Genomic DNA, 72,089 nt, shown 5'->3' on the forward strand with positions numbered 1-72,089 from the left:
ATATGAACGCGCCATAAGAAAGGCATTATGTGATATTAAAAGGACCAACTCTGTACAGGCAAGCAGACGTGAACGCAATGCGTAAATAGACGTTTTCCTCCCGTAGAAAATCAATACAAACAAAAGACAATGATATAAAACAGCTGTAGAGATTATTCTTTATGGGAGAATACAAATGTACGCAGTGTAGAGACGAACCTCTGGATTGTTCTGGTAGACCCTTGAAAACTGGTGACTCTGGTAAGAGAGTAAAGGGCTCAGAGTTACATCCAAGAAAGCTTTAATGAGTTGGGTTTGAACAAATCACGTTGGTGAGCATAAATGTATACAGGCACAATGTATTACTGGCTTTAGGTGGGATGTGTGTGTATGTGGTCTGAAATAGAAGAAAATTGTGGAAATTACATACAAACAATATTACTGTATTTCTATTAACATGCTACAGATATTAAACATCCTGAATAACAGATAAATAACCATCAATTATATGACATTCGCTAACAAATTCACAATTATAATAGTGCTGCATCTCCAATTATCTTAAATTGGCTAACAGATCAAGATTTATACGACAACAACGCACAATTGCACATGTCTCTGAAACTAGCATGTTAGCTTCCCAATGTAGATTAACAAATCATGTCATAATGTGCAAATATACACTTACAAGATTAACATAACATCATCACAATAACATCAACATAATTAACATACATGTTTCTGCTAGAAAATGTGAAAATAAACTTACTTTTCTGCATGAACGCACACAGCTTTAAAGTTCGGATGCTCACCGTGACCCAGCGCGTGTGGCGTATAAAGCGCAATGTCTTAAAGGGAAGGTGTATAGGTATCAGTATATCAAGAAGATATGTGCCCTCTAGTGGATAAACATGAAAGTGAAACTAAAGGGGAAGACTTTCCTACATTGCCGCCCCCAAATTTAGTACCTAAATTTGTAACTAGTTAGGAAAGTCTTAGTGTCCGTTACTCTTTTCTTCCTCATCTTCCCATGATGGCAACTTAACTAAACGGGCAACAGGCCGAAGATAAGTGCGTACTTTCACTTGCACTTCCGCAGTGTGTATGCGATTATCTACTGCTGCATATGTTTTAGTTACCCTGCCAATAGGCCACAAAGCTCGGGGCAGCTGTGGATCAGCTATCATGACAATCTGTCCAGTACTCAAATTGGCAGTGTCCTTTTGTCATTTTTGGCGGGGCTGTAGGCTCTGTAAATAATGCCGGATAAAGTTTACCCAAAAGTGATCAGCTAGAATTTGTGTCGCCACCATCTTCTCCCTAACAGATCACTAGATGAGTAGATCACCTGTGGGAGGGAGGCATCCCGACGACCCATCAGTAATAGATTTGGTGTGACAGGGTCTGGGTCGGCCACATCTGATGAAACATAACCGAGTGGCTTAGAGTTGAGGATTCCCTCAACCTCTACCAATACTGTATGCAAGACTGCTTCAGTCACTGTTTGATTGCCCAAGACTACCTGAAGAGCACTTTTCACTGATCGTACCAAACAGGTTCCTCCAAAGTGTGGGGCATGTGGAGGGTTAAACTGGAAAGCAATTTCCTGGCCTGCTAGATGTTCTTTAAGTGGAGCTTCTAATGATGCAAAGGCTTCCTGGAGTTCAATGGCTCCTCCTCTGAAGTTTGTATCTCTAAATGGCTTACCACGACGTGATACAAATCGTCTTAATGCCAACAGGAAGGCATCCGTGTCCATGCTCTCCAGAAGATCAAGATGTATGCAACTTGTTGTCATGCATTTGAATATGATGCCCCAGCATTTCTCTGTGCAACTTATCTTAACAGTGAAAGGGCCAAAACAGTCTATACCAGTGGACCAGAAAGGTGGTTTGTACAGTCTTAGTCGTGAGGGGGGCAAGTCTGCCATCTTTGGAATTACAGGACTTGCTCTCCATTTTTGACAAGCTTCACAATTGTACTGGTGTTTCTTGATGGATTCCCTGCCGCGCAGGATCCAGTACTTGCATCTGATCTCACCTAAGACCCATTCTGGACCTGGATGTAGAAGCTGGTTGTCATATTCTTTGATTAAGAGCATTGTAATCTGATGTTTAGGGTCTAGTATTAGAGGATGTATTGTGTCTGGATTTAGGCCCTCGGCGCAGTGGACTCGTCCCCCAACTCGGATTAAACCAAGTGTTTGATCATACTCAGCGGAAAGTGAAGCAAGACGACTCTGGGCAGATATAGATTTACCCTTGGTCAGCGCATCCACCTCTTCTGGAAAGCTGTCCCTCTGAGCTTGTCTTAACAGGTGTAGTTCAGCTGCTATGACATCTGCTGCAGTCATGATAGCTGCCGCCCCGTGAATGGACTGGTGAGTAGCCTTTAACAGTTCATTCCAACTCTTAATATTGGAGATGTCAGGCTGAGACTTGGCGAGACATGCATTTCCACAGAATGATTGCTTTTTTAGCTCATCATGGTCATCAGGAGATGCTAATTCAGGCAGGGATGGCCACGTGTTGGGATGCTCATGAAGGAATCGTGGTCCTTGACTCCAGCGCTGAGAGTTGCGCAACTCTAACAAAGTCTTCCCCCTAGTCAGGTCATCCGCTGGGTCATGTCCTGAATTTCAGCGATGCGTGTCCCGACGAAGACTTTGTAGCGACAGGAGTCTGATCTCAGCCAGCTCAGGACTGTTGTTGAATCGGTCCACAGAATAATATCATCTGATGGAATAGACAGCTCTTTACTGAGCAACTTTGCCAGCTGCGCTCTTGTGAGAGCTGCACAAAGCTCCAAACGGGGCATTGATATCTGTTTACGGGGAGCCACTCTGGCATCAATCTTGCCATCACAAAGGCTACATGGATCTGACTTTGCTGATCTTGAGTGTGCAGGTAGGCGACTGATCCATATGCCCATTCAGAGGCATCGCAAAAAATATGGATTGTCTCTCTGTGTCCTCTGTGTCAGCGCATGGTGGTATGTATGCTCTGGGTATCTCAACAGTGCACAGATTGGCCAGTTCGGCTTCCCAGGCTTGCCACTGTACTAATAGGCTTTCCGGGGGATAATGTCATCCCACCCGAGCTTGAGTTTCCAGAGATCTTGAATCAGTATTTTTGCTTTTGTGGTGAAGGGTATAAGATAACCAAGTGGGTCATACTGCGTGGCCAGTACTTTACAGACATTTCGTAGTGTGGGTTCAGAGTAGTCAACATGGCGATGTTGATATCCAAGGTGGTCAGTGAGACAATTCCAATGGAGACCTAAAGCCAGCTCTTGTGGGTCTGAACTATGCTCAGAAAGCCACAGTTCAGTGCTGGCTGCTCTGGCTTCAACTGGGAGGTGTTCTACTACAGCAGGTACATTGCTAGCCCACTGGCGGATTTCAAACCCACCAGTAGACAAATGACTGCGCATCCTGTCGATGAGGTTACAGGCCTTCTCTGGTGAGTCAAGACTCTGCAAACAGTTATCAACGTAGAATGCCTGTTCTATAGACCTTTGAACATCTTCATAGCCTTCGCTGTTGTCCTTCACATGTCTTTGTAGCGCATATGTGGCGCAACAAGGACTGCAGGTAGTCCCAAACGGGAGAACCTGCCATTCAAAGACACTTGGCTCTTCGTCCCTCTTCATGTCCCTCCAGAGGAAGCGTAACAGTGAGCAATCTTCTAGCAAAAGTCTGATCTGGTGGAACATTGCTTTAATGTCTACACTGAACGCCACTGTGTGCTCCCGAAACCGGAGAAGAACGCCAGCTTCTGGATCTCTTGACAATAGGTCATGACTTGTTCGTTGTCATTTACAATCCTTCGCTCTGTACTTCGAAGTAGTGAAAGGCAAGCTGATTTGGGTGCTTTGAGATGAGGACTGTCCTTTCGTCTGAGAAGTGGTGTGGCATATCTCATGATGCCGTTTACATTCACCCTTACAGTGCGCTGCTCAAGTAACTCCAGTGCTTGCTGATCAAGCTTGGATCGGGTGGCTGCTTTCTCACCGATATAGGGCAAAGTGTCTATTTGCCACAATTTTCCACATGTCTCTGGAGATCAATGTGGGCAGGTACAACCGCAGTAAAAAAGCACTGTTGCTTATTAAAAGGAAGATGGATTAAGCTGGCAGGACCTTGAAGTGTCCAACCGAGGGAAGTACATATTGCTACAGGTCCCCCAGAAGGGCCAAGACGAACAGGCTGGGTAGGGATGAGCAAATGTGGAAAGTCGGAACCAATTAGTAGTACTGGCCTTACTTTGTCAATTGCTGGGATTGGCAGCCCCTGTAAGTGCGTGTACTTCTTCATCAGTAATTTCACTGGGTAACTATGCTCGGAAAGGCCCAGGTCATCAGCAGTGAATGCATGATTGATCTGGTATCTTTGTCTAGGGTTGTCAGCTGGGGAAATTTCAAGGAAACAGATGCCCCTTTCAGGTGAACGACCTCATGTCATACCGTTCTTAGTGAGTGTTTCTGGTTCTTTCTGTAGCTGGAGATAACATGCAGCAGAAGAAAGGAGGATGGTCCTTTCCGAACCATCATCTAGCAACGCATATGCCTCTAGTGAGTGTTCAGCATTATGCAAAAGTACCTTGACTACCTTTAACATGACCTGTTGAGGACGGTTGGGACGGTCAAGATAAATGGTGTCTGGAGGGGTACTAACCATGAGGATCTTGTTGGGCTCCTGTATGTTTACATCATGAAGCACTGTAAGATGCTGCTTTTGACATATTTTACAGGGTTTCTTGAGGGTACAAGCTTCAGGTTTGTGATTACGTCCGCATCGATAACAGCTTTTGCCTTTAAGCCACTCTGCGATCTGGGTAGTTGTCAGTGACTTGAATTTTGAACACAAACTAAGATAGCCAAGTCTCTTGGCTTTGGCGGGAAGGTACGGGGAGACAGAAAGGTACAGGGTGATTTATCGGGACTACTACTGGTGTTGTAGTACACAGAAGATGATGACTGACTCTGACTCCTCTTCCCTTTTCTCTGAGGCTTCATCTGCTCTTGGAACATGTCAACAGCTCTGCTGGAGATGCGCTTAGCCTGAGATTTTAGCTGCAGCCATGCTGATAGGTCCAGGAGCGTGTATGTTTTGGCTGTCCCTGTGATAAGTATACCACGGCTTAGACAATGTTCAACAAACCCATCACGGTAGCTGGCAGGCAGTGTGACTAAAAGTCTATCTACATGTGAGCCACATTTCAATTCATAGCCATTCTCACCCTCCAAAGAATGAAGCATGCCCACAAGACTGTGTACCGAAAGCGCAAAGTTATCAAATGCTTCAGCATCCCCTACTCTGACCGGTGGAGAGTTCAATATAGCTCCAAGCTCACTCTGTACGAGTTGACGAGGTTGCCCATATTTATCTTGGAGGGCTTGCAATGCCGTTGTGTACGGAGTGGGGTCATGAATGTAGGCTTGTGCTAATTTGTAGGCACTTGGTAGCTTTAATCTGTCTAGAAGCACTTGATATTTAAACTGCTCCGTAAGATGAGCATGGCCACCAATGAGACTGTCTAGTGCCATTTTGAGTAAGGCAAAGTCTGACTCTTTACCACTATCAAATTTAGGCAGTGCTGGCTTGGGTATACCATATGAGCTGGCAATCAACATGTCCATCATATTGACTGGGCCTGGTGGCTGTACACCTGGAGCACTAGGCACTGATAATGGCTGTGAGCTAAACTGCAATGAACCCTAACAGGTTGATGAAACTGACCTGTTGGAGGATGAGGTTGGGACTCTGCTGGGACTAAAAGGGTAGGAGGCTGGGCGTAGCTGGTCCCCGTTGAATCTTGAGACTTGTATGGTCGAGCTGGAAATGTAAGGTTAGCACCTGACTGACCTAGACTAGGGGTTTGTCTATCAAAAGACAAGGATGGCTGCACCGTTGTAGGAGGGTAAACATCTGCAGTAGGCAATTTCACCTGTTGGGGACACACACGTGGCAATGCTACAGTATAGATAGGAGAAGGAACAACAGTTACAGATTCTGCGTGTAATGGTTTGGGTGTAGAGAGAGATGTAATGTGCTCAGGAACAGAGTATGCAACCATAGGCTGAGTGGTGACAGGATTACTCTGATATGTGTAAGATGTAGAGTGCTGGGTATTATCAGAAAACTGATGTGATGTGTGGTGAGCAACCTCTACCTTCTGTGAACAGAGTATATCAGTCTGTACCTGTCCTGGGTCAAGTTCACCTCTAGTTTGTGGAACAGCTGCTGCATTTTCAGTCTCTGATTCTCAAAGAAGTGATGCGATGAGGCGTGCTTTCTCTAGCTCCATCTCCTTTTGCTTAATGCGACACTGTCTTTCAAGCTGTTTGGTGATCAGTTCTTTGGTCTTGTGTGCTGCACGAGCCTCTTCATCTAGCTGTCGACTTCTCTTCTGCTGCTCTCTGAGTAAATCTTCCCTCTCATATAGGGCTAGGCATGCTTGTTGATCCAGGAACTCACACTGCTCTTCCGCTTTGCTCTCCTCCACCATCTGTCTCTGCATCTCTTCAAGCTCCATGCTCTTCAGTTTCTCCTCTACAATAGCTGCCTGTAGCTCTGTCAGTCGTGAAGCTCTTGTCCGGCTGGATCCATCACTTCTGCTGGTCTTTGTTCTGGATTGGCTGTGATGTGAACTTGCAGATGAATGTGCTGAAGGAGGTCTGCATGCCACGGGCACTTCGTCCGGTTGTGCAGCTGGAATGGCAGCCACTGGCATCATACTGCTGGCATCTGCACTGGAAAGTGGAATGTGGCTTGGTTGATACCCAACATCATAATCACTTAAGTAGGCTGGTGGATGTCGCTCCCGCTGAGTACGAGGCCGCACAACTGGCGTGGTGACCTCCTGCTCTGACTGCATGTTGTCTTCAAAGGTACTACCATCCGGCTCGAAGGACCATTATGTAGAGGCGAACCTCTGGATTGTTCTGGTAGACCCTTGAAAACTGGTGACACCGGTAAGAGAGTAAAGGGCTCAGAGTTACATCCAAGAAAGTTTTAATGAGTTGGGTTTGAACAAGTCACGTTGGTGAGCATAAATGTATACAGGCACAATGTATTACTGGCTTTAGGTGGGATGTGTGTGTATGTGGTCTGAAATAGAAGAAAATTTTGGAAATTACATACAAACAATATTACTGTATTTCTATTAACATGCTACAGATATTAAACATCCTGAATAACAGATAAATAACCATCAATTATCTGAAATTCGCTAACAAATTCACAATTATAATAGTGCTGCATTTCCAATTATCTTAAATTGGCTAACAGATCAAGATTTATACGTTATAATAACAACAACAACGCACTATTGCACGTCTCTGAAACTAACATGTTATCTTCCCAATGTAGATTAACAAATCACGTCATAATGTGCAAATATACACTTACAAGATTAACATAACATCATCACAATAACATCAACATAATTAACATACATGTTTCTGCTAGAAAATGTGAAAATAAACTTACTTTTCTGCATGAACGCACACAGCTTTAAAGTTTGGATGCTCATCGTGACCCAGCGCGTGTGGCGTATAAAGCGCAATGTCTTAAAGGGAAGGTGTATAGGTATCAGTATATCAAGAAGATATGTGCCCTCTAGTGGATAAACATGAAAGTGAAACTAAAGGGAAAGACTTTCCTACACGCGGCGTTGTGTTTATTCTGGGCTCACCTGCTTGCGTGTAGTTGTTTTAATAATGAATAGGAGCATGTTGAGTTTAGTCTTTATCATCTTCATCCGTTATGCCACATGCCACGTTTTGTGAAGGAAAACACTATGGCTGCGTCCGAAAGCTCTAAAATGCTGCCTTCGGAGGCAGCATTCCAAGGCAGGAAGGTATCAAGGCACGTCCGAATTCTAATTCTGCTTCACTTCCTGTCTCCGGAGGTACCTTCATCTGATGGAATTTTGAAGGCAGCATAGATGTATCCTTCGCTGCCTTCGATTTCCCACAATCCTGTGCGTGTGCGTCATATAGGCTATATAAATAAAGATATTCTGGTGAAATTAGACTTGTTACTTTATATAATAGATGAGATCTTGACCATAATATACTTTATGAATCGTAATAGTGTAAAAAGCATAATAAATAATATTGTTTGTAATAATAGTATTTAATAAAATATTAGAAGGGATCAAATGAGTAGTGAATAAGAATAATATTTACAGTATACTACCAATAATAACGAAACAGCCAAATAACAATGACCTGTTCTGCAATATTACTTGCATCAGTGCTTTTATTTTTTTAAGCCAAAAGTAGCTAGCTGCCATTCTCAGTCATCTTCTCCGACGCACAGACCTTCGGTGGGTAATGACATTGAGGTCTTTATGTATTATTAAAACATTTATATACAGCTGTATAAAATCGTTTTTCTACAAATTCTACAACATAACCGTTAGGTAACCTAGCAATGGCGTCACGTTCTGCTGCCTCTTAAGTCTGTCCGAAACGGTTTCTAGAGTTGCCTTCGCAGCCTTCGAAGTCACTGCCTGATAAGGCAGCGAGGCAGCAAGTCAACTGACTAGGTTTTCGGACGCAGCCGCCTACATATACATTATTTTAATAAACTGTATATCGAATTTGATCTTTTAATTGCATCTTAATACATTAAGCCATAAGTGTTAATCTATATTCTGAGAGACTTCATAATCTCTCGTTCATATTCTGCTTCATATTCATATTTGTTTATTTTCTGCTGTTCTGTGGCCACGGATTTGCGGGTCTTGTTTTTATCTTCTACAGATGACTCGCAGGACCCTGTATGTTATGCTAAATTAGTTTTAATCGTTTAACCACAGCGTCTTGTCTCCACTGGCAACATGCACCTTTTGTGTGGGTTGCAAGTGAAGTGCAGGTAGCAGAGAGTGCAGGTGGCAATTGCGAGTGACATTGTAATTTGGTTTCTTTTTACTTGTCTTCACCACCTGGCTACTGTTGTAAAATGTTGAGAGATTCAATTAAAAAAATAAACAACTAAAATAAAGTAAAAATAAAATCGACTGCAAGTGACGTCAATTCCGGAAGTGCAGTCGTCTGAGAGTGCAGGTGTCTGAGAGTGCAGGCGCAGATGTCTGCAGCCAGACCCTTCTCCTACAGAAGGGCTGAGTCAGTCACGGGCGTGGCACACGTGATTGTTGTCATGCGGTGAATCTGGCCAATCGTGAAACAGCCGTTGATGCCATATGTGAAGAAACTGCAGCGGCTGAGTCAGTCGGCGCTCGCCGCTATCGCGGTACTCTGATGCCATATGGACAAAATTTCTAACCGGCATGCACTGCTTCAAGTCAGAATTTGATCGAGCTGCGCAGCGCTGCGTTAAGTCGAACACACCTAAGGTTTTTGTCCTTTAGTGATTCTGCATATTAATATCAGGTGTCTTCAATAATGGTCAATCATCACTAAATGAATCGCTTAATTACCTCATTAACTTTAACACTACTTCAGTATTCATTTGAACACTCTTGAGTATGGACTCAAATAAACTACCGGGAGAGTTCATTTTAACACGGGTTTTTTTTTTTTTTTTTTTTTTGTCTCTGTCTCTAGAATTTTCTTCTCTCCTGGATTTAATGTTGCCTTTACATTGTAAAGAGGTCCATCTTTGTTTCATGAAGTACCATTTTCAAACTGAGTAGTCAACGAGTTCTCTAGTTATCTATCATATTATTTAAATGTTATTTGAGTTAAATGTTTATTGTAAACAGGTATTTACTGAATTTATTTGTTGTTGTTGTTGTTTTTAAATGTATTTGCAGTCTGTGCAGTATTTGCAGAGGTCACCAATCCTCGTATTAATCACAAAAATTTGCCAAAAAATAAACAAAACAATTTAAAAAATTACAATCGTGTTTTCCAGTCAAGAGGGTAAACAGAATATTTATTTATTTATTTATTTTACCATACATGTTCAAGGGGACACAGTTTATTTAGTTTGGAAAAAAATCTTCAATGAAAAATTTCAAAGTAATATTTTTATTCATAACAATGTGTAATACCATGGGATAACTATTTTTTACCTGTTCTTTGAGGTTTTGTCAATATTATTCTGTAGGCTAGTAATCTAAAAATAGGACCCCTGTGCATTTATCTCTAATTTACATCTTCAAAACCAAATTACATTAATTATACATGTTTTTTCTCAGTTAAAAAAAAAACTGAGTGAAATGATGCAAAAGCTTTGAGTGTGGATTAGTAATCTGACCCCCTGGTATTAAAGAGAAAAAAATGCTGACCCTCATCACTATCAAATTGCTCATTCCTGCTGTAAAGGTGCAGAATGACAGAAATCACATTCTGAAAAGCTCCTATCCTCTTAAGGGAAACAGCAGGTAACCACTGAATGTGTTGAAATGTTTATTGCTTTCATCGTATATCCTTCTGCCAGACCAAAGATTCACATAGACGACATCTCCAACCTCCAGGATCAACACAACTCCTTTCGAGGAGTTTAAAACACCCTGACTCTGATGAGCATGTGCCGTAACCACCCGCTGTCCATTCTTCATAATGGAGGCAGTTGATGCCTCTGAGTTAACACCAGCGACAGAGAAGCTGAACCAGTACGCTCCTTTCAGTGGGGCTGTAAAAATACCTGAATCAAATAACAAGAGATAAAGAGAATTAGCTGTTTCCTGTATGATTGCTTAACTACCAAACACAGTGTAATAGTTTTGAAACATTGCAGTTCATTTAATTCTCTTTTTCACATTATACAACTGCAGAGAGTTTTGAACAAAGCAGAATGATTCTCATCTGAGTTTCATGGTTCTATTTCATTGATAATTACCTGTTATTGGGTTGTAGGCATTTCCTACATTTGTGTAGACGTTCTTGTAGGTTAGTGTGATATCAGTGGTAAAAGGACCAACATGTCCACTGCCAGATTGCATCAGTGAAGTTGAAAATGCTATCTCTCTGTCTGTGATTGAAAAACAATATTTTGATATACTACTGTATTACGCTGCAAATGTTACATTATTCAGACACGCTGTATCACCTCTGTTTTCCTTTTTCAGCTCCTCCACTTGACTCTGAGTAAGGTTTGAAATTTCTGTGAATTAATAAAAATTGTTCAGTGATTATAATGATTATAATACTTATTGTAATAGACAAAACAGAATTTACACCTTAAACAGACAGTTTTACACTAACAATTTCACTATACAGTGCATCACAACTGTGTTGTACTCTGAGGATCACTGATAAAAGAATGAATATTTTGGTGAGGTACCATCAGTTTTCTTGTTCAGCTCTTCCAGGATGAAGGTCTGTTGTTCTGCAGCTTTCTCAGTGTCCCTCAGTCGCATCTCTAAGGCTTATTTTAGTAGAGAGATAACACAGTTCACACTCAGTTTTACACTATTATTTACACTATGCAGTGTATTACAATTGTGTATTACTCTGAGGATCACTGATAAATGAATGAATGTTTTAATGAGGTACCATCAGTTTTCTTGTTCAGCTCTTCCAGGATGAACGTCTGTTGTTCCCTCAGTCGCGTCTCTAAGGCTCTGATGTTTGCTTTCTGCTCTGTAACGGTGGCGGTTAGTTCTCTCAGTGCTGCATGGATGTCAGGGAAGCTCAGATGACAGTATTGTTGGCTGTCAGTTGAAGTTTCATCTGTTGGAGATGGATTCTGTCTGCTGTCCTCAGAGCTGAGCTGTTGACTGATCTCATTCTCAGCGCGCCCTCCATCGACCTGCTGCTGTACCACAAACAGCAGCAGGATATATAACAAACCCTTCATTCTTCACTGATGTTTGTGTCCAGCTCTTGCTCTGCAATCCCCACAGCTCCTCATGCTCTATTTATAGTGTGCTGATTTACTGTTTTTTGTCCTTTTTATTAAGCTTCAGATAAAAAGTAGTTCCAGTTAATTTTTAATCATAGTTAGTTGATCTTTAGCTCTATTCACAATGTTTGTGCAACGTGTCCTCCAACCATTATGGACCTATATAACCATATAGGTCGTTTGTCACTTCTTGTAAATATGGTAGTTTACTAAATTAGCGCTCCTACTCACTTAAAATAGTTGGGTTAAAAATGACCCAACAGATAACCCAATGGTGGGTTACTATAGCACCTACCTAATGTTGGGTTATTGTAACCCAGTGGATTGGGTAGTGAGTTTTACCCAATGCATTGGGTCATAAAATAACTATGTAATTGTTGCTATGTAATTAAAAAATAATATACAGTATACAAATATTTTGAAAACACTTTAATTCCATTACATTTAAAGTTGCAAGTACTTTAAATGTAACTGGTTGACACTGTGTTATTAATCACTTCCTGCAATTGTATCAGTTTACAAGATAAATATAAATTCACAAATAAACAAACAGGACAGCTAGTACAGACAATGCAATAACAGTGGCAATAGGTTTGGGAGAGTCAATGTTCAATCTGTAAAATAACTGAAAGCATGTATCAACTGCTTGTAAAAGATGGTCTTGCTTCAGTGCCATTTCTCCCACAATAATGAAGACTTGATTTTATCCCAAAACTGCAGGAAATGAGGGAAATGCCTTTGTTGCTCCTCCTCCTCCAAATACAGAATGACATTTGTTCCAACCTTTAAACTAAATTTAAAATGGATAAAATTTAAATGGTAAATATGTACACATCCATCGGATCAAATAACACCAAAAAAAAAAAAAATAAAATAAAATAAAATAAATAAATAAAAATAATATTATTATATATGTCATAATGTCATATGTCATAAATGATGCACTTACCCACTTTGTATGGCAATGAAGGGAGGATATCTGGCAGGGTTTTAATGCAACTTTGTTGCAATCTCCAAGACCATCTTAAATAGAAAGAACAATGGATTAATCTCCAAACAAGAATGGAAAAAAATCTGCACTTTTTAGAGCCATGGTAGCAGTCTTTCATTTGACTTCTTACTGTTGTAATAATGGATTAATGTCTGTTATATATCAGTTTGATTAGCCAGGTTACAAGAGTGGAGTTTGTATCATTGTATACAGGTGTGGGGATTTTTGAACTCATTCTGCGTGTTACATTGTTATGCTAGTCAGTGGTAACGTGTGTGTATCAACGTATGAGTTATGCAAAAGCTATATCACGCTTGTAATTGTACTGTTAGACTCTGTAAAAGCAGGCTGTAGTCATCTGTGGACTCATGCCCTGATCTAGACTGATCTAGAATCTAATGCCAAATTCACATTTCAAAGAAGCATTTTTGAAAGTAGCATGTGTCTCTACATACTGTTTAATGCTGCTCTGAATGACATAAATGGATTTACAGAGCAATTACAAGTACACTCAGATTCTGAAACGGGTCAGAGCTGGAAGTTAGTCTACCTTTTATGCTGCATAGCATCTATACAGAGCCTTAATTCAGCAATGTAAAGACACCTTTACAGTTCTCTTGTTCGTGTGATATTTGCTCAAAGGGTTAGTTCACCCAAATCGTTTGTCATTATTTACTCATCCTCAAGTTGTTCCAAACCTATATGAGTTTCTGTCTTCTGTTGAACACAAAAGAAGATTTTGAAGAATGTGTTTTTATTCATACTGCGAAAGTAAAATATATTTTGCAATCAGTAGAAAAAAAAAGAACAGAGATGTGAAACAACATGAGAATGAATAAATGATAGCCAAAGTTAATTTTTTATTGGGGTGAATTAACACTTTGTGTTGGTGTGCCTGTCAGTACATAATGTAAAATATTACAATTTGGCATGAAAATACAGAGCAGGATTTGCTCACCAGAGGAAATAACCAGAAGGTCCAAGGCTGTCTTCTTTGTCTTGCAGTATGTGAATATTTGTTGAGACTCATGCCCTTGACATGTGGGTATACTACACCTTAGTCCAGAGCCATCTAAAATGAACAAAGAAAAAGGGAACAGTTAAAATCTAACATTGACATAGGATAATGACATTTCCTACTTCTGTTCAAAATATAATTAAAATCTTGCGTGTTATTATCTATCAATTGAAAAACAGAGACATGCATTTTTATGTTTTGTGAGTTCCATATCCTATTCTAATTAACTAACCGGTTTAATACAGTACACCAACAATCACACTATGAAAAATATTAGACAAATCATTCCAAACAGCAAACAGATCAAAACCGTACTACATTATAACAAGATTATGACTTCACACAATCGCATACAAAATTAAACATGAGAACATGATAAATAAAATAAATATCAATTACTATATGAATACTTTAAACCCATTTTTATTGTACTTAATATTTTCTTTTTCACAAACTGTTACATACTGTGTATATATTACAAACTGTTTGAACTTTTCTAAAAGTTTTTTATGTTTGTGCGCTTGGAAATGGATCTTTAATTAGCCTTATTATTTTGCATTTAAGCCGCTTTTTGAGCATAAATGTAATTACATTCTAAAAAAAGGAATTGTTGCATGTAAATTATTTTGCTTCATTATCATTTAACCCATAACATGGTGTACTTTCACCAAAGTGTTATAGTTAAGACGTGTATGGGGTTTTGACACTGGAACTTTCAGGAACGTTTAAAATTGTGTAAAAGCATCCTGTTCAGACCCTATTATATAGTAGATACAAACAGTAATAATTTAATTTCACATGAACAGCTGGTATGTCACAATACCTTGAAACCGATAATGGTGTCTTTTTATAATTCATGATAATAATGCTCCGTTCTCTGCCATGTTCCGTTTTTTCGTGGTTGAAGTAGCGGCGTGTAATCAGTGTAAGTTAGCTCAAAATAATCACGTTACAATCACGTGATTGATCTGGTAACCAGCAACTTTCTAGAGATAAAATGTTTCATTTCTGTTTTGTAGCGTTTTAATTTTACACTGTAGTTTGCTGACAAAAGGACGTGACATATAATTTTTCTTATATCTTTAAAGTACATTATCCAAACTCTTCAAAACTTTTAATATATGAAGAACAAGTCATTCTGAGGAAACATGCTTAGTTTTTTATGGATTTATAATGTTCTAAAGGCTAACAGAAAATTGAAAACTATCAGATATTTCAGCTGGTTTTCCACTAGATGGATCATAGGATAAGAAATATTTTTTGAATGATAAGATGGTTTAGTCTTTTCATTTACATTTGTGATTTTGCCTGCATTACTAAACTTTAATGCAGGCAAAATGATTTCACAAATGCTTATAGATCACAATCATTTAAAAAAAATGTTTATAGATAATTAAAGGTTTTGGTAACACTTTACAATAAGGTTTTATTTGTTCATTTGTTATGAACAATATATTTTGACAATTTTTTTAAATATTTCTTAATGTTAGTTAAAAAAAAGTATCCATCTTAGTCCATGGTACATTAATCTTAACAGATACATCTTTACATTTTAATAAATAATGTATTAGTACATTTTGAACTGAACCCTCTATGGTACAGAATTCTATGGTACAATTAATTTCTACTTATTTCCTTGTATATATACATATTTGGGGTTTTCATTAGTTGTCAGTTATAATCATCAAAATTAAAAGAAATAAACACTTGAAATATATCAGTCTGTGTGGAATGAATGTATACATTATACAAGTTTCACTTCTTGAATGGAATTAGTGAAATAAATCAACTTTTTGAAGATATTCTAATTATATGACCAGCACCTGTATATATCTAATCAAGGTCTGAAGGCTTACTAAGAAGCTATAGGGGTAGGTGAGTTTTATTAGGGTTGGACCTGAACTCTGCAAGGTTTCAGCTCTTCAGGACTGGAGTTTGCCACCCCGGAGTTCAGTGACTCAAATTACGGTTATGTTAAAACATAATTATCACCACGTGACTTTTGACTTTTGCTCTTGGCTTGTCTGAACAACAAAAACTAAACAAAAGCTGATTAAAAAAAATGATTTGTCCTGTAGTGATTCTGCATATTAATATCAGGTGTCTTCAATAACGGTCAATCATCACTAAATGAATCGCTTAATTATCTCATTAACTTTAACACTACTTCAGTATTCATTTGAACACTCTTGAGCAGGGGTGCTCAACCCTGGTCCTGGAGATTGACTTTCCTGGAGAGTTCAGCTTTAACCCTGACCAAACACACCTGAACCAGCTAATTAGGATCTTAAGGAGCACTTGATAATTACAGACAGGTGTGTTTGATTAGGGTTGGAACTAGTGTTGTCAAAAGACCCGGTACTTCGGTACCAAGTCGGTACTAAAAAAATTAAATGTTACGGTACCAGGTTTTCTTAAGTACCGGTGGTACCGAGCACCCGGTCAACCCGGTTCTTACTGCGCTATGCGAAAAGTGCGCAGTTGCGTTTTCTTCATAAAACCACAGAGACACGGCGACCGGCGGTGCTGCTGATGCGGCTGCTCTGAATCCGCTTGTTGTAAAGAAAGGAGGAAGGAGCCACGCGTGGAAATATTTTGTATTTGCGACTGATGACAAGAGCAACATCATAGATCATCAGAAACCCATTTGCAAACGGTGCATCGAAGTTCTTTCTCAAAAGGAGGAAATACAACTTAATAAAACACCTCAAAGACCGACACCAAAATTTAATGAAAGAGTTCAAGCAGGTAAGTTTTCGTTTAATTTTATATTTAGAGCTTTTGTTATAAAAATTATACCTTAAATAAACATCGCCATTTGCTTAGTTAATCGTTAGCATAAGCGCGGCTAATGCTAACGCGAGTATTAGAATAAACTTCTTTATTACGTGTTTAATGCTCTTATAGCGTTTATTTAAAAAAAAAAAAAAAAAAAAAAAAAAAATACAGGACATGATAGTGTGGTATTTTTACACACCTGAGGCTTTTAAATGACCTGTGTGGCTAAAATATGTGTGTTAGAGAACAAATGTACAAATGTATGGTTAATGTTTATAGCCTTAAAATCGGTCCATCAGAAAAGCATGGCTATGAAATATAGTTTGCGCAGTTTGATTAAATACAAGTACAGTCAAATACAGTCCTGTATAGTTTGGTAAAAGATACTATTCATTAACATGACTTAATATTATCTAACATCAAGTTACAGTGAGTGAACATTAATTAATGTGTGTGAATGTTGTTTTATACAAACATTTGATGGTTCATGTTTGTTCATTGTGCGTGAAATAATGTTAACAGATACAATTTTTAATTTAAAATAAATTAATACATTTTGAAATTAAGAGAATAATTGCTATGTAACACTTGTTTAAGTCATGTTAAATGTTATCTTTTTGTAAAGTGTTTTTAATACTACAGTTTCCGTCTGTGTAACATTGATATCTTACACTCAGTATAAGTAATCTTATCTAACTTTGTTATAAAAAGCTGAGGTTTGTTATTTACTGAAAAGTTATATATAAAGTTCTGTTTAGCTGGTGTCAATCTAATATTGCATTTAGTCAGACTCAGTCAATTGTTTTACTCAAGTATATTATATTTTCCTTTTACAGCTGCAGGCTGAAGAAGACCACGAACCAAACTCCTAAGCAGACAACGGTTCCAGATGCTTTTCAGCAGCAGAAGTATGACAAACTCACCTGAGGCAAGAAAACTGAACCGAGCTGTTGCTGAATTCACATGTATGGATCAAGTGTCAGTTTATACAGTGAAAAATGGGGATTTCAGCAAATGCTTCACCTCAGCCCAAAATACCAGCTTCCAAGTCAAAACTTTGTTTTATTTTTGTTTGTTATAAATAAAAATAGTGTGTTGTTCAATTCATGTTTTTGTGTTTTGATTTTGTACCGAAATTGGTACCGAGAACTGTGGATTTTCACTGGTATTGGTACCGAATACTGAAATTTTGGTACCGTGACAACACTAGTTGGAACTAACTCTGCAGGAAAGTCGATCTCCAGGAAGAGGGTTGGGCACCCCTGCTCTTATGGACTCAAATAAACTACCGGGAGAGTTCATTTAACCCTTTTTTTTTTTTTTGTTTTTTTTTTTTTTTTTTTTTTTGGTCTCTGTCTCTAGAATTTTCTTCTCTCCTGGATTTAATGTTGCCTTTACATTGTAAAGAGGTCCATCTTTGTTTCATGAAGTACCATTTTCAAACTGAGTAGTCAACGAGTTCTCTAGTTATTTATTATATTATTTAAATGTTATTTGAGTTAAATGTTTATTGTAAACAGGTATTTACTGAATTTATTTGTTGTTTTTAAATGTATTTGCAGTCTGTGCAGAGGTCACCAATCTTCATATTAATCACAAAAATTTGCAAAAAAATAAAACAATACAAAAATGACAATCGTGTTTTCCAGTCAAGAGGGTAAACAGAATATTTATTTATTTTACCATACATGTTCAAGGGGACACAGTTTATTTAGTTTGGAAAAAAAATCTTCAATGAAAATTTCAAAGTAATATTTTTATTCAGAAAAATGTGTAATACCATGGAATAACTATTTTTTACCTGTTCTTTGAGGTTTTGTCGACATTATTCTGTAGGCTAGAAATCTGAAATAGGACCCCTGTGCATTTATCTCTAATTTACATCTTCAAAACCAAATTACATTAATTGTACATGGATTTTTCTCAGTTAAAAATAAACTGAGTAAAATGATGCAAAAGCTTTGAGTGTGGATTAGTAATCTGACCCCCTGGTATTAAAGAGAAAAAAATGCTGACCCTCATCACTATCAAATTGCTCATTCCTGCTGTAAAGGTGCAGAATGACAGAAATCACATTCTGAAAGCTCCTATCCTCTTAAGGGAAACAGCAGGTAACCACTGAATGTGTTGAGATGATTATTGCTTTCATCGTATATCCTTCTGCCAGACCAAAGATTCACATAGACGACATCTCCAACCTCCAGGATCAACACAACTCCTTTCGAGGAGTTTAAAACACCCTGACTCTGATGAGCATGTGACGTAACCACCCGCTGTCCATTCTTCATAATGGAGGCAGTTGATGCCTGTGAGTTAATAATACCATAGACAGAGAAGCTGAACCTGTACGCTCCTTTCAGTGGGGCTGTAAAAATACCTGAATCAAATAACAAGAGATAAAGCAAAGAATTAGCTGTTTCCTGTATGATTGCTTAACTACCAAACACAGTATAATAGTTTTGAAACACTGCAGATCATTTAATTCTCTTTTTCACATTATACAACTGCAGAGAGTTTTGAACAAAGCAGAATGATTCTCATCTGAGTTTCATGGTTCTATTTCATTGATAATTACCTGTTATTGGGTTGTAGGCGTTTCCTATGTTTGTGTAGACGTTCTTGTAGGTTACTGTGATTTCAGCGGTAAAAGGACCAACATGTCCACTGCCAGATTGCATCAGTGAAGCTGAAAATGCTATCTCTCTGTCTGTGATTGAAAAAAACTTAAGCAATATTTTGATATACTACTGTATTACGCTGAGAATGTAATTTTACAATATTCAGACACCCTGTATCACCTCTGTTTTCTTTTTTCAGCTCCTCCACTTGACTCTGAGTAAGGTTTGAAATTTCTGTGAATTAATAAAAATTGTTCAGTGATGATTGTAATACTTATTGTAATAGACAGAACAGAATTTACACCTTAAACAGACAGTTTTACACTAACAATTTCACTATACAGTGCATCACAACTGTGTTTTACTCTGAGGATCACTGATTAAAGAAGAAAATGTTTTGGTGAGGTACCATCAGTTTTCTTGTTCAGCTCTTCCAGGATGAACGTCTGTTGTTCCCTCAGTCGCGTCTCTAAGGCTCTGATGTTTGCTTTCTGCTCTGTAACGGTGGCGGTCAGTTCTCTCAGTGCTGCATGGATGTCAGAGAAGCTCAGATGACAGTATTGTTGTCTGTCAGTTAAAGATTCATCTCTCAGAGTGTCTGTTTGAGATGGATTCTGTCTTCTGTCCTCAGAGCTGAGCTGTTGACTGATCTCATTCTCAGCGCGCCCTCCATCGACCTGCTGCTGTACCACAAACAGCAGCAGGATATATAACAAACCCTTCATTCTTCACTGATGTTCGTGTCCAGCTCTTGCTCTGCAATCCCCACAGCTCCTCATGCTCTATTTATAGTGTGCTGATTTACTGTTTATTGTCCTTGATTTATTTTGCTTCAGATAAAAAGTAGTTCCAGTTAATTTTTAATCAGAATTAGTTGATCTTTAGCTCTATTCACAATGTTTGTGCAACATGTCCTCCAACCATTATGACCATATAGGTCGTTTGTCACTTCTTGTAAATATGGTAGTTTACTAAATTAGCGCTCCTACTCACTTAAAATAGTTGGGTTAAAAATGACCCAACAGATAACCCAATGGTGGGTTACTATAGCACCTACCTAATGTTGGGTTATTGTAACCCAGTGGATTGGGTAGTGAGTTTTACCCAATGCATTGGGTCATAAAATAACTATGTAATTGTTGCTATGTAATTAAAAAATAATATACAGTATACAAATATTTTGAAAACACTTTAATTCCATTACATTTAAAGTTGCAAGTACTTTAAATGTAACTGGTTGACACTGTGTTATTAATCACTTCCTGCAATTGTATCAGTTTACAAGATAAATATAAATTCACAAATAAACAAACAGAACAGCTAGTACAGAAAATGCAATAACAGTGGCAATAGGTTTGGGAGAGTCAATGTTCAATCTGTAAAATAACTGAAAGCATGTATCAACTGCTTGTAAAAAATGGTCTTGCTTCAGTGCCATTTCTCCCACAATAATGAAGACTTGATTTTATCCCAAAACTGCAGGAAATGAGGGAAATGCCTTTGTTGCTCCTCCTCCTCCAAATACAGAATGACATTTGTTCCAACCTTTAAACTAAATTTAAAATGGATAAAATTTAAATGGTAAATATGTACACATCCATCGGATCAAATAACACCAAAATAAATAAATAAATAAATAAATAAATAAATAAAAATAATATTATTATATATGTCATAATGTCATATGTCATAAATGATGCACTTACCCACTTTGTATGGCAATGAAGGGAGGATATCTGGCAGGGTTTTAATGCAACTTTGTTGCAATCTCCAAGACCATCTTAAATAGAAAGAACAATGGATTAATCTCCAAACAAGAATGGAAAAAAATCTGCACTTTTTAGAGCCATGGTAGCAGTCTTTCATTTGACTTCTTACTGTTGTAATAATGGATTAATGTCTGTTATATATCAGTTTGATTAGCCAGGTTACAAGAGTGGAGTTTGTATCATTGTATACAGGTGTGGGGATTTTTGAACTCATTCTGCGTGTTACATTGTTATGCTAGTCAGTGGTAACGTGTGTGTATCAACGTATGAGTTATGCAAAAGCTATATCACGCTTGTAATTGTACTGTTAGACTCTGTAAAAGCAGGCTGTAGTCATCTGTGGACTCATGCCCTGATCTAGACTGATCTAGAATCTAATGCCAAATTCACATTTCAAAGAAGCATTTTTGAAAGTAGCATATGTCTCTACATACTGTTTAATGCTGCTCTGAATGACATAAATGGATTTACAGAGCAATTACAAGTACACTCAGATTCTGAAACGGGTCAGAGCTGGAAGTTAGTCTACCTTTTATGCTGCATAGCATCTATACCTTAATTCAGCAATGTAAAGACACCTTTACAGTACTCTTGTTCGTGTGATATTTGCTCAAAGGGTTAGTTCACCCAAATCGTTTGTCATTATTTACGCATCCTCAGGTTGTTCCAAACCTATATGAGTTTCTTTTGTCTTGAACACAAAAGAAGATTTTGAAGAATGTGTTTTTATTCATACTATGAAAGTAAAATATATTTTGCAATCAGTAGAAAAAAAAGAACAGAGATGTGAAACAACATGAGAATGAATAAATGATAGCCAAAGTTTATTTTTTATTGGGGTGAATTAACACTTTGTGTTGGTGTGCCTGTCAGTACATAATGTAAAATATTGCAATTTGGCATGAAAATACAGAGCAGGATTTGCTCACCAGAGGAAATAACCAGAAGGTCCAAGGCTGTCTTCTTTGTCTTGCAGTATGTGAATATTTGTTGAGACTCATGCCCTTGACATGTGGGCATACTACACCTTAGTCCAGAGCCATCTAAAATGAACAAAGAAAAAAGGAACAGTTAAAATCTAACATTGACATAGGATAATGACATTTCCTACTTCCGTTCAAAATATAATTAAAATCTTGCGTGTTATTATCTATCAATTGAAAAACAGAGACATGCATTTTTATGTTTTGTGAGTTCCATATACTATTCTAATTAACTAACCGGTTTAATACAGTACACCAACAATCACACTATGAAAAATATTAGACAAATCATTCCAAATAGCAAACAGATCAAAACCGCACTACATTATAACAAGATTATGACTTCACACAATCACATACAAAATTAAACATGAGAACATGATAAATAAAATAAATATCAATTACTATATGAATATTTTAAACCCATTTTATTGTACTTAATATTTTCTTTTTCACAAACTGTTACATACCGTGTATATATTACAAACTTTTTTAAACAACTTTTCTAAAAGTTTTTTATGTTTGTGCTCTTGGAAATGGATCTTTAATTAGCCTTATTATTTTGCATTTAAGCCACTTTTTGAGCATAAATGTAATTACATTCTAAAAAAAGGAATTGTTGCATGTATTTTGCTTCATTATCATTTAAACCATAACATGGGTGTACTTTCACCAAAGTGTTATAGTTAAGACGTGTATGGGGTTTTGACACTGGAACATTCAGGAATGTTTAAAATTGTGTAAAATCTAGCATCCTGTTCAGACCCTATTATATAGTAGATACAAACAGTAATAATTTAATTTCACATGAACAGCTGGTATGTCACAATACCTTGAAACCAATAATGGTGTCTTTTTATAATTGATGCTCCGTTCTCTGCCATGTTCCGTTCTTCGTGGCTGAAGTAGCGGCGTGTAATCAGTGTAAGTTAGCTCAAAATAATCACGTTACATGATTGATCTGGTAACCAGCAACTTTCTAGAGATACATTGTTTCATTTCTGTGTTTCGTAGCGTTTTAATTTTACACTGTAGTTTGCTGACAAAAGGACATGTAGTTTTGAATAAAAAGGCGACTTACCTTCACTCAGAATGGACGCGACACCGGATGAAAGAGGCTCCGCTGGTCTTAAAGGCGAGCGCGTCGGCCAAATATCTGAAATGCATGAAAAATTTCCCCCAAAACTGCCGAGACGAACAGAAAAAGTAAAGAAATCGTTTTTATACATTTGTAATTAAATTTTAACCCAACTGGTTGCGTTGTTATAGAAATAACCCAACAAAGTGACCCAACATGTTTAACCCAGATATTGGGTACAGTAAATAACCCAACGTTTTTTAGAGTGTATGGACAGCATGACACTTTCATATTATTGCATTGTGCCCTTTTTTGCATCATAATTTGGGTTCCATGTAGCGCATTGCGTTATAACAGCACAACTAACATGGGTTCAATCCCAGCGAGCACCAAAGCGTCTGCCAAATACAAAAAAGACATTATTTTTACAGCAGCTAGAGAGCACTTATCTGTAAAAAATAACTCGTAATGAGCTGCTTGCACATATGACCCATGGGGTTGTTTTTGGAGGAGGGCCATCTGTGTTGGTGGTATGTTAATCACAACATCTTTTTTTAAGCTGATATAGATTGTCACACCACTTTCTGATATCCATGTGCATACCTTACAAAGCTTACCAGGTTTACCACATTTATAACATGACAAAAAGAAACTAGGTGTAATTTGCATAAAATTTGTAAGTCATGTTTACATATATAATGTTGATGCATTGTGGCAATACTACTGAAACAGTGTGCATTTACTTCTTGGCCCACTATAATAAGTATCTGACAATTCTTTAAACTAAAGAACCAGTTTTACATTTATTTCTGTGGTGACTGTTATCATGCCACAGATGGAGTTGCTGATGGACTTAACTTGTGTTAAATCCACAAAATTCCTTTAAATGTTATTTCTCCCAGCATGCAACAACATCCTGTATCAACAGAAGGAGAACTGAATAAATGCATGATGTTTGTAAAACTCACCACATGGTTTAGAGCATTTTAGTAAAGTTATTCAACACAAAACTTGTCAATGACAAGTTGTAAATTCATTTTAAATTCAATGACATTACAAAATGAAATGTAATTATTAACCCGACTTACAACTTATCAAGTGCAAAAATGCCCTAGTTTCTGGGAAAGTGATTTACACTCATAAGATAACGTGTACAATGACTTGTTTTACAGTATCATGTGAGCTGTGTTTTTACATGATGCAAGTTAGTTATTACTGGTACGGCTGTAGTAAAGCACACAATGAAGGAGATGAAGAACGAAAACAGTATTTATTTTAAATATAAAAACTGTAAACTTTGGAGATTGCAGGAGAATAACACTAACCATATGTCTCGCTATTCTCAAATTTCAAACATTAATTTTATGAATGTTTATTAATAATGTGATGTCGGATCAAACTAAAGTCTGCTTCACATAGCGATTCCAGAAAATACATGGATAACGTATCCCCTGATTTGTCCCGGAATCATTTGATTTTGGTTCATTCACAATGCCTGGAATCTGTGCTTGCTTTCACGCACAATCCGTAAAGATCCAATAAAGACACGTGACATTTGGATGTGACATGTAAATCGATGTGTACCGTTAAACTGGCGAACGACCTCAGGTAGTTTTTATTCGCACTATACTCTCTGTGTAATAACGAAAACATTTATTTCAGTTAAAAAAGGTGTCCATAATTCTCATTATTTTTTAGTAAACAAAACCACATCTCCGCCATTTATGCATACAGAGACAAATGTAACATGCAGGATTCATATTTAAACCGTATTTTCGTGGAGGAGAAATGTTGAGGAATAGTGTTTCTCAACGGGGGCGTTCAGAGAGCATCGGGGGGGCGCTCAAAGCAATATTTTTGAAAGGGGGGCGCTGTTCTTGGGGGGCGTTTGGTTAACGGGGTCATCGGATGCCCATTTTCCACAAGTTGATATGATTCTTTAGGGTCTTAATGAAAAGTCTATAATATACTTTGGTTAAAAATTCTCAATGGTTGTGTAAAACAACACCCTTTTTACCTTGTCAGAATCAGCGCTGCAAAATTCATCTTGTTCTGGTCAAGGTTGCTGTAAAATGTTAATGAGCTCTGCTCGCCCCGCCCCTCTCTTCTCTCTGTGGAGTAACAAGCCAGTTTACTTTAGCCGCATTTAGTCATGTTTAGCTGCTAAACTTGCTAACTAGCACATTATTAGGAAAGGCAATTGCAAAGATTCATTACTTACTTAGGCCCATAGCTCCCAAGGGAGCATAGGCCATCGACAACACTTCGCCATCTATCACGGCTCTGGGCTGTCCTTTCTGCCTCCGTCCAGTTGGTCCCAATCTGCTTCAACTCCAAGTCTGCGTCTCACTCCCAACTGTTCCTGGGTCGGCCCCTCTTCCGCTTTCCCTGTGGATTCCAGTTTAAGGCCTGGCGCGTGATGCTGGAGGCTGGTTTCCTCAATGTGTGTCCTATCCAGCCCCACTTTCTTCTTAGAATCTGGCTTGTTATTGATTCTTGTCCCGCTCTCTGCCATAGTTCTTCATTACTGATCTTGTCTGGCCACCTGATTTTGAAGATGCGCCTCAGACAGGTGTTGAAGAATGTCTGTATCTTCTGCTGCGTCGCTTTGGTCATCCTCCAAGTCTCTGATCCATAGAGTAAGACCGATTTGACGTTGGAATTGAAGATGCACAGTTTTGTGGCCGTAGTGATCTCCCTTGACGCCCAGATGTTCTTTAACATGACAAAGGCTGATCGCGCTTTGCCAATTCTGGCTGTGACATTTCGGTCTGTGCCCCCCCTGCGTGTCAACAATGCTCCCCAGATACACGAAAGACTCGACTTCCTGAATTGGCTCTCCACCTACTGTGACTGGTGTACTGACAGTGGTGTTGATCTTCATGAGTTCTGTTTTCCTCCTGTTTATCACGAGCCCTGTCCTAGCTGATGTTGTTGCCAGTCGTGTGGTCTTGTCTTGCATCTGGTTGTGGTTGTGTAACAGGAGTGCCAGGTCGTCAGCAAAATCGAGGTCTTCCAGCTGCGTCCAAGGTGTCCACTGTATTCCATTGTTCCTGCTTGCCGTCGTCGTCTTCATGATCCAATCGATGACCAGCAGGAAGAGGAAAGGCGACAGTAGGCACCCCTGACGGACTCCGGTTCTGACCTCGAAACTATCTGACATCTGGCCTGCATGAGCTACCTTGCATGTCACATCTTGATAGGTGCACTTGATGAGGGAGATGAACTTCTTGAGTACTCCACAGTGCCTGAGCAATTTCCACAGCGTCTACACTGTCGAAAGCCTTCTCATAGTCTATGAAGTTGATGTAGAGGGGGGGAGTTCCATTCCAGTGACTGCTCTACGATGATGCGTAGGCTGGCAATTTGGTCGATACAGGATCTGTACCTACAGAAGCCTGCCTGATGGTCTTGGAGCTTGGCATCCACTGCCTCTTTCATCCTCTCCAATAGTTCTCTGTTCAAGACTTTGCCAGGCACTGGCAAAATTCATAAGAAAAGTCCAAAATTCATAAGAACTCCTTGCAAAGGAAAATGGTCTGCCACATCCTAACGCTGCCTCTACACTGGATGCATCAAAGCGCACTTTCTGTATTTATTTGTCAACTTGTCGGTAGGGCAAGCTCGTGGAATGCGTGGAATCCCACAGAAATAGAACACGGCATCCGTTTACTGTTCTCACGCTCAGTTACTGAAGGACTGATTATAAAAGAATTACCTGTTGCGCTGTTCGCTGCTAGTTTACACCAATACTCCCGCTTCTAGACTAGACGGTGTGTAATTTCCTTAGCAACGACTTTTTACTTAAGTGTTCGCTTGACTTTCTGTAGCGCAGCTGACGAACTTTCCGTCAAAACAATAGCAAGCATTTAGACACGATAAAGTATATGTTTTTTTTCTTGTTTAGAAAAAAATTAATATGAAAGCTTTTTGTTTGCTGATTGGCTGCAGCTGGTTTGAATGCCAAATTTCTAAAGAGTTTATTCATTCCACACATTCTACATGGCCTTTTTGCTCATTGTAATAATAATGTTTTTAAAAGCCAAGTCAAATCAAATACGTGATAAATGGCATGTGACATTCAATCACATATTTAAAAAATAATAATTATGTGTGGGATAATGTGGGCTGTTATATTTGGGTTCAAATGCATGCTTTTAAAATAGGCCTATATATTCTAAAAAAAATATAGCCTATAATATACACTACGATTAAAAAATAAAGGTCAGTAAGATTTGTTAATTGATAAAAAGGTTGCATTTGTTTGTTTAAAAAATACAGTAAAAACAGTAAATCTACCATTTGAAAAAAAAAAAAAAAAAAAACTTTCTATTTGAACATATTTTAAAATGTGTTTTCCTCTCATGCTATGCTTCATTACTCCAGCTTTCAGTGTCACTTGATCTTTCAGAAATCATGCTGACTACAACAAATATAAATCAGAACAGCACTAAAATAGTAACTGTTTTGAAAATGAGGAGCATATTTTTCCCATCTTTCTACAACCCCAATTCCAGAAAAGTTTGGACGTTTTGGACGTACAGCACAGCCAATTCATTCAGTAGAAAAGAAAATTGTGTGAGGAAAGCAAGCGTGGTTAAAACATTTCTAAAAAAAATTTAAATCAGTAGATTGGGATATTTCAAGAAATTGAGATCACGTGAGCAAGTACGACACGAGAACATTTTGAAGGAACTGAAAAGGTGTGCGGGTAATTAATCGGGGTGCAGGGTGCATTCAGCCTGGCCGACTTGGGGATATAGGTTGGATCTGTTGGAGACGTCCGACAGATAGAGTATAGGCACCAACGGGAGCCCACGGGGGAAACGAAGCCATTATGAGGAAATCCCAGAGCAAGCTCGCTAAATATGATACACCGGTATTTCATCAAATGAGAAAATTATACGGCCAAAAATGCATGCAAGATATGGATAAGTTGGTTAAATATCATGATTTCCGAAAGAAGGTACACTAAGTGCTACAAGGTTTCTTTTTCAAACAACGCCTATGATAGATTAAATTCAATTCAATTCAAATTTATTGGTATAGCGCTTTTAATGATACATATCGTTGCAAAGCAACTTTACACGAAATTGACATTTTTACAATATACAGTGGGTACGGAAAGTATTCAGACCCCCTTAAATTTTTCGCTCTTTGTTATATTGCAGCCATTTGCTAAAATCAATTAAGTTCATTTTTTTTCCTCATTAATGTACACACAGCACCCCATATTGACAGAAAAACACAGAATTGTTGACATTTTTGCAGATTTATTAAAAAAGAAAAACTGAAATATCACATGGTCCTAAGTATTCAGACCCTTTGCTGTGACACTCATATACTGAACTCAGATGCTGTCCACTTCTTCTGATCATCCTTGAGATGGTTTTACACCTTCATTTGAGTCCAGCTGTGTTTGATTATACTGACTGGACTTGATTAGGAAAGCCACACACCTGTCTATATAAGACTTTACAGCTCACAGTGCATGTCAGAGCAAATGAGAATCATGAGGTCAAAGGAACTGCCTGAAGAGCTCAGAGACAGAATTGTGACAAGGCACAGATCTGGCCAAGGTTACAAAAACATTTCTGCTGCACTTAAGGTTCCTAAGAGCACAGTGGCCTCCATAATCCTTAAATGGAAGACGTTTGGGACGACCAGAACCCTTCCTAGAGCTGGCCGTCCGGCCAAACTGAGCTATCAGGGGAGAAGAGCCTTGGTGAGAGAGGTAAAGAAGAACCCAAAGATCACTGTGGCTGAGTTCCAGAGATGCAGTCGGGAGATGGGAGAAAGTTGTAGAAAGTCAACCATTACTGCAGCCCTCCACCATTCGGGGCTTTATGGCAGAGTGGCCCGACGGAAGCCTCTCCTCAGTGCAAGACACATGAAAGCCCACCTGAAGGACTCCAAGATGGTGAGAAATAAGATTCTCTGGTCTGATGAGACCAAGATAGAACTTTTTGGCCTTAATTCTAAGCGGTATGTGTGGAGAAAACCAGGCACTGCTCATCACCTGTCCAATACAGTCCCAACAGTGAAGCATGGTGGTGGCAGCATCATGCTGTGGGGGTGTTTTTCAGCTGCAGGGACAGGACGACTGGTTGCAATCGAGGGAAAGATGAACACGGCCAAGTACAGGGATATCCTGGACGAAAACCTTCTCCAGACTGCTCAGGACCTCAGACTGGGCCAAAGGTTTACCTTCCAACAAGACAATGACCCTAAGCACACAGCTAAAATAACGAAGGAGTGGCTTCACAACAACTCTGTGACTGTTCTTGAATGGTCCAGCCAGAGCCCTGACTTAAACCCAACTGAGCATCTCTGGAGAGACCTAAAAATGGCTGTCCACCAACGTTTACCATCCAACCTGACAGAACTGGAGAGGATCTGCAAGGAGGAATGGCAGAGGATCCCCAAATCCAGGTGTGAAAAACTTGTTGCATCTTTCCCAAAAAGACTCATGGCTGTATTAGATCAAAAGGGTGCTTCTACTAAATACTGAGCAAAGCGTCTGAATACTTAGGACCATGTGATATTTCAGTTTTTCTTTTTTAATAAATCTGCAAAAATGTCAACAATTCTGTGTTTTTCTGTCAATATGGGGTGCTGTGTGTACATTAATGAGGAAAAAAAATGAACTTAATTGATTTTAGCAAATGGCTGCAATATAACAAAGAGTGAAAAATTTAAGGGGGTCTGAATACTCTCTGTACCCACTGTATGTAGTAGTAGCTTGATGTACATATGGTAGAGATGTGTGGTAAAGATCAATTAATGACGTAATCAAACAGACAAAGAACACTATAAATTAGTAGCAGAATTCGGTAGTGCTGTATGTTGTTTCAGGGTTGGTATTATCTGAAGTCCTCTGTGGGGTTGGCATCATCTCAAGTGTTCTGGATCCACACTGGAGCTTGTGAATTCCTAGTTACCACGGGATGTCAATCCCATGGCAAAAACAAAGAACAAATAGGAACATAATTAGCGTAGCTGCTGTTCAAACTAAGAAAAAAAAGATTTGTTAAACCAGAGCTAAAAGATTAATAATGAGCATTTGATCAGATATAACTGCAGGAAAAGTTTATGAGATGCATTATTTGAATGCTTGGCTAAAAAGATGTGTCTTTAATCTAGATTTAACCAGAGAGAGTGTTTCTGAACCCCGAATGTCATCAGGAAGGCTGTTCCAGAGTTTGGGTGCCAAATGTGAAAAAGCTCTACCTCCTTTAGTGGACTTTGCTATCCTAGGTACTACCAACAGTCCAGAGTTTTGTGACCTTAGGGAGCGTGATGGATTGTAGCGTGGTAGAAGACTAGTTAGGTACGCAGGAGCTAAACCGTTAAGTGCCTTATAGGTAAGAAGTACTATTTTATAGCTGATGCAGAACATAATAGGTAGCCAGTGCAGAGACTTTAAAATTGGGGTAATATGATCATATTTTCTTGACCTGGTAAGGACTCTAGCATTGAAGATGCAGGACAACCACCTAGTAGTGCATTACAATAGTCCAGTCTAGAGGTAGTGAATGCGTGAACTAGCTTTTCTGCATCTGAAACAGGTAACATGTTTCGCAGCTTGGCAGTGTTTCTAAGATGGAAGAATGCTGTTTTTGTAACATGAGAAATATGATTTTCAAAAGACAAGTTGCTGTCTAATATAACACCCAGGCTTTTGACTGTAGTGGAAGTAACAGTACATCAGTCTAGTTGTAAATTGTAAGTCAAAAGATTCTGTGTATTGTTTTTAGGTCCAATAAGTAATATCTCTGTCTTATCTGAATTTAATAGCATTAAATAATAAAATTATTAGTCATCCAATCTTTTACATTTTTAACACACTCTGTTAACTTCGATAATTCAGAAGTTTCATCTGGTCTTGTTGAGATATATAGTTGAGTATCATCAGCACTCAATGGAACAATGGAAACTAATCCAGTGTTTTCTAATAATATTATCAAGGGGCAGCATGTATACTGAAAATAGTAGAGGACCTAGAACAGATCCTTGTGGCACTCCATACTTTACTGGTGATAACTGAGATGACTCCCCATTTAAATAAACAAAGTGGTAGCAATCAGACAGGTAGGATCTAAACCATCTTAAAGCCTGCCCTTGGATACCTGCATAATTTTGTAGTCGATCTATTAGTATGTCATGATCTATAGTGTCGAACGCAGCACTAAGATCAAGTAAATCTAGCAATGAGATGCAGCCTTGGTCTGACGCAAGAAGCAAGTCATTAGTGATTTTAACAAGTGCAGTTTCTGTGCTGTGATGGGGCCTAAAACCTGACTGAAATTCTTCATAGATATCATTTTTTTGCAAGAATGAGCACAGTTGAGCAGATACAACATTCTCTAAAATTTTAGACATAAATGGAAGATTAGAAATGGGTCTGTAATTTGCCAGTTCACTAGGGTCTAGTTGTGGTTTCTTAATAAGAGGCTTAATAACCGCCAGCTTGAATGGTTTAGGGACATGACCTAAAGGTAACGATGAGTTGATAATATTGAGAAGCGGTTCTTCTGCCACAGGTAACAATTCTTTCAGTAATTTAGTGGGTACAGGATCTAACAGGCATGTTGTTGGTTTAGACACAGTGATAAGCCTTTTGTTCAGATGGTGGATGAGAAAAATGGGTTTATGACTTCTGTTCTCTTGCAGCATCATGGGGACAGACTGCGACCTGTGGCCTATTTTTCAAGCAAGTTAGATCCAGTAGCAGCAGGTCTGCCACGGTGTCTGAGGGCGGTGGCGTCTGCTGAGAAGGCTGTGATGGCGTCTAGAAAATTTGTAGGGACCTGACATTGATGGTGCAAGACGCAGTGTCCATGATTCTGCAAGAACAAAAAACATCGCACTTATTGATGTATCGTTGGTTACGATTCCACACTATCTTGCTCGATATGCTGAACATAACCTTTAAACGCTGTACAACCTTGAATCCTGCCAACCTCCTTCCGACAGAGGAGGATGGGGAGGAACATCACTGTTGTTTGACAGTGCTCGATCAAGTGTGTATGCCACGTCCAGATATTTTGGACACACCACTTGAAAATTGCAAAAAAAAAAAAAAAAGTCCTCTTTGTGGATGGTTCCGTGGTCAGAGATCCACAAACAGGTCAAAATAAAGTGGGCTATGCTGTAACGTCAGAATTTAAAATAGTGACCTCTGGCTCACTGCCATAAAACTATTCAGCACAAGCAGCAGAGCTTGTGGCTTTAACCGAGGCGTGCAAACTCATGACAAATAAATGCGTCACCATTTACACTGACTCACGTTACACTTTTGGAGTTTCGTATGATTTTGGAGCACCGTGGAAACACACGAAAATTTTTGAAGTCAGATGGGTGCCCAATATTACATGCTCCTTTAGTGGCAGCTTTACCAGAAGCCATTTTGCTGCCAGACGAGATAGCCATTTGTAGATGTGCAGCACACACGAATAACAAAGATTCCCCTTCAGAAACTCGAGCTGCGTCACAACGCTTTGGTGAATGCCTTCAGCGTGAATACGGTCTGAATCACATGTGTAATCAGTCCAATAGAGAAGCGAGACGTCATAGGTGGCTGACGTCACGGACCAGAAAGCTATAAAGCACGTGTGCTGGAACCGGCATTCAGCTTCATTCATTCAGCGAAGCGCTCTGTGTGTGTGTCTGTCTAACGTGCATAGTGTCTGTTTTTCTGTACTAGTTTGTACCACTTTATTTTGAGACACTATGCCAAAAAAGAGTCAAAAAGAGAAACACTCTGATAAAAGCAAGCCACGTTACAAGCCGTGTGTTCCTCCCTGCTCGCCTTTTATTCCGAGCGGGGATACACACAGTTTGTGCGTGGTTTGCTTGGGAGCGGATCACGCAGAGTCGACTCTCGAGAGGAACGCTGGTGAAGGCAGGACCGTTGAGGGCAGCCCCTGCTGGGGACGGGCGGGTTGCACCGCATTCCACGGTGTCCGTCTCTCCTCAGTGCCCTCAGGAGACCATCATGCGCACCCTGCCGGTGTTCCAGGACGCAGCCACCCCTGCGGGGGTCTCTAGAACAGTTAGTTCGGTCGGTTCCTGCCGGTGTGTTGTTACAGGACACCGAGCTAGCAGTTCACACAAATCCGGTCTCGAGAGACTGGTTCCCCTAGTAGAATATTTGGCAGCGTGAAAGCTACTGCCAAATGTATCTGCATGGGTCCTGCGTACTGTAGAGCGAGGTTATCGCATCCAATTCGGCGCTCCGCCACCACCTGTCAACGGGGTCTTTCCCACCGTGGTGAGCCCCGAGCAGGGTCTGGTAATGGAACAAGAAGTAGAAACTCTGTTAAGGAAGGAGGCCATCGAGGTGGTCCCTCCTCACGACAGGGAGTCCGGGTTCTACAGCCGGTACTTCATTGTTCCGAAGAAGAATGGGGGTCTGCGTCCCATTTTAGATCTGAGGCTACTGAATTAATCAGTAATGAGATTGAAGTTCAAAATGTTGACTATCAATCAAGTAGTGTCACAGATCAGGTCTGAGGACTGGTTTGTGACGATAGATCTGAAAGACGCATACTTCCATATCTCCATCCTTCCTCAACACAGGAAGTTCCTGAGGTTTGCTTTCAGGGGCGAAGCATGCCAATATCGGGTTCTTCCGTTCGGCCTAGCACTCTCCCCCCGCACTTTCACGAAGTGTGTGGATGCTGCTCTGGCTCCGCTTCGACTCCGGGGCATCCGCATACTCAATTACATCGACGATTGATTGATTCTGGCTCAATTGGAGCACATGGCGGTTCAACATCGAAATGTTGTTCTCGCTCATATGAAAGAGTTGGGGTTGAGACTGAACGCCAACAAAAAATGTGTGCTGTCTCCATTACAGAGAACCACTTATCTAGGAGTGGTGTGGGATTCGACCACGATGCAGGCACGGTTGTCACCTGCTCGGATCGAGTCGATCCTCACTGCAGTCGAGAGAGTGAAAGAAGGCCGGTCACTCACTGTGAAGCAGTTCCAGTGACTGCTAGGTCTGATGGCAGCTGCGTCCAACGTGATACCTTTTGGCCTGCTGTACATGAGACCCCTACAGTGGTGGCTCAGGACCAAGGGGTTCTCCCCAAGGGGAAACCCGTTCCGCATGATCAAGGTCACGCTGCGATGCCTACGTGCCTTAGACATGTGGAAGAAGCCTTGGTTCCTGTCTCAGGGCCCGGTGTTAGGAGCTCCTTGTCGCCATGTAACGCTAGCGACGGATGCGTCTCTCACCGGTTTGGGTGCGGTCATGAGTGGCCACTCCGCCCGTGGTCTGTGGAGTGGTCGCCATCTCACTTGGCACATCAACTGCCTGGAGATGCTGGCCGTGTTTCGAGCATTGAAACACCTTCTCCCAGACCTAATAGGCCGCCATGTGTTGGTGCGCACCGACAACACAGCGGTGGTGTATTACATCAACCATCAGGGAGGTCTGCGTTTGCGCCCCTTGTACAAGCTGGCGCACCAGATCCTTGTGTGGTCCCAGGACAAACTCCTCTCGCTGAGAGCAGTGCATGTGCCTGGGCATCTCAATATGGGAGCAGACATCCTGTCGAGGCAGGGGCCGAGGCCCGGGGAATGGATGCTTCACCCCGAGGTGGTGAAGCAGATTTGGAGAGTTTTTGGCCAGGCTCAGGTGGACCTCTTCGCGACTCAAGAGAATGTGCAATATCCCCACTGGTTCTCTCTGACTCATCCAGCTCCACTGGGGCTGGATGCCATGGTACAGACGTGGCCGAGGCTTCGTCTGTATGCCTTTCCCCCGATCGCTCTGCTCCCGGGAGTTCTGGAGAGGGTGCGCCGGGACGGGGTCCGTTTTTTATTAGTAGCCCCATACTGGCCGGCCCGAGCATGGTTCTCGGACCTGATTTCCCTCCTCAACGGCTCTCCATGGGAGATTCCCGTCAGGAGGGATCTCCTCTCGCAAGCGGGAGGGACCATCCTTCACCCTCGCCCGGAGTTGTGGAAGTTATGGTAGCTTCTGGTCTCTCAACCGAGGTTGTTGAGACCATTCTTCAATCCAGAGCTCCCTCCACGAGGAAACTATACACTCTGAAGTAGAAACTTTTCACTTCATGGTGCGGACACCGCCAGCAGGACCCAGTTAACTGCCCAGTTGGTACAGTGCTGGAGTTTCTGCAGGATCGGTTCTCCGCAGGGCTAGCCCACTCCACCTTGAGGGTTTACGTGGCGGCTATTGCGGCCTACCACGCCCCACTTGGTGGCCTTTCAGTGGGCAAAGACCCCCTTATAGTACGTTGGGACCTACTTGGGACCTCGCCGTGATGCTTGAGGCTCTTTGTAGGCCTCCTTTTGAGGCTACTGAAGAGTCCTCTGATCATCATCTCTCGGTTAAGACTGTCCTTCTTTTGGCTTTAACGTCTCTCAAGAGAGTAGGAGATCTTCAGGCCCTCTCTGTGAGCCCCCTTCCCACTTAGAGTTTGCCCCTGGCATGGCTAAAGCTTTCCTTTACCCCAGTATGTCCCTAAGGTCCCCTCTTCAGCACCACGGCCTGTCGTACTCCAGGCCTTCTGTCCTCCTCCCTTCCGGGAGCCGGACCAGCAGAAGCTTAATTGTATGTGTCCAGTTCGAGTGCTGGACACATATGTCCACAGAGCTACCCTGTGGAGGAAGTCTGATCAATTGTTTGTCTGTTATGGCCCCCCAAATAGGGGTCTTCCTGCTTCCAAACATTCTCTTAGTCGCTGGATAGTGGATGCTATTTCTCTAGCTTATGAGTTCTCTGGCCTTCCCTCTCCCTTGGGGGTTAAGGCCCATTCTACCCGAGGCATCTCTGCCTCAAAAGCTTTTATGTCGGGTGTCTCTATGCAAGACATCTGTGATGCTGTGGGGTGGTCCACACCCTTGACCTTCGTCAGGTTCTATGACCTAGACCTGCGAGTCGCTCCTGGCTTCTGTCCTTCGTCCTAGCACACACTAGGCAGGGACTTGGAATTATGGGGGTGTGGGCATATTGTTCCCCAAAGCGTTGTGACGCAGCTCGAGTTCCTGAAGGGGAACGTCTGAGGTTACGACTGTAACCCCCCGGTTCCCCGAAGGAAACGAGACGCTGCGTCTCGTGCCATACTTCCTGCATCCCTGCGAGCGTTCGCTTCTTCCTTAAGCTGAATGCCGGTTCCAGCGCACGTGCTTTATAGCTTCCTGGTCTGTGACGTCACCCGCCTATGACGTCTCGCTTCTCTATTGGACTGATTACACATGTGATTCAGAGGGTTCTGAAGGCGTTCCTCAAAGCGTTGTGACGCAGCGTCTCGTTCCCTTCGGGGAACTGGGGTTACAGTCGTAACCTGAGACGTTCTGTATCAACAGGAAACGTCAGAGCAGATGCGGCAGCGAAGGCTGCGGTGGCTAAACAGTCAAAAGAAACAGAGTGTACCCTGTTATCTGAAAATAACATTGATGTTTCTTCTTACTTACAGAGCATGCAGACTTTTTCTTTAGGAGCAGAGAAAAACCAGGGGGAAAATCTGGGTGTACACTGACCAATGGTGTCTGGATGAGCTGTGATGGCAAGCCTTGTTTACCTCGACACTTCTTTCCTCATTATGCTAAGACGATGCATGGGTTGGACCATGCATCGAAAGGGGGAATGGTTGTACAAATTAAAAGAACTGTGGTTTACAAAGGGGTTCACAACGTTTTCAGAAAGTTTTTTTGTAAAAGATGTGTTATTTGTAACACTCATAATGTGGCAAAAGGGACAAAAATGTCCCAAGCAGCAGCAGTAGGAAAGGCTCTGTTGACTGACATTCAGCTCAGGTGGAGCAATAAAATGCTAAAATGCTATAAGTAAAAACGAATTGACCTAATGTTGTGAGGAAACTGGATTGATATGGGTTAAGGCGCTCCCAGTTGTTCTCATGGACATGAGAATGAGAAAGAGATCCAGGGTAAACGTGAGCCCATTTAAAATTCTCTTTGATAGACCACCATTTATGGGAATGGAAGGGGGCAAACAACAGCTGCCATCAACAGAATTAAGTGAGCATGACATGTTGAGTTACTGCAAGGAAATGTTTTCTGTTGTCTAATGTCTGTGTGCAGGTGAAAGCCACCTAGGGGAAAGTGGCTGAGACCCACTTGCACAACATCAAACCTGGTGACTTCACGGTGGTATAAGACCTGAGGAGAAAGATCTGGAAAGTAAAAAGGTGGCTGGGGCCATTAGAGGTGCTTCTGATCACCCACACGGCTGTGATGGTAGCTGAAAGAACCACATGGATTCATGCCAGCCACTGTAGAAAGGTCCCATCTACACCCCAGGAGGAGGAGCAGATGGAGTAAAGAGATTTGAGTCACATGACAACAAATGCCTGAGTCTGGTTTAAACACGAAGTGCTTTTACTCACATGAGAATGGCTGTAAAAGAGCCTGAACAAGCAATTAATGGTTTAAATGGTTAGCAAATTTGTGGGGAGAATGGGGATACAGGCTGTGTGATAATGTGTTGCCAGTTTTGGCAGGAGGATTGTTACTAGGCCTAACATGTATTTTTCAGCTTGTATCCAGCTCAGTACAGAGACTGGTGAAAACTAGTATATCCCATTAACTGGTTAAATTTGATGTACATCTTAATAACATGTTTTTGAACATGGGTGAAGATGAGCTAACGATAGTAGAAGTTACAGGGAAATGCACTAAATGACATAATGAGACAATAATTGGTATTGAAAGTATGGGGCATTTAGTTTTATATATATATATATACAGTACATATATTATTTTGCTTGCAAGAGAACCAGGGCCTGTACCCACAAAAACAACATTAGCATGTTTTCTCTTATTTCACAAATTTAAGAGGATGATCAATTATATGAAAATCAGAAATGAGGAATATAAATGTGATGTGATGACTTAAATTTGCTTTGAGATTTGAAATTGTAAGCAACACACTTATGTTTGGTGTCTGTGTAGCGACTGAGGGTCTGACCCATGTCAGGAATGCAACAACAGTGCTTATTCATTTAGGCCGGCTCACAGATAGCGAATGTGGTGATTTAGGATGATTCTAACCATTATTGTAATCAAACATTTTAATTTAATAGAGTGAGTAGTAATGAATTTAGTGAGTAGTTATCAATGAATGATAAAAAGGGGGTAATTGTGAAAGAGAAATTCATTTTACTCATCTATGTGCTTATGGAATATTTTGTAAGGTTCTGCTTTATTTAAACCTGCTATAAGAATGACATGAGAGAAGGGTATCAGGGCCCTCAATATAAAGATTTGAATCTTGGGAGTATGACGTAGCAGAATGTATTTATCTGACTCTTACTACGTGTGGAAAGTTACCAGTTAGGAGATGTAACCTTGAAGGCTAGGGAAGAGATATAAATTGGAGTGAGCCCTCCCTTCTTGGTCGCACTCTGCAGTAACCTGTGTTTCTGTATGACTGTCTGACCTTCTTTGCAAAGAATAAATTTATAAAAGACATTTGACTGAGTTTGTCTCTTACTTTGGTGAGAGTCGGTTTGATTTTGCCACAACAAGGACGAAGAGTTTTGTGAAGCTCCTCGCTTTTTATTTCTGTGACTGGAGCAGCAGCTCAGATCAGACTACTGCACCGATACATGAGGGTAAATCCAATGACAGTTTAATAATGAGCAACTGTTCCTCTTGAAGTCATATTTTTCTAAATGAGTATCCATTCATGGATACTCATTTGATCAGCAGGTTCAAAGCCCTCCAGCTTCAGTCAGTCCAGTATCAGCTCAGAACAGCAGAGTGGACTTGATAACAGAGTTTAAGTTTACTGCCCCAAAACATTACACACAGTACTGTCAATGTTTAAAACATCTACAGTTGTTCATCTTTCAACAGATGACATTCTGAGCCAGTATGAAATCATCAAAATGCTTGGTGAGCAATCCTTGAGGCACTGTCCCTTATTTAGTGCACTTGCCATGTTGTAAACGCAATAAATGTTTTGTTTTGTCATTCAGGTGGCAGTGAAAATTGCCAGCAACCCAAGGAACATGAAATACATCTATGTTGTAAATAGGCTATGCTCACTGCGCAATACAGACAACAGACAATATTTTTGTCCAAGACTGGACTTGGGAAAGCAGCACCATCTAACAATGATCTTTTTTCTAGCCTTGTCATCCCACACCCCTTCCGCTAGGGGTCGGCCTTGTTCTCCTTATTAATCAGGAGTCCAGAGTTCCAGAGATCATTCAGCTGCTGAACTGGCAGGACCTCCCTTACGAAAATGAAGTTTATTCAAGTGTGCCATACTTCTTTTAAACTAAAAATAGGAAAGTATACTTTCAGTCTACTTTTTATTTACTTCTTAGAAATGTGCTTTATGTACTTCTCAGAAATATACTTAAAATGACGTTTAAGTATACTTGACTTAGAAAAAGTCTAAATATGTTTGAGCAATATTGTTCTCCATGTTTTCATTGCTATATGGTAGGGGGCGCTATTACACATTTTCTGTACAGAATTTCCAAAACACAAACGATGCTTCCGCACATTTTTAACACGATCAGTCGTAAAACAGCATTAAAACTGTAACGTTATGGAATAACATGTGACCCATGACAAGGTAATAATGACTGCCAAGCTTTGTTGATTGACTCCATCTACGTTTTGATTATCACACTGAGTCAAATGCATAGTTTTGTTTTCAGCTTTTTGTTCCAAATGTTGTTTATTATTTTTTTATTATTATTTGTGCAACATACTCACATTCAAGTGTTCATAAAAAAGAATGCATGAAGCTAGAATAAAATGTTTTTGTGTACAAGCAAATACCCTGTTCTTTCTTTTGATGCTTTGTGTGTTCAGATATTCATATAACAAAACTTATACAAATTAATACCTAGCAGGGATATAGTAGTGTACTTAAAGTATGATGTAGAGTTCACTTAAAGAAAACTTACGAGTATACTTGCAGTATAAAACTGTTAAACTAGTAGTTTGCTGAGACTACTTCAAAGTGTACTAAAAATGCTACAAGTATTTCATTAGTAAACAATCAGTATATATACTGATTAGTTCACTTTCACTACAGCTGCAGTACAAACTAAAACATAGATATAAACTAATTGTGTACTCAGTGTTTACTACTGTTATACTTAAAGTATACTTAAATGTATACTTTCATAATGTATAACAAAATGGGCCAATTTAGACCCAAGGAGTATTGAAATAGTACACTTACAAGTATACTACTAGTACGCTGACATTTGTATACTTACTACATTAAGTATACTTAATAATATACTTGAACTTTACTTAAACATGAAGTATACTTCTTTTTGGTAAGGGCAGCCTGACCGTTACATCATGGTCTTGGAACTTCCCTCACCCTGCAAAGATCTGTGGAATTACACAATGCTTCAGGGAGTCAACAAGGAGTATTTAATTGGGACATTAAGATGGAGAACCTCCTGATCAACTTAGAAACGCTTGAGGTCAAACTGATTGACTTCGGGTGTGGGGATCTCCTGCAGGACTCTGGCTATGAACAATTTTGCGGTATGTATCAAGCATCACACCTGAAGTAACACTTGAGCCAAATGGCTATAAAAGATGGATGGATTTCTGAATGTACTGTGTAGAATAGCCAAGTCTGATAGCTTAATGCAAAGAGAGCAGTTTAAAATAATAATCTGACTCTCTCATCTTGTTCTCTCTTCCATTCCCTTGCTAAATGAAAACCCGAGCCAGCAGATTGATTTGGGGGAAATCCTTTTAACATGAATGGTTTAAGGTACTGAGCTTCACAGAGTTTTCAGTCACAACCACTCCATCTATCAATTTAGCATCACATGATCTCTCAATGCCTTAGCATTTTGTGAAGCTGAGGCAGTAATATTTGTGTCTGGTAGTATTACTTTTATATTTGGTGACCTCATATGTAAATGCAATGTAAATAGTATTTGAAAATTGATGTTAAATGTTGATGAGTATTTTTATTGTTGTTGTTGCTACTGTCATTATAAAATTATAATTATAAAGAATAAAAATAAATACACAAACTTTTTGGCTGACTTTTTGTTACCTATTTTCCACCAAAATGGTGTTTGGTTCTCAACATCTAGTCAGTCCGTCTCAAACAGCAACACTGCAACAGGGAGATAGTCTCAAATTAGTTAAAATATTGTAGCTTAAACCAGTTACAATAGCTATTTGCCACCAAATGAAATGTCATCAGAGAATACATGGAACACTTTATTTTAAAATATTGTTTTTTCACATTATTTTCATTTTCTACTTTTACTGGCAAATTTTTTATTATTTGTGTATGTGTGCATGCATGTTTTTGTGACATATCAGAACACAAATTTGTATAATGACATGGGTATGACAGGAGAAGGTGAATTATGAGGACATTCTGAGTGGCATAATTCAAAAGGCTTATAAATCATACAGAAAGAGTTTTTTTCAAAAAGTGAAAATGCACACAATTTCCTGTGAAGGCTAGGTTTAAGTGCACCCTTACCAAAAACAAGCATACATCAAGTTTATTTTATTTAACATACTTACATAAAGTTCAAGTATATTTTAAAGTATACTTTATATAGTAAGTATACAAATATCAGTGTACTACTAGTATACTTTTTTAAGTATATCACCTTTATTTATTTTTAGATATTTATATACCGCCTTTAACAATACAGAATTGTGACAAGGCGGCTGTACAGTATTAAACAGGAAATAGTACATCAACAATGCAAAGGGCAACAGTAAACACTCAATTTTCAGTTAATCAAATACAACAAAATAAAATACAATATTGTGTGAAGATAAAATGAAGATAAAGTGTCCCCAACTAAGTAAGCCAGAGGCGACAGCGGCAAGGAACCAAAACTCCATCGGTGACAAATGGAGAAAAAAACCTTGGGAGAAACCAAGCTCAGTCGGGGGGCCAGTTCTCCTCTGGCCAGACACAGAGGACTCACCAGGTCCCGTGGTCCTGTGCCGACAGCCGTCTAGGTGACGAGGTCTTCATTGGGGATCCGTCTCTGGGGCTCATCTAGTCGATGTGGTCTCTGCTGACATTCAGTGCTGTAGAGGTCATCTCTAGGTGCTGATCCACCGTCTGGGCTGGGTACGGACTGGATCCGGAGGACTGCAATGACCATCTGATCTGGATACAGACTGGATCTGGTGGTTAAGGTGACCTCGGAATAAGAAAGAAACAGACTAATATTAGCGTAGATGCCATTCTTCTGACGATGCACTGAGTACATCGGGTGTTATGGGAAGTGTTCCCGGTTCCGGTTGACCTAATTAGTGCAGCCTAACAATCCTTTAACGGATTTGAATTATAGAAATGTGTTAATGTGTTATGTGTAAGCAAGGTTAAAGAGATGGGTCTTTAATCTAGATTTAAACTGACAGAGTGTGTCTGCATCCCGAACAGTGTTGGGTAATTTGTTCCAAAGTTTGGGTGCTAAATAAGAAAATGATCTGTCGCCCATGGTTGATTTTGATATTCTAGGTATTATCAAATTGCCAGAGTTTTGAGAACGCAGTGGACGTGAGGGACTATAATGCGATAAGAGCTCGCTCAGGTACTGAGGAGCTAAACCATTCAGGGCTTTATAAGTAATTAGCAAGATTTTAAAATCTATACGATGTTTAATAGGGAGCCAGTGCAGTGTTGACAGAGCCGGGCTAATATGATCATACTTTTTGGTTCTAGTAAGAACTCTAGCTGCTGCATTTTGGACCAGCTGGAGTTTGTTTATTTAGCGAGCAGAACAACCACCCAATAAAGCATTACAATAATCTAATCTTGAGGTCATAAACGCATGAATGAATGTTTCAGCATTTGACATTGAGAGCATAGATCGTAATTTAGATATGTTTTTGAGATGGAAAAATGCAGTTTTGCAAATACTAGAGATGTGGTTTTCAAAGGAAAGATTGCCATCAAATAGCACACCTAGGTTCCTAACTGATGACGAAGAACTGACAGAGCAGCCATCAAGTATTAGACAGTGTTTTAGGTTATTACACGCTGAGGTTTTAGGTCCAAAAATTAACACCTCTGTTTTTTCAGAATATAGCAGTAAGAAATTACTTGTCATCCAATTTTTTAACTCAAATACACAATCAGTTAGTTTATCAAATTGGTATGTTTCGCCGGGATGCGAAAAAATATAGAGCTGAGTATCATCAGCATAACAGTGAAAGCTAACACCATATTTCCTGATGATATCACCCAAGGGTAACATATAAAGCGTAAAAAGTAATGGCCCTAGCACTGAGCCTTGTGGTACTCCATACTGCACTTGTGATCGATATGATACCTCTTCATTTGCTGCCACTAATTGATAACAGTCAGATAAGTACGATTTGAACCATGCCAATGCACTACCACTAATGCCAACATAATTTTCAAGTCTGTTCAAGAGAATGTTGTGGTCAACCGTATCGAACGCAGCACTAAGATCCAGTAGCACTAACAGAGAGAATCAACCACGATCGGATGATAGGAGCAGATCATTTGTAACTCTAATAAGAGCAGTCTCAGTACTATGGTACGGTCTAAAACCTGACTGGAAATCCTCACAGATATCATTTTTCTGTAGGAAGGAAGATAATTGTGAGGATACAAGCTTTTCTAATATCTTTGACAGAAATGGGAGATTCGAGATAGGTCTGTAATTAATTAATTTGTTGGGGTCAAGTTGTGGTTTTTAATGAGAGGCTTAATAGCAGCCAGTTTGAAGGTTTTGGGGACATTGGGGACCTAATGACAGTGATGAATTAATAATATTTAGCAGAGGATCCATGAGATCTGGAAGCAAGTCTTTTAGTAGCCTAGATGGAATAGGGTCTAGCATACAAGTTGTTGGTTTAGATGATTTAACAAGTTTATACAATTCATCCTGACCTATAGTAGAGAATGAGTGGAATTGTTCCCCAGGAGATCTATAGGACACTATCTGATGCGATACTGTAATTGACGGCTGCATGGTGACAATTTTGTCTCTAATAGTATCGATCTTGGAAGTAGTTCATAAAGTCATTACTGCTATGCTGATGGGCATAGTCAGTACCTGTTGGTTCTTTATTTTTTGTTAACTTAGCCACTGTATTGAATAAATACCTAGGGTTATGTTTGTTATCTTCTAAAAGAGTTGAAAAGTAATCAGATCTTGCAGATTTTAATGCTTTTCTATACGATAGGGTACATTAACGCCAAGCAGTACGAAAAACCTCTAATTTTGTTTTCCTCCAGCTGTGCTCCATTTTCCGGGCTGCTCTCTTTAGGGTGCGAGTGTGCTCATTATACCACGGGGTCGGACTGTTTTCCTTAATCTTTCTTAGGCGCAGAGGAAAGACCGTATCTAGAGTCCTGGAAAAGAGAGAGTCAATAGTTTCTGTTACATCATCAAGTTTTTCTGAGCTATTGGACATGCTGAGGAATTCAGATAAGTCAGGAAGATTATTCAGAAAGCAATCTTTTGTAGTAGAAGTGATGGTTCTACCACACTTGTAATAAGGAGTTGAATTTACAGTTTTATTTATCTGGAGTATAACGAGACTAGATAATGATCAGAGATATCATCACTTTGCTGCAGAATCTCAACGGCATTGACATCAATTCCATGTGACAGTATTAAGTCTAGAGTATGATTTCGAAAATGAGTGGGACCTGACACGTGTTGTCTAACTCCAATAGAATTTAAAATGTCTGTAAAAGCTGCTCCCAGTGCATCGATTTCATTATCGACATGGATGTTAAAGTCATCTACTATTAAGACCTTATCTGTAGCTAACACCAGCTCACATATAAAGTCAGCAAATTCTTTAAGAAAATCTGTATGGTGCCCTGGTGGCCTGTATACAGTAGCAAGTACAAACATGGGGGATTTATCATTAACACTTGTTTCTCTGGATAATGTTACATGAAGCACCATTACTTCAAACGAGTTATACTTGAAGCCCGCTCACTGAGAAACACTGAAAATATTGCTATAAACTGTAGAAACACCTCCCTCTTTACCTTTTAGACTTGGGTCATGTTTATAACAGTAATCATGAGGGGTAGACTTGTTTAAGATAATGTAATCATCTGGTTTTAGCCAGGTTTCTGTCAAACATAGCACATCTAGGTTATGATCAATGATCATATCATTTACAAAAAGCGCTTTTGTAGAGAGCGCTTTTGCTTACGGCTATACCACCCTGAGCGTGCCTGATCTCGTCTGTGCTGTAGAGAGGGACATGATATTCAAAAGGGCCAAGTTTTATCATTTGTTTCTCTGTATTATGTACATTTTTTATTTGTTGAACGTTGATTAGATTGTTACTCTTAAATTGGTTTGGATGTCTTTTTTATTGTCTAGCTCGGGGAACAGACACAGTCTCTATATGTGCTGAGAATTAACTGATTTTGGTGACATGAGACGGCTAGCAGACGGTCGGATTAGCCAGTCTGTCTGCTTCCTGACCTGGGCCCCAGTTAGTCAAGTGCAAACTAGAGAGAAGAGCGGCACCACCCTCTCTTTTCAACAGGTCAGGTCTGCCCCAAAAACTTGTCCAATTGTCTATGAAACCTATGTTATTCTGCGGGCACCACTTAGACATCCAGCCATTTAGTGACGACAGTCTGCTATGTATCTCGTCACCACGATACGCAGGGAGGGGACCAGAGCAAATTACAGTGTCTGACATCGTACTTGCAAGTTCACACACCTCTTTAACATTATTTTTAGTGATCTCCGACTGGCGAAGTCGAACATCATTTGTGCCGACGTGAATAACGATCTTACTGAATTTACGTTTAGCATTAGCCAGCACTTTTAAATTTGCCAAGATGTCAGGCGCTCTGGCTCCCGGTAAGATAGTGGGTGTCCAAAACGTGCTCCAAATGTGGGCTGTCGGTCACTCGCTGCTGTCTGGGGAAACAGAGATATACGTTAGTCAAGTGAACCATGCGGCTGGAGACCAGAGTCTGTCTTATGTTCTGCGGTGGCAGTCTTTATGGCTGTGGGCTGATTGACGGCAGCTGTGACTGATCAGCCTGCGGTGAGGACATGCAGGTGAATTGTGTTTGTTACCAGGGCGATGCTGATGAGTCCGGAGGCGTTCGTCACAATATACTTTTGCACATTTTGAAGTATACTCTCGGTAAACCACTAGTTTAATAGTTTTATACTGCAGGTATTCTCGTAAGTTTTCTTTACGTGAACTTTACATCATACTTTAAGTATACACGTCCCTAGTTAGGTATTCATTTGTATATATTTTGTTATATGAATATCTGAACATACAGAACATCAGAAGAAAGTACAGGGTATCTGCTTGTAAACAAAAACATTTTATTCTAGCTTCATGCATTATTTTTTTATAAACACTTGGGAATGTGGGTAAGTTGCATAAATAAACAACATTTTGAACTAAACGCTAAAAAAAGACTTATTACAGTCATTATTACCTTTTCATGGGTCGACATTTTATTCCATAACGTTACACAGTTTTACATATCCACGGTTTTGATGTTGTTTAATGTCTGACGATTGTGTTAGATTACATGTGGAAGCATTTAGTTTTGGAAATACTGTACAGAAGATGTGCAATATCACCCCTAGCGTATAACAATAAAAACACGGATTCTCAGAGCACAAGTATAGTTCAAATATCCTTAGACTTTTCAAAGTGTAAATCAAGTAAACTTCAATGTCATTTTAAGTATATTTCTGAGAAGTATATAAACCACATATCTGAGAAGTACACAAAAGTATACTGAAAGTATTTCTAGTTTAAAAGAAGTATACTAATAGCGCACTTGAATAAACAAATTTTTTTGTGAGGGTAGGGCGATAGAAAATATGGTTTGTACAGTATAAAAACAATAGGAGTCTGTGGAAAGTCCCCACAATTCACAAAAACAAACCTGTGTGTGTGCATGTCATGATAATGCTAATTTTAGAACATTCAAATAGGCAGGCTTACCAAGTAAACAAAGTAAACAGCGAGTGAAATTTGCATGTGCATTAAGAGACTATTAATTTACCAATTTAACCTTTTGTAAAGATCCACATTTTGATAATGACAATGTCAATATATAATGTTACATTTTTGAGCTATCCACCTATTTCTGAACGCGGAAGTCTCGCACGACTGGAGCAGTGCATTACAATTCCAGTCTCTGGTGTTTCATATTTTCCGAGAAGATAATATAATGTTAAACCTGTGCACATTTTCATATTTAGTTATATTAAAAAAAGTTTCAATTTCGTCTATTTTTATTATTTAATTTTTTTTTACCTTGTTTTAACATGGATATCTATGTAGACCGGAACACGAAAGCACCCAAACAGAAATTAGAATCCTTCATGGCGCCGCTCATCTTTCACTCAGAAAAAAGGTGGATTTTTTGTAATACAGCTATCATGATTATTCAACTTTTTTTGCATAGTAGGGTATGAAATTGTGTTAAAACACAAGTAAGCCTTTGATAAATGTATAACAACTCTAACGCTGTTACAGTTATATTTAGCCCATATATGTGCTAAAGTTATGACCTAATTAAAATATGGCTAGGTCAAAACAGCTCTTACAAAAGCTATAGAAAAGAAATTGTTTTATTATGTTTGAAAGTCTATGACTACAAAAAGATTCCAAAGGCACTTTAAGTCATAGAGATACAGTTGGCAGCCTTATTCATAGATTTTCCGCCATTGAATCAGCTCTCATCACTTGTTCATGTTTACAAATATAACAAAATGCATATTTATACTTGGCCTTGGTTAACTTTTTCTGGTCCAAAAGTGGTCCTTGTCTTGGCCTACCAGCTATGTCCCATGCCTTAAATGTTTCCTTCGCTTTTTTATTTTTTTATTTTGTATGATATGCTGATATATATCTTTTCCACCCTGGCTTATGTTTTCCCATAATATGTTTTAACATCTTCATCTGTAAGTTCAGACCAATCTAATTTTACCAAAGCAGCCCTCTTACTAATTCATTTCGGGCGGACTTTCAAACTCCACAAGCATTAAAAATGGTACATAATCAGATATAGATTCCCCAAAAGAGTTAAATTTCCCCAAATCCCCAAATTTTCATTAAATTATCAACTACTGTGCATCTGGCCCTATCCCCAACGCTGTCACCAACTCGCAGGCCATGGTGGTTATAGGATATAATCCGCATATTCAGATCAAGAGCACTCAGCGGCGGCAACCCGCTCTGTCACAGATGCACCTGATGTAGAGATTTATTAAAGTAACAGTAAAGAAAGATAACAGTAATTTTCTTATATCTTTAAAGTGCATTATCCAAACTCTTCAAAACTTGTAATATATGAAGAACAAGTCATTCTGAGGAAACATGCTTAGTTTCATGAATTTATAATGTTCTAAAGGCTAACAGAAAATTTAAAACTATCAGATATTTCAGCTGGTTTTCCACTAAATGGATCATAGGATAAGAAATATGTTTTGAATGATAAGATGGTTTAGTCTTTTCATTTACATTTGTGATTTTGTGATTTTCACAAATGCTTATAGATCACAATCATTTAAAAAAAATGTTTATAGATAATTAAAGTTTTTGGTAACACTTTACAATAATGTTTCATTTGTTCATTTGTTATGAACAATATATTTTGACAATTTTTTAAATATTTCTTAATGTTAGTTAATAAAAATATTCATCTTAGTCCATGGTACTGTAACAGGGTCACAGACGGAGGCGGAGACGTTGGATCCATGTGTGATTGTTTATTAGCGTAGTAAAACAGGCGAGGTTCAAACAACAGCAAACGGGAACAACCAGGGTAATCCAAAGCGTAAACGATAGTCCAGGCAAACTAGTCAATAGGCAGGCAGCAAAACAAGGGCAGGGTGAATAAACAGTCCGGTCGGCAACAAGAAACACGAAACAAGGAAAATGCTCAGGATTGATAGATAAACTAGTCAAAACTTTGCGGGGAATCGCCCGCAAAACCGGGGTATAAATGGCCGACTACAGGAAGTGACCCGGGAGACCCGGAACTGGAAGTGGGGGTCCCAGGTACGGGGCTGATGGGTAATGTCATACTAAAAGTCCGGTGATGGTTCCCGCTGACGGCGGTTAGAGGGAGCCACAGAGACTGCCGTGGTAACAGAGTCCCCGCCCCTGCGAGCGACTCCTGGCACGAGGAGGTGTCCGTCGCCGGGGTCTACCCCTTCCTCGGGGTGCTGGTCGATCTGGGTGATTTGTGTGGAATTCCGTGATGAGAGAGGGGTCCAGGATATCTCCGGAGGCGACCCATGATCTTTCCTCTGGGCCAAAGCCCTCCCAGTCGACCAGGTACTGCAACTGACCTCTCCGGCGACGGGAGTCCAGGATGGTATTAACCCGATAGACCTCCTCGCCGTCCACGATAACGGGGGGCGGTCCCTGGGAGGCGGCCTCTTCTAGGTTCTCCACTCCTTCCGGGTCGCCAGCGGGCTTGAACAAAGAAACATGGAAAGTGGGTGAGATACGATATTCAGCAGGGAGATCAAGGCGGAAAGATACTGGTGTGATTTGTTTGATTATTTTGAAAGGACACACGTACCTGGGATTTAGTTTCCTGCAGGGCATGCGGAGACGCAGATCTCGGGTCGACAGCCAGACCCATTGTCCGGGCTCGTATGGGGGGTTGGGACGGCGCCTAAGGTTAGCCTGGGCCGGGTGCGCCGTACTGCCCCCTGGAGGTGAATGTGAGCTTGGTTCCAGGTCTCCTCACTGTTCTGGAGCCAGGAGTTTATTGCCGGAAGCTCTGAGGGTTCCCCGGACCAAGGGAACATGGGCGGCTGGAAGCCCAGTACACACTGGAACGGTGTGAGGTTAGTGGAAGGCTTGTGTAGGGAATTCTGGGCGTATTCTGCCCAGAACAGGTACCGGCTCCAGTCCTCCTGGCGATTCTGGCAGTAAGTTCGTAAAAAGTGAGTCAGTTCTTGATTCAACCTCTCGACCTGGCCATTCGCTTGAGGGTGGTAGCCCGACGTGAGGCTCACGTTGGCTCCTAGAAGGCGGAAGAAGGAGGCCCAGAGGTGTGAAGTGAACTGCGGTCCCCGGTCTGAAACAATATCCTCCGGCAGTCCGTAGAGTCTGAAAACCCAGTTGCAAAGAACCTCAGCCGTTTCCAAGGCTGAAGGGAGCTTGGGTAGGGGAATGAAACGACAGGCCTTGGAGAACCGGTCAACCACTGATAGGATGGTGGTGTGTCCGTTGGAGGGTGGTAGGTCTGTAACAAAGTCTACGGCGACGTGGGACCAGGGACGCTGAGGCACGGGCAAGGGTTGAAGGAGGCCGGCGGGCAGGTGACGAGGGACCTTGGCGGTGTTACAAGCAGCACAGGCCCTAATGAAGTTGATGGTATCCAAGCGTATGGTGGGCCACCAGAAGCGGTTATTAAGCAAGTGGAGGGTGGCCTCAATGCCAGGGTGACCGGAGCTCGGAACAGAGTGAACCTCCGACAGGACTCGCGATCTCAGGCTGAGTGGCACATAAGTGAGGTTGACAGGGCATTCCGCCGGTGGGGGGGTCCTGGGTTTGAGCCTCCGCGATCTCAGTCATAATGTCCCAAGCCACCGGCGCGGGAATGATGGAGGTAGGTAACACTGGTTCTGGGGTTTTGGCAGGTTGACCGGGTTCATGAATGCGGGAGAGTGCGTCGGCCTTAGTATTCTGCGAGCCGGGGCGATATGTCACTTGGAAATTGAAGCGGGTGAAAAAGAGGGCCCACCTGGCCTGGCGATGGTTGAGCGTCTTGGCGGACCGGAGGTATTCAAGGTTCCTATGATCAGTTAGCACAGTGAAGGGGTGTTTAGCGCCCTCGAGCCAGTGTCGCCACTCTTCCAGAGCCAGTTTTATAGCTAGTAGCTCGCAGTTACCCACGTCATAGTTGCACTCTGCCGGAGTCAACTTGTGGGAGAAGTAGGCACAGGGGAATAACTTGGGTGGCTCCCCCTGCCGTTGGGACAACACTGCTCTGACGCCAGTACTGGACACGTCCACTTCGACTACAAAGGGTTTCTCGGGGTCAGGGTGGTGTAAGATGGGTGCTGAACTGAATCTTTGACGGAGATCATCAAAGGCCTGCAGGGCTGCCTGGGACCAGGTGAGACGTGAGGTGCCTTTCTTTACCATAGCCGTGAGGGGGGGCCGCCACGGTGCTAAAGTTCCGTATGAAGCGACGGTAAAAGTTGGCGAACCCAAGGAAGCGTTGGAGCTCCCGAAGCGTAGAAGGCCGGGGCCAGTTTAGAACAGCCTACACCTTCTTCTCATCCATCGCTACCCCCTCGGAACTGATTATATATCCAAGGAAGGAGATCTTATCTTGATGGAATACGCACTTCTCCTCCTTGGTGTAGAGTTAGTGTGAAATGAGTCGTCGTAGTACGGCCCTGACATGCTGGACGTGTTCGGAGTAGGAGTTGGAGTAAATCAGGATATCGTCTATATAAACAATCACCCAACGATTCAGCATGTCTCGGAATACCTCGTTGATGAATGCCTGGAAACACGAAGGACTGTTGGCCAGGCCGAAGGGCATGACCCGATACTCATAGTGCCCCGAGGTGGTGGAAAAGGCCGTCTTCCACTCATCCCCCGCGCGAATCCTGATGAGATTATAAGCAGAGCGCAAATCCAGCTTGGTGAAGAGCTTGGCTGATCGCAGTTGTTCTAGAGCTGATGGGACGAGGGGAAGAGGGTAGCGATACTTGATGGTTACCTCATTAAGGCCGCGATAGTCGATGCAGGGACGAAGACCACCGTCCTTCTTTTTAACAAAGAAGAAGCCCGCTGAGGCCAGCGAGGTGGAAGGTGTGATGAAGCCCTTAGCCAGTTCCTCCTGGATGTATTTGTGCGTGGTCTCCGATTCTACCTGGGATAGAGGAAAAATCAGACCCTTCGGAGGAGTAGCTCCCGGGATGAGATCGATTGCACAATCCCCAGGTCGGTGTGGAGGTAAATGAGTAGCCTTGGCTCGACTGAACGCCTCCAGCAGGTCCTGGTACTCGGAGGGTATGGAGCTGGTGAGGCCGTGTTTGCTGTGTGCTTGTGCTGGCTTGACTTGGATGTGCAGACAGTGGGGATGGCAGTGTGGTGACCAACGGGTGATGGTGCGGTCGGTCCAGGCGATGGTAGGTCCATGTTGGTTTAGCCAGGGGTATCCCAGAATGACAGGAGAGTGAGAATATGCGATCACGAAGAAGCGGATGGTTTCCTGATGTGAGGGTTCGATGAGGAGAGTGAGGTCGTCAGTTGTGAGATTGATTCGACCAGATCCTAGCGGTTGCCCGTCGAGGGCCTCCACTGACACATGTGGGGAACAGGAGAGAGTGGGTAAGTGGTTGCTTTTAACAAAGTCGGCGTCGATGAAATACCGGCGGCGCCGGAATCTATTAAAGCGGTGGTATTAATGACGACATCTCCTAACTTCAGAGTAACTGGTATATTGCAGCAGTTAGAAGTAGAGTGATCAGAACTCACCGAGGAGGGTTGTCATGGAGGGCGAGTGGGACAATTGGCTCTGATGTGTCCTGGCTGGCCACAATACAGGCAGAGGTTACCTCGAAGTCTCCTTTCTCTCTCCTCCAGTGTCAGCTTGGTTGTTCCTAGCTGCATGGGCTCCGCGGGTGCCTCGTGGGGAGCTGTTGGATCTCCGTGCCCGCATTACATTATCCACCCGGATAGACAAGTCGATGTATTGGTCTAGAGAGAGGCCCTCGTCCCGGCAGGCCAACTCTACCTGAAGGTCGGGATTGAGTCCCTTTCGATAATGCAACTTGAGTGGGTCATCGTTCCATCCACTCTGCGCCGCAAGGGTGCGGAAGGTTAAAGCGTAATCCGCCGCGGACCTCCTGCCCTGACGAAGCGCCATGATCTCCTCTCCTGCCTCACCGCTCTCGGAGCTTGGCTGAACGACCCCCTGGAACTGCTGCAGGAAGGCGGCGAAGGACGGGAAGGTGGGACGGTCGAGACGCCAAACAGCAGTGGCCCAGTCCAAAGCTTTCCCGGTGAGGAGCGAGCAGACAAACGCGATCTTTCCCTCCTCGGTAGGGTAGAGGTGCGGCTGCTGATTCACGAAGAGTGAACACTGTAGCAAGAACCCTTTGCACTTGGCGGCTGTGCCATCGAACTTCTCAGGGAAGGCCAGTCGCGGACTGCCGGTGGCAGGCTGGATTGCTGGTGGCGGCGGAGTTGCGGGAGGAGCGGCAGGAGGAGGAGTTAGTTGGAGTCCTTGCAGCGCTCTCACCAACTGTCCCATAAGGTCGGTAAGACGGTCCAGTTGTTGCCCGTGCACCGCTAGCGTCAAGGCTTGAGCGGACAGCTCCGATGCGATCTGTAAGACCGAGGGAGGTGGGGCCTGTGAAGCTGCATCCGACGAGGTCGGGTGAACAGTCGCTGGATCCGATGTAGGCAGAGTTTTCTGTAACAGGGTCACAGACGGAGGCGGAGACGTTGGATCCATGTGCGATTGTTTATTAGCGTAGTAAAACAGGCGAGGTTCAAACAACAGCAAACGGGAACAACCAGGGTAATCCAAAGCGTAAATGATAGTCCAGGCAAACTAGTCAATAGGCAGGCAGCAAAACAAGGGCAGGGTGAATAAACAGTCCGGTCGGCAACAAGAAACACGAAACAAGGAAAACGCTCAGGATTGATAGATAAACTAGTCAAAACTTTGCGGGGAATCGCCGACTACAGGAAGTGACCTGGGAGACCCGGAACCGGAAGTGGGGGGCCCCGGTACGGGGCTGATGGGTAATGTCATACTAAAAGGTTTAGAGGGAGCCACAGAGACCGCCGTGGTAACAGGTACATTAATCTTTACAGATACATCTTTACATTTTAATAAATAATGTATTAATAAATTTTGAACTGAACCCTCTATGGTACAGAGTTCTATGGTTCAATTAATTTCTACTTATTTCCTTGTATGTATATATATATATATATATATAAAAATAAAATCAAGGTCTGAAAGCTTACTAAGAGGCTACAGTAGGTGAGTTTTATTAGGGTTGGACCTGGGTTGTGGCTCTTCAGGACTGGAGAGACACAAATGTTTCAGGAGTTTAGGACACAGAATAGGACACATGCTTATTCAATAACTGTTTTATTTCCTATTTGGGTTTATGCATAAACTTTATTTTTTAAGATTGTTTTTTCCAAGGCATTGTTAGATGTTTTCTGTCATAACTATGCAAACATTTGATTTCAAACCCAGTATCATAGCTATTAAACTATCTCTTGTTATGATTTCAAATCTGTATTTAACCTTGCAATGATCTCAAAGTAAATAAGAGCTGTTAAGTCTGAATTTGGGGCGTTGGTGCCAATAGCCTCGTGGTTAGTGTGCTGACATATAGTGCATCTGTGCTCACGGTGACCTGAGTTCAATTCCCATCTTGAGGCCCTTTGCCGATCCTGCTCCCATCTCTTTCCTGTCATCTCTAACTGTCCTATCACAATAAAAGGCATAAAAAGCCCCAAAAATAAGTTAAAAAAAAGTCTGAATTTGTGGTGGCTGTGCTTTAAATTAAATTATTACACGGCTCTGTGGAATGCTTGATTCTGATTGGTCAGTCATGACATTCCAAGGTATGTTATTCCCTGATAACAACTGGTGAAAACTAATGACTCAGGCTCATTCAGGGCAACTTAAGTCAGTGCTATATGCTTGATAGTTTTTCTTTTCAGAAGCTTTGTGTTTGGTTAGCTAATAAAATATAAAAACTTAATACAATATTATGTAGACAATTTCTTAATTCTGTCATCTATTGTTTCATACAAACGCAGCTGCTGCCAATTTTTTATTTATTTTTTTTTTTTTTTTTGTACACTGTAGTGGATTATAAGATAACTAACAAACTAGTACTACTACTTAATTATTAATGTGGTAAAATGTTGTGTAAGAAAACTGGTATGACTGCACTGTATCCCTAAAATGTCTAGTTTGAACTTGCCGTTTGCTAGCAACTGATTTCTTCATGGAAGCTTTGCATTCAAGTATTTCAACTCAGATCAGTGTTTCGTGTCTAATTATTTTGACACAAAACATCTAATACGTGGGATAATGTACATCCAACCAGCTGTTATCGCAAATTATAATTATAATTATAATCTTAATTCAAGTGATAAAGGATTTTGAAAGTCTGACAGTAATCAGTGTTGAGTGCTACTGTAAGGTTAACTCTGCCTGATTTAAATGTTTCAAAATGACTAACAGTTTAAAATATTAGAAATTTAGAAAAGTAATCAAAAAGTAATTAAAAGTAATAATTTGCATTACTTTAATAAAGTAATTGAAAAGTTACACTACTTATTACATTTTAAATCAAGTAACTTGTAATCTGTAACCTATTACATTTCCAAAGTAACCTTCCCAACACGGGGTGTCTTCAATAATGGTCAGTCATCACTAAATGAATCACTTAATTACCTCATTAACTTTAACACTACTTCAGTATTCATTTGAACACTCTTGAGTATGGACTCAAATAAACTACCAGGAGAGTACATTTAACACTGTTATTTTTTTATTATTATTTTTTTTTTTTTTTTTTTGTTGTCTCTGTCTCTAGAATTTTCTTCTCTCCTGGATTTAATGTTGCCTTTACATTGTAAAGAGGTCCATCTTTGTTTCATGAAGTACCATTTTCAAACTGAGTAGTCAACGAGTTATTATATTATTAAAATATTATTTGAGTTAAGTGTTTATTGTAAACAGGTATTTACTGAATTTATTTGTTGTTGTTGTTTTTTATATTTTTTGCAGTCTGTGCAGTCTGTGCAGAGGTCACCAATATTAATCACAAAAATTTGCAAAAAAATAAATAAAACATTAAAAATGACAATTGTGTTTTCCAGTCAAGATGGTAAACAGATATTTATTTATTTATTTATTTTACCATACATGTTCAAGGGGACACAGTTTATTTAGTTTAAAAAAAATCTTCAATGAAAAACTTCAAAGTAATATTTTTATTCATAAAAATATGTGTAATACCATGGAATAACTATTTTTTACCTGTTCTTTGAGGTTTTGTTGAGATTATTCTGTAGGCTAGAAATCTGAAATAGGACCCCTGTGCATTTATCTCTAATTTTAATCTTCAAAAACAAATTACATTAATTGTACATGGATTTTTCTCAGTTAAAAGTAAATGGAGTAAAACGCTGCAAAAGCTTTGAGTGTGGATTAGTAATCTGACCCCCTGGTATTAAAGAGAAAAAAATGCTGACCCTCATCACTATCAAATTGCTCATGCCTGCTGTAAAGGTGCAGAATGACAGAAATCACATTCTGAAAGCTCCTATCCTCTTAAGGGAAACAGCAGGTAACCACTGAATGTGTTGAGATTATTGGTTTCATCGTATATCCTTCTGCCAGACCAAAGACTCACATAGACGACATCTCCAACCTCCAGGATCAACACAACCCCTTTCGAGGAGTTTAAAGCACCGTGACTCTGATAAGAATATCCCGTAACCACCCGCTGTTCATTCTTCATAATGGAGGCACTTGATGGATATGAGTTAGTAATACTATAGATAGAGAAGCTGAACCAGTACGCTCCTTTCAGTGGGGCTGTAAATATACCTGAATCAAATAACAAGAGATAAAGAGAATTAGCTGTTTCCTGTATGATTGCTTAACTACCAAACACAGTGTAATAGTTTTGAAACATTGCAGATCATTTAATTCTCTTTTTCACATTATACAACTGCAGAGAGTTTTGAACAAAGCAGAATGATTCTCATATGAGTTTCATGGTTCTATTTCATTGATAATTACCTGTTATTGGGTTGTAGGCGTTTCCTACGTTTGTGTAGACGTTCTTGTAGGTTACTGTGATATCAGTGGTAAAAGGACCAACATGTCCACTGCCAGATTGCATCAGTGAAGCTGAAAATGCTATCTCTCTGTCTGTGATTGAAAAATATAAGCAATATTTTGATATACTACTGTATTACGCTGAGAATGTAATTTTACATTATTCAGACACGCTGTATCACCTCTGTTTTCCTTTCTCAGCTCCTCCACTTGACTCTGAGTAAGGTTTGAAATATCTGTGAAGGAATAAAAATTGTGTTCAATGGTGATTATTGTCACACCCCTGTGGACTGTCTATACTGGTTTATCCCTTCTGTGCCCTTATTTGGTCTTTCCTGTTCCGTTCCTTGTTAAGTCATTATTGGTTAATCACCCACACCTGTCCTTGTATTGTTAGCACCCCTTTATAAGTTGTATTCCATTCAGTGTTTGTCATCAGACCTTGGTGTGTTGTTTCCCCTGCCCTACCTGTCTGGATGTACCATTTGTTGAGTTTATTAAAGACTTTTCATTATATTATGTCTTTGTTTGTCTCTTTCCCACACAACTGTGACAATTATAATACTTATTGTAAAAAGAAAAACACAATTTACACAGTAAACAGACAGTTTTACACTAATGATTACACTATGCAGTGCATTACAATTCTTACTTTGAGGATCACTGATAAAAGAATGAATATTTTGGTGAGGTACCATCAGTTTTCTTGTTCAGCTCTTCCAGGATGAAGGTCTGTTGTTCTGCAGCTTTCTCAGTGTCCCTCAGTCGCATCTCTAAGGCTTATTTTAGTAGAGAGATAACACAGTTCACACTCAGTTTTACACTATTATTTACACTATGCAGTGTATTACAATTGTGTATTACTCTGAGGATCACTGATAAAAGAGTGAATGTACCATCAGTTTTCCTGTTCAGCTCTTCCAGGATGAACGTCTGTTGTTCCCTCAGTCGCGTCTCTAAGGCTCTGATGTTTGCTTTCTGCTCTGTAACGGTGGCGGTTAGTTCTCTCAGTGCTGCATGGATGTCAGGGAAGCTCAGATGACAGTATTGTTGGCTGTCAGTTGAAGCTTCATGTGTTGGAGATGGATTCTGTCTGCTGTCCTCAGAGCTCAGCTGTTGACTGATCTCATTCTCAACTTGCCCTCCATCGACCTGCTGCTGTACCACTAAGGTTTCCAACAGCAGCAGGATATATAACAAACCCTTCATTCTTCACTGATGTTCGTGTCCAGCTCTTGCTCTGCAATCCCCACAGCTCCTCATGCTCTATTTATAGTGTGCTGATTTACTGTTTTTTGCCCTTTTTTTTTTTTTTTTTGCTTCAGATAAAAAGTAGTTAAAGTTAAATTTTAATCATAATTAGTTGATCTTTAACTGTATTCACACTGTTTGTGCACTGTGTCCTCCAACCATTATGACCATATAGGTTGTTTGTCCCTTTTTATATATATATATAAACATGCTAGTTTACTAAATTAGTGCTTCTATGAACAGCAGGACACTTTCATATGATTGCATTGTGCCCTATTTTGCATCATAATTTGGGTTCCATATGTAGCTCGGTAGTGCATTGCGTTATAACGGCACAACGATCATGGGTTCGATCCCAGTGAGCATACATACTAATAAACTGTATATCTTAATTGCACCATGAATCGTTTTCCAAAGCGTCTGCCAAATGCAAAAAAGTCATTATTTTCACAGCAGCTAGAGAGCGCTTAACTATGAAACATAGCTCGTAATAGGCTGCTTGCACATATGACCCATGGGGTTGTTTCTGGAGGAGGGCCATCTGTGTTTGTGGTATGATTATCACAACAGAAGATAATTAATCTTTTTTAAGCTGATATAGATTGTCACACCACTCTCTGATATCCATGTGCATACCTTACAAAGCTTACCAGGTTTACCACATTTATAATATGACAAAAAGAAACAATTTGAAAATTTGTAATTGAAAAGAAACACTGTAAAAAGAAAACACAGTGTAATTTACATAAAATTAGCAAGTGGTGTCTACATATATACTGTTGAAGCCTTGTGGCAATACTACTGAAACAGTGTGGATTTACTTCTTGGCCCACTATAATAAGTTTTACGTTTATTTTTGTGGTGACTGATGTCATGCCACAGATGGAGTTGCTGATGGACTTAACTTGTGTTAAATCCACAAAATTCCTTTAAATGTTATTTCTCCCAGCATGCAACAACATCCTGTATCAACAGAAGGAGAACTGAATAAATGCATGATGTGTGTAAATTTCACCAAATGGTTTAGAGCATTTTAGTAAAGTTATTCAAACTTCAAACAAAACTTGTCAAGTTAAATTCAATGACATTAAAAAATGAAATGTAATTAACCCGACATACAAATTAAGCCCTAGTTTCTGGGAAAGTGATTTACATGCATAAGATAACGTTTACAATGACTTGTTTTACAGTATCATAATGTGAGTGGTGTTTTTACATGATGCGAGTTAGTTATTACTGGTACGGCTGCAGTAAAGCACAGTAAAGGAGATCAGAAAAACAGAACGAAAACAGTATTTATTATAAATCTACAAACTATACATTTTGGAGAATAACAACTACACAGCATATGACTCGTGATTCTCAAATTTCAAAATTTAATTTTATGGATGTTTATTAATAAAGTGATGTCGGATCAAACAAGAGCCTGTTTCACAGCGATTCCGGAAAATACACGGATAACATGTCCTGCGATATGTCCCGGTGTTGTGCCCAGTTCTGACCCCGCCAGATTACTACCCCCTCTAACCCTAACCCTAACCCTAACGATCTAATGTTCAAAATGACTAATGGTCACAGAATTTGGTGTAACACCTGGATCAGTCCCAGAATTAGCACTGTGTAAACAAAAGCCAGAACCAATGCCAAAATGTTGTAGAGTTGCATATCGTTATCAACGTTCGGGACGAAAAAATATGTGTAAACTGTTGTGGAAACAAACAATGGTTTTCTTAAATTTGTCAACAAAGCTCAAGAAGCAGAGTTCCAGATGCCGAATTAAGACTTTATTGAACACAGCAACAAAGCGAGATGAGAGCCGCCGCATCTGAGTCTTTGTCTGTCCGCGCATCCATACTTATACCCTGTTCTTATCAGTCTTTTCAACCAAAAATGACAATTCGGCCTTTGATCTTACTCCACTACTTTGAACCATTTTCCATTTCATCCTTAGTCTCACCTTCTCCCAAGATGCAGGTGTGCTCATGACCATTCATCATACTTGTTTGTGCCATCCTTGTCATATTCTTGGAAGTCACCCAAAGTTCACTGGTTCACTCTAGTTCATTGGCGCTGCCCAATGGAAAACACTGTACTTGCCCATTCACAATCACTATATTTATCAGTATATTAATTATGGTTAAAAGCATACTTCATTTTTTCTTAAGAAAATATCACAACAAAACAGGAATGACACAGAGATCAGGGAGCTCCTCACTATCTCTATCCACTGACAGTGGCGGCTCGTGGGTTTTAAAATCGAGGAGGCACACTAATTGTATTCATCTGGGGATCCCTGCCGATTGTTTTTATTATTATTATTATTATTATTATTATTATTATTGTCATTTTTGTTGTTGTTATTATTATTTGCTTACTTTACAATGGTTTTTTGGTTGCTTTTAGTCAGAAAATTTAAAGCAAATGACACATACAGCAAGATAATATAATTTCACTTTCGTGGTCTGTCACTTAAAGCAAACATCCATCCCTTCTTAAAAGTCGGTGTTAAAAGAGAGCTTCCTGTTGTGCCGGTTAAGCACCGCAGTAAAGATAGTTTGCGATATTATATTCGGATTTCTTTTGGCTATAAATACACAGCGCGCTGTCATAAACATGCAAATAATCCCGAATGTCGTTCTCCATGATTTGTGAATTCTGGTGATGCTGTGCCTTTTGGCCGAAATCAGGTTTTTTTTTCGATGCGACTCTTAATTTTATAATGCTTATAGCTCCAAAAGTTGGAAACTTAGCAGACAGAAACCAGTGTCATCTTAACCAGCTTGACCTGTGAATTTTTTTCACAGCAAAGCTCTTGTCAGTAAACCCCTTGGTAAATCCGCTATACTAAGGAATGTGAAAAATAGGCGCTCTTCATGTTTGAACGTGTTTTACCAATAAACACAAAGACTGCTCGAATACAAAAACATTGTTTTTAAGTCAAACTCGATTTGTGAAAACTTTCACAATCGCTATTTATTGCGTATCAGTGTTTCTTTATGCTCTGCTCTCTTTTTCTTCTATTATAATGTCACACGGTGCTGCTCCAGTGAATAACGGTTTTCCAAGGCCTTAGATAAATCATACACGTCTCTAATAGACTATTGTTATTTGTGGCATCTTCAAATTTAAACTTTGGTTGTTGTACCTTTCCTTAAGTCTTGGCTTCAATTTGCTGATTTGAGGAAATGTTTCACAGTATATTTTTTGTCAGTTGATCCTTCCTGTGCCCTTATGTACTATTCTGATTTGTGACAAATTTCACAGTGCAATTTTGGACAGTTAACCCTTCACTGATTCAATTACATCACTATTCCGATTTGTGAAAACTTTTACAGGTCAGTACTGGTCAGCTGACCCTTTCCTAGATCATGTAAATCACTATTTTGATCTGTGAAAATTTTTACAGTTTAGTACTGGTCAGTTAGCCCTTTCCTGGGTGACTAACATCACTATTCTGATTTGTGAAAATTTTCACAGTTCAGTACTGGTCAGCTGAATCTTCCCTGAGTCAAAAACATCACTATTTTGATTTGTGAAAACTTTCACCGTTCAGTACTGGTCAGCTGACCCTTTCCTGATTCATGTACATTACTATTCCGACCCAAACTGAACTGTGAATTTTTTGACAGATGAAAATAGTGATGTACATGACTCAGGGAAAGTTTTCACAAATCAGAATATTGATGTTAGTCACCTAGGACAGGGTCAGCTGACCAGTACTGAACTGTGAAAGTTCAGTGTGAAGGATGCACCCTCCGGAGGCTGCATTCGAAGGCTACATACGTCATAGAGGCTGTCTCATTTCAGAAAAGCAAGTAGGACACTCTAAATGCGACATTCGAATGCGTCCTTCTTTCACAGGAATTCGGAGGATCCTTCGCTGCTACAGATAACCCACAATTCTTTGCGTCGCCGTAACACTTTCTTTTCAAATTACTTTCCAAGTTTAGAAATAATTTTCCTTTATTTATTTAGTGTTAGAGCACAACTAGGCGGCCGAAGCGTGACACAACAATTGTCGAGTCCAGTGTAGACTGTTAGTGCACTATATTGGGTGTCAGCCATTTTGTAGTGATGTCCGAATTCTGAGTGAACGACTTCCCCCATAGACATATATAGAGAGTAGACGCCGCATCGACCGATACTCCCTACTGGGGCTGACGAGATGTGGGGCCGCCATCTTGGACCGGTCACCCGCTCCACTCAGTGTAATCTGTTTGGCAGGTGTAATGAGCTGTCAACGCATTTAATTAATCATACCTCACGGAATACCGAACTGATTTTCACACGTTTTTTTTGCTGCAAAGGTCATAAATGTAGCTTTGATACATGACACATGGTTTGGCGTATTTTAATATTGATAGTGAGCTTAACAGTAATATAATGAATATCTCCGTTCCTGTGATAGTATTGGGTCTTTTAAGAGGGCCTAAAGACTTACAACATGGACTTACTTCATTAAGCACTTCTAATGCGTTATGGTTTGTATAGTTTTATTCTATTTTCATTTGGCTGTTTATTAATTTGACATTGTTGTTCATTACTGATATTCTCCTTAATGTAGTCTTACCATGCTGTTATTATATTTTGCTTGAATTGACATTGTTTATTATTGCTGTTTTCCCTCATTTTCATTGTTTATTTCATTATGCTATTGACTGAATTGACATTGTTCATTTTTGCTATTCTCCTTATTAGCTATAATCTGACCAACATCTCAATCTGTTCCCTGTTAAATTTAAGTATTATATTGTTTTGTATTTATGTCACTTTGGACAAAAGCGCAACCATAACCATATGAGGTGTAGGCTATGATAGGAATTTTGTAAATCACACACTATAAATATGATAGAGAAGTAGGGCTGGACGATATGGCAAAAATTTATATCACGATAATTTCGGTCGATACGATATAATTCCGATATCGATATGGACAATATTAAAAAGCCTCAGGAAAAAACTGCCGAGGACACACACAATGGATGTCTGTACCTACAAATGTCTGCAAACTGAATTTGCAAAGTCTATAATACCTCCAGGCTCCTCCTATTAAAATTATTATTTTTTTAAAATAAAAACAGTACAAGAAAAATAAGGTTCACGTTTTATTTGTATTTAGCCTTTACAAACAAGAAATGTGAAATAAACTATCAAATAAATAAAATTCTCAGACTCAGCTTATTAACAATAATATATTTCCATTTAAACTAGAACAGGCTGAATATTCATATAAATTGAAACAACAAACAAACTGCTTCAGCCAGGATAAAGAAACAAAAATAATACAATATTAAAGCTGCAAGCAGCGATGAAAGGGCCCTCGCACCCGGGCTCACCGCCGACCGGAGGCGAATGGTGGGCACTATGCTTTTCACATAGTAAATTTTAGAGGAATCTGTCAAAGTCATTAAGATGTGCCAAACTTCCTGCTGCCAGCTGGTGGCGCTATGCCTATAACTGAATATTGGAATGTAGATGTGTTCAGGCCTGCACTTTTATCAAACATACAAAGTTTGGTGCAGATTGAACATAGTATACTTGAGCTAGTGTAAGACATGACATATCCTGCTGCCAAGAGGTGGCGCTATGATTATATCTAAATATTGGTCTTTAGATGTCTTCAGGCTAGTACTCTTACCAAACATGTGAAGTTTGGGGCAGATCAGACATTGCATGTTTAAGTTAGTGTAAAACAAGTCATTTCCTGTTGCCAACAGGTGGCGCTATGATAATAACTGAATTTTGGCCTCTAGATGTGTTCAGGCCAGGACTCTTATCGAACGTGTGAAGTTTGGGGCAGATCGGACATTGTATGGCTGAGTTACAACATCTTGTATTTCCATGGCGAAACATCGAACTTTGTCTGGCCGCCACGGACACGCCCTCCAACGAAAACTCAAGATCTTCACAATTTAACATGGCAAAGGCCTTTACAGTAGACTGACCAAATTTGGTGTTGTTCTGAATAAATCTCTAGGACGAGTCCATTACAGAGTAAAACTTGTCACTTCCTGTTGCCAGCAGGTGGCGCTATGACTAAAACTGAATATGACTATGGGCATGTGTTAAGGACCGAACTCTTATCAAACATGTGAAGTTTGGGGCAGATCAGACATTGTATGGCTGAGTTATAACAACTTCGATTTTCATGGCGAATCATCGAAATTTGACAGGCCGCCACGGACACGCCCTCCAGCGAAAACTCTAGATCTTCGCAATTTAACGTCACAAAGGGCTTTAGATTAGACTGACCAAATTTGGTGTTGATCCGAATAAATCTCTAGGAGGAGTTGAAACTAACACTGAAACTAACATTGGGTCTCTCATACGACACAAATCCAAATGTCTCGTATTCAAGATGTATTTGAATATTAAAATATTATTTATTATGTAAACCTGGTTTTGTACTTCTCGCATTACAATACCCACATAAATAAATGTTTGGCATAATATCACGGCAGTACGTTGATAACGATTATAAGCAGTGTGATTTGTTTCCCCCCATATGTTTGGCTGATTGTGTGTGCGCGTGCGGCGCCGGCGCAATCACTTGATTTTTTCCTTCTAACAGGGGAAACGACTCTTTACAGATAATCGAAACTGTAAACGGTTTGCTGTTTGTAAAATAAAGAGAAATAGGATGCCGCTTTCAGTCGTCTTCCTTTCGCGCAGCACAAAAATGAACCAAAACTCTGCATACTAGCTACTTGTTGCACTTTTTTTGTTTGTTTGTTTTATTAAGTAAAAATATTTATCTATTCATTCATTATATATATAGCCTAGCTTTATGATGTTTTTCTCCATTGGCAGAAGCGCTGCATGTGATGCGACGTGTCCATGTGAATCATGTTCTGTTGTTTGCTGCTTTTTGCGCATGTAAAATTAATCCCGGAAAACAAATGTTAGTATTTTAACGGGTCACAGACACTTTTTCCAAGTGCATATATATATGCAAATGTATATCGAAATATCGGAAATGGGTTTAAAAATCGTATCACCGTTATTGAAAAAAAATCTATCGCGATATATATTGATATCGATTTATTGTCCAGCCCTATAGAGAAGCAGAAACAGATAGTGACAGTAAAGGTATTTTAATAAGTTGAAGAAACACTATATGAATATTACATTAGAGTCTACTTGGAGTATTTCATTCTCTCTCGCTCACACACACACACACAAACACTAAAAACCCTGAAAAAGGACTGTTTTGCAGAGCTACACAGTGTTCAGGTATGTTCTCTCACTTCTGCTACTGCTACGCGATGTAATTAATTCCAGAGTATGCCCGGTCCAAGATGGCGGCCGCATTTTTAGTTTTCAGCAGCCAATGCGGCGTCTATGTGTATTATGTCTATGGACTTCCCCCTACATTCGTTCACTACTTCTTACCCACAATGCATTCTAATTTCGAGTGTACAACCGATGTACACTCGCTGAAGCACTATATCCCACAATCCAATGCGGAGAACCGACGAGCTGAAAGAGCCGGATCGAACGAGTTTAAATGAGAGATACCGTTTGCATCTTTATTATTTCTGCTTTAATGTTTATTTCATGCATTATTTATATTGAAATATAACTCAATTTAATATTTTACAAATTTACTGAGGTTGCATATTTGTTAATTTACAAAAAATTATGATAACATGTTGGATATTTAAAATTGTTCGTTGGTAGCGTTTCATTCTGTAAAATTAACGGTCGCCTGAGGGCGCTCTACGTGTATACGTCACCGTCCGAATACGTTCACTTCATTTCGTTCACTCCTTCTGATAAAGTCCACTCAACGGTCATTCACTTTATAGGGATTAGTGAATGAGTGAACAAGTGAGCGATTTCGGACACAGCTTTAGTGTGTTGTCATAGCAACGTGATACTTTCTTTTTCCTTAAATGCATTGTGGGTAAAAAGGAGTGAACGAATATAGTGAATGAAGTCGTTCACTCAGAATTCGGACATCACTACAAAATGGCTGACACCCAATATAGTGCACTAGATAGTGGATAGGGAGCGGTTTCGGACACAGCTTCATACTTTGCACATCAGCGAAGCGGGAGACGTTCAAACTAATATCGCGTAATTTACCTCTATGGTGATCGGTTGAAATACCAGAAGGGAGGCTAGCCTCCCTTACAAGGTTTCTTTTCTCCACACTCCTTAAGCGCTTAAAGTAAACACTCGATGGTGATTGACTATTTTTTTATTTATTATTTTTTTTTTTTTTTTTTTACCAGCAGAAGCACAAGAGCCCTGCTCTCCCCCGCCTCCCCTTCCCCTTCTCTGTCACTTAGCGGTTGTAATTAAATCAGCAAATTCGCAATACAAATGCGGGGGTGTCCAAATTCAGTAACATCCCAGTTAGCAAATTTTCTTTGGCCCAGATCTGACGCAAACCTACAGCTAAAGTGTGGCCCAGATTAGTATTTGTTCGAAGGCCAAAAATTTGCCCATATGTTTACAGCCAGAACTGAACAAAGCCAGAGTCATAACTCATGAGGCTGATTGTATATGTAAAATTCATATTAACTAGAGAGTAAATCACACACTTAACAACAAAAATGTAAATAAAATAACTTACCTATGTCAGTGCAGGTTAAATGCGCTTAACAGTTACTCTGTATCTAGTTAGAAAAGTTCTTATAAATATATAACATATATTTAACATTACAATTTGAGTTGGAATCAATTTTTAAGAATATAAAACAAACACAATTAATATTCAAACCAAAAATTATGAAATAGACAAATTTGAGTTGGAATCAATTTTTAAGAATATTCACCAGATACACATTTAGCATTAAAATATATATGTTAAATGGACAAATTTGAGTCGGAACCAGTTTTTAAGAACAAATAACAATAAACTTGAGTGTTGAGAAGAGTTGCTTGAAAGTTTGTTGGTGTTAGTAATGTTGCAAACTGTCTAATGGGGGTCAGCAATGCACTGTTGTTTATTCATTCTCTCTTTTCTCCAGACAGGTGCAGCCACTTTATAAAGTTAATTTCAATGTCTTTATCTGAAGCCCTTCCAGTCAGGGGATTTGGCCTGACAGCACCTACAGTGAAGAGAAATGTAATAATTATTATCAGTAGTACAACCTGAAAGGTAGACCTGCAGGATTACACTAAAAATCAAAATGCTCAACAATGTGGGATAACCAAATACATGTAATCTGGACTATATAATCAAGCTGTTACATTTTCAAATACTTTTTCAAACTATACTCACTTTCTACGATTATGGCACGCAAACAGTGTGGTCACAGAATAAGACCTTCGTTCATCTTTGGAACACAAATTAAGATATTTTTGATGAATTCCGAGAGCTTTCTGACTCTGTGTAGACAGCAATGCAACTACTACGTTCAAGACCAGAAACCACTGTGACATCAGTGGTTCAACCTTAATATTATGAAGCTATGAGAATACTTTTTGTGTGCAAAGAAAACAAAAATAACAAATTTATTCAACAATTTCTTCTCTTCCCTGTCAGTCTTCGACGACACACACGTGCTGGCGTTCTGAAATAGACATAGCTGGGGGAAGTCATTTGCTTTAAATACTGAGCTAACAAGCCAATACACTCACCAAATGTGCATTTATTTGATAACTGACAAAAATGCAAAACATTATTACAATTTACTATATTTTCTACAAGTATATATATTTTAAAATGCAATTTATTTCTGTGAAGCAAAGCTACATTTTCAGCATCTTTACTGCTGTCTTCAATGTCACATGATTCTTTAGAAATCTTTCTAACATGTTGATTTGCTGCTTAAGAAAATTTCTGATTATCACATTTGTAAGAAAAAACTGATACATATTTCAGAATTCCTTGAAGAGAAAGTTCAAAAGAGTTTTTTTTTAAAAAGAAATCTTTCTATCTTCATTTCTGAAAAATTTATTGCGTCCTTGAGAACTTAAGTGCACAAAAACTCACATCCTGTATTTCTAGCCAAACCCTTTGAAAACCCCAACCATGAAAATCTCAAATATAAAAAGACAAATACAATGAACAACTACTTCAATAAAACCTAATCTAAAATATACATACAAAGTGTCCTGGTCAGCGCATTTGCTTCATGAAGCACGTTGCTGTACAAAGGCTAAAACATTGTAATTACACATTTGTCAATTTTATGACAGGTCTATTAGACTACGTAGATACTGTTTTTGGGCTTTGGAGGCCAGCACAAGCAGAACTGTAGAGCGAGAAGCTGTTGAATTAAAAAAAAAAGCATCCAGGTTGCCATTGAACTGCAGGCAGGTCTTATGTTCTCCTCACGGCGTCGTCAATCTCACTTATCTGCTCTTTTAGTTGGTTCCACTGCTCTGGGTTCAGTGAAATACCTGTAATAAGCACATCAAACAGAACTCTGAGAAATAAACAACTTGGCTCACTTACACACAAAAGGCTTTTTTTATTTTGAGTTTTTAGCTTTGGAGTTGGTATGCTAATTCATTCTAAATTAATTTGTTCACATCGCTCAATTGCTTTAATAAACGTATTTATGGAAATATATTTATTTAAGGTATTGTTATATTGGAGCATGTGAAAATAATTCAGTTACTTTCTTTTGATTCTTGCATTTTAAAACTGTTTTGCAATTGTGCAATGGTCAAAACAAGTCTTTTAATCAATTTATGAGAAGATCAATGTGTGTGTGTGTGTTCTTAATGTAAACTTTAAAAATTTACATGTTCGAAATAATATTATATTTGAATTTGGAATATTATCAAAAATATTTAGACAACCAGGAGCCTTAAGAGGGGTGAAACACATGACCATGTCAGTATACTGTGTGTGGGCTTGTATACTTGTGTACACAACACAGTTTTTTTTTTTTTTGGCGTAGTTTCCTTAGATGTGGATTTGTAAAATTCAAACCCCCATAAAGCAGTCCTCTCTCACTGATTTAAAACTACCAGGTGGCATTTCTGCCATCACATCTGATCCCATGAAGAGTAGCACCTACCTTTACGGCCTGGTTTCATTTCACCTTCCTGGTCCATCCAGTATTCCCGGATATCAATCAGCACTTTTCCCTTGAAATCCCGAACACTCACATACCTCATCTTTCCTATCTTAAAAAAAAGAAAACAATAAACAGTTGAGGTCAAAAGTTTAGTCGATCACCTTGGAGAATCTGCAAAATGTAAATTATTTTACCTAAATAAGAGGTATCATACTAAATACATGTTATTTTTTTTATTTAGTACTGACCTGAATACCTGTAAGATAAAAAGATGTTTACATAGTTCATATGAAAAGAAAAAAAAAAAAAAAAAAAAGTTTTTTTTTTTTTTTAAAAATGACCCTGTTCAAAAGTTTACATACGCTTGATTCTTAATACTGTGTTGTTCCCTGAATGATCCACAGCTGTGTTTTTTTGTTTAGTGATAGTTGTTCATAAGTCCCTTGTTTGTCCTAAACAGTTAAACTGCCTGCTGTTCTTCAGAAAAATCCTTCAGGGCCTACAAATAGGTTGTTTGCAATCACGTGATTCTGAGGACGCGCGAAATGCAGCTGGAGGGCAGGAAGTGATTTTTCTCTATTGGAATCAATAGCAGAATCTCAAAATGACTGTGTTTTCAGTTGTTTATGGAAATCGGTCAAATCGAGAAATTTTATTTCATATCGTGTATGAACATTTGCTGTTCGTAAGGAGGAAAAGGCAAGAAATTGACTGAAAAAAAATTGGGAAAAGTGGCTTGTAAACCTGCGTCTGCGGTCAGGAGGAGAGTCAGATAATGCTTGTGTGTGCGAATGGTTAATAAAAGATATAATACTATTAAGATATAAAGAAATATATAAATAGATACAGGGTGAGACAGTGAGAATTCACTCAATGCTAAATGCCACATGTCCATACAATGCAAATAAGATATTATATTTGCAGTTGATTACAACTGAACCTTGTGAGATTGCGATAAATTGAAGTGAGTCACAGCTTTTTAGTGACTATATGAAAGCGCTGTTTGCTCGCTTTCTAGGCTAATTCAGAATTTGAAAAAAAGTTTCGCTTTACATGCTGCTAACAGGACCAATGGCCAAAAAACCCTGTACAGCAGTAGTTTCTGGAGTGACATATATCCTGCATCCTTCATATAAATGTGGGAATCTCTTTCAAAGAGTTTGTCTGCTATCGGGCTTACTTGCATAGCTTACTTCCACCGCCTCGATGACAGGCAACCGAGGCAGCTATTTCAATTTAGTTGAAAAATCACTCCTCTTCATAACATAAGGATCACATCCAACATATGTTGTGATTTTCTGTTTATACGTTTCTCTTGTACAGTACAGACATCCCTCCATCTCATCCGTTCTGCTTTTTCAGTCACTCCTGAAAGTTCTGTTAGCAGCACGTAAAGCGAAACTTTTATTCAAATTCCGAACTGATTATAGAAAGCGAGCAAATAGCACTTCCATATAGTCACTAAAAAGCTGTCACTCACTTCAATTTATTGCAATCTCACAATGTTCCGTTATAATCAATGACGCTCTCGGAACTACAAATATAATATCTTACATTCTGTCTACGTGTGGCGTTTAGCATTAGGTGAATTATCACTGTCTCTGTATATATTTATATATTTCTTTATTAATATCTTAACATATTATTATATCTTTTCTTAACCATTTGCACACACAAGCATTATTTGACTCTCCTCCTCACCACAGACGGAGGTTTACAAGCCACTTTTACCTGTGCTTTTCAGCCAATTTCTTGCCTTTTTCCACCCTTATGAACAGCAAATTTTCATACATGATAAAAGAAATTTAGTGGTTTCTCGGTTTGACCGATTTGAGCATCCATAAACAACGCAATACATAGACATTTTTGAGTTTCTGCTAGTGATTCATACGGAGAAATATCACTTCCTGCCCTCCAGCTGCATTTCGCGCCACAGCAATGACGTCACGTGCAAACAACATATTCTTTGGTTTTTCAGCATTTGTATGTATTTGAACCCTTTCCAACAATGACTGTATGATTTTGAGATCCATCTTTTCACACTGAGGAAAAATTGAGGGATTCCTATGTGACTACTGCAGAAGGTTCAAACACTCACTGATGCTCCAGAAGGAAAAACAGTGCATTGAGAGATGGGGGTGAAAACTTTTGAACAGAATAAAGATGTGTGCGTTTTTCTTATTTTGCCTAAATGCCATATTTTTTTCATTTAGTACTGCCCTTCAGAAGCTACAGAAGATACTTACATGTTCCTAGAAGATAAAAGTTACATTTACCCTGATCTTCAAATTCAAAAAGTTTTCACCCCCGACTCTTAATGCATGGTTTCCTTCTGAAGGATCAGTGAGTGTTTGAATCTTCTGTAATAGCTGGCAGTTTAACTGTTCAGGACAAACAAGGAATCATGAACAACTACCACTAAACAAAACAAAACAAAACAAAAAAAAAAAAAAAAACACAGCTGTGGATCATTTAGCAAACAACACAGTATTAAGAAGAACGGGGTCATTTTTATAAATTCAACTATTATTTTTTCTTATGGACTATATGAAAACATCTCAGGTCAGTACTAAATAAAAACTAAAATGCATTTTGTATGATCCTTCCTATTTTGGTAAAAATAATTAACATTTTGCAGATTCTGCAAGGCGTATGTAAACTTTTGATCTCAGCCGTAGTGTGTTTGTGTGTATATGTTAATTCTGTATCAAGTAAAGTTAAACATGTCATCATAGCATTCTTCACCTGGAACATATTGTCATTTTTGCTGCTGCTGCTGCTTTTGGATGCAGATGAGACTTTTGAGGTTTCTCCACTTTTTTGTTTCTTTGATGGCTTCTCTGGCGTGGCCTGCTTCTTTCGCTTGGCCTGAAATTCAGAATTTCACATTGACTAAAAGGCACGTAACATAGGAACTGTGCATGGAAAGATTTTGCATGAAAATTGTACTTATGTTCTGACAACACAAAACAGGTGGTTATTCTCAATAAATGTTCAA

General features: G+C 39.7%; 2 protein-coding genes across 2 annotated transcripts in view; both read right to left on the minus strand.

Moving 5' to 3' along the window:
- Window positions 1-10,313: 10,313 nt before the first annotated feature.
- Window positions 10,314-58,079, minus strand: LOC127172440 (uncharacterized). Its single transcript, XM_051121704.1, has 5 exons — window positions 57,755-58,079; window positions 57,554-57,637; window positions 57,041-57,094; window positions 10,796-10,927; window positions 10,314-10,600 (listed from the first exon to the last, which is right to left on the minus strand). The coding sequence occupies exons 1-5, from the start codon at window positions 58,065-58,067 to the stop codon at window positions 10,314-10,316; spliced, it is 870 nt and encodes a 289-aa protein (XP_050977661.1). The 5' UTR covers window positions 58,068-58,079.
- Window positions 58,080-67,691: 9,612 nt separating this feature from the next.
- The window catches only part of sub1a (SUB1 regulator of transcription a), a 5,108-nt gene continuing 710 nt past the window's right edge, over window positions 67,692-72,089 (minus strand). The window contains exons 3-5 of the mRNA XM_051121513.1: window positions 71,837-71,959; window positions 69,092-69,200; window positions 67,692-68,465 (exon numbers count right to left, since the gene is read on the minus strand). Of these exons, the coding sequence (XP_050977470.1) occupies window positions 68,386-68,465; window positions 69,092-69,200; window positions 71,837-71,959 (312 nt within the window). The 3' untranslated portion in view covers window positions 67,692-68,385. The remainder of the gene's footprint in view (window positions 68,466-69,091; window positions 69,201-71,836; window positions 71,960-72,089) is intronic.

Source organism: Labeo rohita, chromosome 10 (genome assembly GCF_022985175.1).
Source record: "Labeo rohita strain BAU-BD-2019 chromosome 10, IGBB_LRoh.1.0, whole genome shotgun sequence".
Classification (NCBI taxonomy): Eukaryota; Metazoa; Chordata; class Actinopteri; order Cypriniformes; family Cyprinidae; genus Labeo; species Labeo rohita.

Coding starts and splice junctions, on each gene's coding strand:
- LOC127172440 (XM_051121704.1), bottom strand. CDS start 58,067: ATGAAGGGTTTGTTATATATCCTGCTGCTGTTGGAAACCTTAGTGGTA. Junction 57,638..57,754: donor GCTGAACAGGAAAACTGATG/GTACATTCACTC, acceptor TACTAAAATAAG/CCTTAGAGATGCGACTGAGG. Junction 10,928..57,040: donor GCTGAGAAAGGAAAACAGAG/GTGATACAGCGT, acceptor TTTCAATCACAG/ACAGAGAGATAGCATTTTCA.